At 40.5% G+C, this 72,089-nt stretch overlaps 2 protein-coding genes across 2 annotated transcripts; both read right to left on the reverse strand.

The window, feature by feature from the left end:
• Positions 1-10,944: 10,944 nt before the first annotated feature.
• On the reverse strand, positions 10,945-13,250 carry LOC145005997 (stress response protein). The gene is made up of 5 exons (XM_078965094.1): positions 12,968-13,250; positions 12,311-12,412; positions 11,719-11,863; positions 11,596-11,645; positions 10,945-11,361 (listed from the first exon to the last, which is right to left on the reverse strand). The coding sequence occupies exons 1-5, from the start codon at positions 13,052-13,054 to the stop codon at positions 11,128-11,130; spliced, it is 618 nt and encodes a 205-aa protein (XP_078821220.1). The 5' UTR covers positions 13,055-13,250; the 3' UTR covers positions 10,945-11,127.
• Positions 13,251-30,348: 17,098 nt separating this feature from the next.
• LOC145006339 (Late embryogenesis abundant (LEA) hydroxyproline-rich glycoprotein family) lies at positions 30,349-31,141 on the reverse strand. The gene has a single exon (XM_078965429.1). The coding sequence runs from the start codon at positions 31,112-31,114 to the stop codon at positions 30,449-30,451; it is 666 nt and encodes a 221-aa protein (XP_078821555.1). The 5' UTR covers positions 31,115-31,141; the 3' UTR covers positions 30,349-30,448.
• Positions 31,142-72,089: the final 40,948 nt, after the last annotated feature.

The following is a 72,089-nucleotide window of genomic DNA, read 5'->3' on the forward strand; positions in this document are numbered from 1 at the left end:
TAGCATACGGAACTACATATAGTTGTAGGAAACACCCTAAATGAAGTGTGATCCACAAATGGAGGTTTGAAGGAGGTTCGCGGCCACCCAACGATGGGTTTTTGGCCGTATAGAGTTCACGGCCTCATGAGGTGTTCATGGACCATGAATCTATGAAGGGTTCACGGCCCTTATGAAGGTTTCACGGCCGTGATCCCCTCAAGTTCATGAAGGTGATGATGAATCACAAAAAATCAAGGCTATTATCTAATAGACTTTCAAGTATAACAAGTTTAAGGTTGAAATACTTACGTTTTTGGAACTTTAAAGGGTTTACTGCCAAAGATAGTTAAGAGAGGATGCGAGTAATCACGGTTGGGAGGAGGAGAAATGAAGAAAAATGAGTACCATATATATATATATATATATATATATATATATATATATATATATATATATATATGAGGTGGTTCACGGCCGTGAACCTAGTTTGTTGTCGTGAACACCTTGTGAGTGGTTTTCTGGCTCGTATGTATCCTCCCGATCACAAGATTATTCATCCTAGCATCCATTCATACATTACACTAGGAAAAAACTCTCAAATAGACCCTTAACAAGGCTAAAAGGTAATACATACAAGTCTGACACTTGATTGATTTGATTAACTTTTCATGAATGAAATTTCGGGTTGTGACAGACAGGCATCAAATTGATTTGGAAAGAGTGATTATTCAGTGTTAATGTACACATTATGAAATATCATCGGTTGATTCTGTTTTTCCATTGGCCATTCCTACTGTAAATGTTACGTTTAAATTTTAGGGATCCTGATTGAGTAAGTTTTTAAACTTGTGGCTTAGGAAACTTTGTTCGGCTCCACAATCAAATAAGATGCATGCGTAGGTGTTACTAAGAAGAAACGTACCAGTGACTACTGTTGGGTCTTGTACGGCCTCCCATTGTCCTATTGCTAGGACTCTTCATGATCCACTTGTGCCCCTATTGTTGGTCTTGGGGCAGTTTCGCTTGTAGTAACCAATTTCCCTGCAACCATAATAGGCTTGATCGACCCCAATATTGTTGTTGTTAGGTTGTTTGTTTTATTGTGGAGGTGCTCTGCAATACCGGGCAGTGTGCCTTTTTCTATTGCAGTTGGTACATTGGAAATCTTTGCATTCACCAACATGATGGAAACTACACTTGTCATAATTTGGATGAGAACATGCATAGGGTCTTGCAGGTGCTAGGGTGGTTATAGTGGTTGCAGTTGGAGCTTGTATGGTCTGAGTGGGAACAGCATGAACTTCCACCATTTGCTGCTTCTTAGAAGAATATGAAGTTCGTCCCCCTTTCCTTTTATTTCCCGAATTCTTCTTGTTGTGTCTTTCCTTCTTGGCTTTTGTCTCTGTAGTCTTGGTGCCATTCTTGTTTCCATGATCATATAGCTTTTGAGCTATATTTTTTTCACTATCGAATGTTTCAGGTTTAGCAGCAATCGTATTTCCTTGGATTGGGGGAGTCAACCCCCAAATGAAACGTTCAATTTTCTTTCCTTCTAAGGTTATCATTCCCAGGCACAAAAGTTCCAGCTCGGTGAACCTAGCGATATTGGCTTCAACATCCGAATTTTGTATAGTAAGATTCCATAACTCTTTCTCCAGCTTTTGTATTTCCCAACTGGAACAATATTCAACCAACATCATTTCCTTGAGTTTCTCCCATGGCATAGCATTAGCAACTGGGAGTGTTAAGGCTTTAACATGACCATTCCACCATGATAGTGCTTGATCGACAAACGTGCAAGCTGCAAATTTCACACTACTTTCTTCCGAGCATTCACAGCTTTCAAAGACAGACTCTGTCTTCTCAATCCAGCATTTTAGAGTTATCACTCCACCGGTCCCATTGAATGTTCTAGGCTTCGCATTAGAAATGTCCTTATAGGTACAAGTTTTTGTAGGCCCTTGATTCATTTCATGGTTAGAGCTTTTGGTTCCCTGACCATTTCTGCCTCCATTGTTTCCATTGTGGATGTGAGCCAATGCTGCAGTGATTGCAGCTGAAACTGCTGCCTGGAAAGCAGCAAAGTTTATATCCGGTTGGGGTGGTGGTGGTGGTGGTAGTGCACCCATGTTGTTATTTCTACGAATCGGTCTTCTAGGCATCTTCTGTCATGGAACAGAAGGATGGTGAGAAAATAATAGTTTTTCTTTTTTGAAATTCCTTTATTGTCTAACGGTTACGATGATTCGATTTGTGCTTATAAGTGAAATCGTACAATATCAAGTAATAATAGAAATAGAAAACATAGCATATGACAACATCACAAATAAAACACAACACCGTTACATTAATGATAAGCTTCATGGTACAATACATGAAAATTTACCTCTAAAAAGGCGTATAGTACATAGAGGAAATAAAATTTGTCAGCATAACGTCTCTATGAGTATTGTAGTCACTTAATCATAGAGTTGGTCCTATATATAATAGTAAATAAAAAGAGAATCCTATCGATACTGACGGGGGTACTCAGATGCCGAAATTATGCACCAAAAGTTCAGCCAATTCACTCATCTCCTGAGTGATCTTAGCTTCCCTTTGTTGGGTTTTGGTCATAAGACATCTTATGTGCTCATACAAACCCTAATGCTTGGATCTAGGTTTCTCTATTGTACATGCTTTGAATCCAAGACTATAAACCCTAATTCTAGTATTCAAATAATCATATTAACATAAGAATGAGTTTATAATGTTACCTTGATTGTTATGTAGCAATAACAATCCCAAATCTCCTTGTATTGACTTTGGAAGGCTTAGAGTCACAAGTGTCACTCCTCTAATGGCTCACAAACACCATAAGCAAGTGGAGAAGGTATAAGGAGAGAGGTGAGAGGTTAGAATTCGTATCTAGGACCTCTTGGGAAGGGATACACGAATTCATGGCCCTAGGGGTGTTTATATAGGTGTAGAGATAGGGTTTCAGTCATTATCCTTATCTAGTTGATTATCCATTAAGCAACCAATAAGATAATCCTTGAATCCTTATCATACTCGAATTCTAAGGGATTTACACCTCAAATTCGTTCACCATATATATAAGATAATCCTTACCTTATTTTGTAACTATCACATAATTACAATTCAGCCCCTCTAGTTTAATTAATTACATTTGATCACAAAACCAATTCTTAATTAATTATTGACCAATATTAATTAAACAAATATAATTTCTCCTTTAATATATTATTCTTATAACATATTAATAAATCATATTATCCTCTCTCTCTTTATTCATTTCTCCAATCAAGTTGCTTTGGTGAAGGCAACCCAAAAGGACCATGCACCATCGGGTCAAGTACATACCAAAATAGTTATGGACTTAGACACTAATCCAACACCCTTTGCTCAGCTCAAACTTGCCACACCCCCAAACCGGAACAATGGAAACGTTCGAGAGTGGAGGACGTCATGTAATGTAACATAACAATTGCATCATAGTAATCAAAGTAAACACAACCATTACATTAAGATATAAATATTTACATTTGTTAGTTTCATTGTTTGTGTACATCAAAAGTATAACAAAATACGAAGACATGACTCTATACGCTCCTTCTTTTCAAAATGTTGTCGGAGTACCTGCCTACTGATTTCCAGAGAATACAAGCGATTTTGAAAGAGTATCAGCATAAAGCTAGTGAGTTCATAAGAATGATTTCAGTAATGATAAAATTATGTCAATGGATCTGAAAAACGTATGCAGGTTTCCCAAGAAAATCCAATATTTTCTAACATGTAAGTTATGTTTAAAAACTCTGGCTACCACCAGTATGTATAATATGTTCTATTTGAAAACCATGGCTACCACCAATATGTATAGTATGTTCTGTTTAAAAACATTGGCTACCACCAGTATGTTGTAGTTTTATTATTTAAAATAAAACCATGTATTGTATCCCTGGAATCCTCCAGTATAATGTATATGAGTTCTATTAATTAAAATAAAACTAATGAAGAATGGAATCCCGTAAACAAAGGTTAGTTTATACTATTATGAGTTCATATAACCATGCTTGATATAACTGATGACCTCAGCGACGATCTTCAGGCGTCGTAAGGTATGATATTTGTCACCCCAGGCATGCTTGCCTAACTGTAGCTAGCAGTTTAAGTGTGGGATTGTCTGTCCCAAATAGATCTATTCACAAATCTCATGCTCTCCCTCTAGGAGACTCTTGTTACACTAAATGTTGAGGATTTTACTAGTACCTGGAAGGGTACAATTGAAGAGATGTCTCACAATCCTGTATTAACTAGTTTACGTGTAGTTCTGTATTATTTTCTTGTAATTTAAACCGTTGTATACTGGGTAGAGTATTAATAATTATACTTAAATAATTATTTAGTGTTATACTCTTGTCATCCGAACGTAGTAATAAATATCATAAACTAAAGTTGTCAAAGTTTATATGTTTGCTCATGTATATAGTCTAAATCGGTAAAAACTGTGTAATGAGTTCCCAAAACTATACCAATTATAGTTTGCTTGTAATGTTATGTACTTGGTTCATGAAATGTTCCGAAAACTATGCAATTATGTTTTCAAGTTGAAAGTGTCCCTTATGCTCCGGATAATACAAAAGGGATTAATTATCTAAATATTTTATAAAGATGTGGAAATCGTTTGACTGTATCAATTGCATAAGTTTTAAACTTGTAGAAATCCTTTTGTATTATTTCACAAATCGTTTGTGTTTGGCTTGTATCCCCCCTGAAAACGTTAAAAATCATAAAAGCGTAGGGGTATGAACTCACTATTAGTTGTGTGAAAGCGTCGAATCAACGAATTGGAAATGAAGACCCTCGAGTTGTTGTATGTGGCACTTAACGGAATCCTAATAACAATTAAATACATTATATGTATCTAAATTAGCGATTTCATTAGATAATGTGTTAGAAAAACACTTGCTTTCGGTTAAGGAATGTTACCAAAACTTGATTGGATCGGGGAAACGGTTTTCAGTCTAATTCACCACATAGGAAGGGTTTGTGGCCGTGAAGAGGGATTATAGCTGTGAACTGTCCCTTGAAGGGTTTATGGCTATGAATAGACTCTTGAAGGGTTTATGGTCATGAACTGTTTGCGGTCTTTCAAGATTTGGAGAGTTGAAGGGTGTACAGCCGTAAAATCAAGAACAATGATATTGGATTCAGTGAAAACGCATTTTAGATGCTCCAAAATAACCTCCAAAGGTGATTTCTTGATGATTTCTAAAAGGAATGAGGGTGTTTTGGGGTTTACGGTCGAGAGGTAGAGAGGGAAAATAGGGGAGTTTTCGGCCAAGAAGGTTCAAATGAGGGTGGGGGTCCCGAATATATAGGCTGGGGGTATGATCGGTGGTGGGGTCCACCTGACACCAGCCGAAAACGGGTGTACGGCCATAAACTCACTCAGGCCGAAAACTTTTGGTTTTTCAAGAAAACTCGGGTTTTTCGCACGATTTTGGTTCCGACTTATATATATATATATATATATATATATATATATATATATATATATATATATATATATATATATATATATATATATATATATATATATAATTTAACTATTTATTTTAACGGATTTTCCAAACCATAGGAATTTAATGGAACTAAATAAAAAGTTAAATTTATTTAACGAAATCGGTTAATGTTAACGGAAAGAGGTTCGGGTTGTCACAGAGCTGCCCTAGCTTCAACTGCAAATAGCTGTTGCATGAGAGTGGCTACCTCCTCCTCTAAGGAGCGTAGTCGGTCGGTGGAGTCTTCCGGTGCTATGTGCTGATCCGGTTTTACTTCCAAAGGGTGGGGTTCGCTAGGAATTTCTACAATGCCCTCTTCCTCATCTATCTCCTCATCAAATCTCTCATCATTGTAGTCCGTTTCTTGATATTCTTCAGGTCCTATACCTAGGTCTCCCCCTTGAACCATTTCTGGCTCTTCATCAATCCACATGTGGGCCACTAGGGCCTGGTAGTAGAGGTCACCTTGCTGAAACTCAGCCATGGTGCATGCACGAGAATGGAGGTGTGAGAAGAGTGTAGAAAGTGTACGTGCGACGGTTATATGATATCCTAAAATACTCCTATAGTATTTTAGTTATTTAGGTTTGGTTCCTTTAAAACTTTTTGGATAATTAGTGGTAAGTTTCTAGATTCATTGCCCACCACGATCACTCCCAAGCACATGTTGGTCATATTTTGAATAAATATACTTGATCAGGCAATATTTACCCCTAATACGATTACATAACTGCCCGAGTTTAACCACGATGTTCAACTCCTCTAAACACTTTTAGTGTTTCTTATTATAGCAATACTCCTAGTATGCACACGTAGGTATGTATTTTATTTGTGTTGTGAGTATTTTAGTCTTAGTGTATTTACAGTTGCATATCATGTATGATTAGATATGCTAGTTCACTATAAACATTGCTCTGATATCAATCTGTCACACCCCCGAACCGGAACGGCGGAAATATCCGGGGGCGAATGACTTCATCTTGTAATATCATAACAAGTGTATATAAATGAAACATATGCATCATCATCACCATACATAAAATATAACAACATACATGGTTTACAGCATTGTGATTGTTTACAAAATTACATCCCAAAATATCAAGTGCATGGTGAAAACAAAAATACAACAAATGCCAAAAGTCCAAAGCTACCAACTTCCTTAGTGAGTTCCTGAGAAATACAAGTTATTTTAAAAAGCGTCAACATATAAAATGTTGGTGAGTTCATAAGAATGTTTAAATGAAAATCCTTGTGATAGTTAAAACCCCATAAAATCAAATATTTTCTATAAAAATAGTTTGTGATAGTCTTGTTTTCAAATCATGTACAGTTGCGAATGTGTTCTTGTTTATTATTGTTTGCGAGTTCCTAAGAAAATCTTATATTTTCTGATATACAAAAGTTGTGGTCTTAATACCTTAAGACCTGTGTAGTGAATTTGTTACCAAGGTATTCAACACATAAATAGTTACGAATTGTAGATGTGTCCCGCGTAAATTTTTAAATAAATTAAAATTTTGATATACTCTAAATGAGTCGTTATAACCATGCTAATATGATGGAGTGCATGTCTGCATATTTTTCAGGCGTCAGTTTCGAAGAAGATAATTGTCACCCTAGATTGGTCTGTCTATCTGTAGCAAACCACTCAGGTGTGGGATGTCAACCCCATATAGATCTATACACAAATTTATGTTCTCCCTCCAGGAGACTCTGTTATAACCTTACAGGGCTTAAGGTGTACACTAAATAGGTACGGTGAAGGTGCGTCTTCCTAGAGTTCTAACATAATTTTATGCTAATAGTTAATCCCATTATTTATTATAATAAATAATATTAAGTGTGTGCGTTACCAAAATATTTTTTTTATCGCATGTACCGAGGATAATCCCATTTTTAATAAGATAAAAAATGGCTCAACTTTTCTGAAAACGGCAATAATGGCCCAAAAATGACGAGAATGGCATAAAAGGCCCATATTTGTCCATAATATAAACTTTATCCCAATAACACTTAAAATTGTTGAATATGGCCCATTTTACTAAAATATTTATTTTTGGCCCATTTTTACAACATTTGGTCAAAAATAGTCCTTGACTGTTTTTATGGCCGGAAATGCACCCTTGTAAATGAAAAACTTCCATATTTTATCATTTTCCATATTTTCTTGTCAAAAACTTGTTAAAACATATTCTTGGGTTAATCTTTGTGATTTCTACCAAACATCAATAGATACAAATCACCTTTAGGAGCTAGTTTTCATTTTTAACCACAAAATATGTTAACTAAGTCCAACTTCTTGAGATCTAGCCATAAGTCTCGAGTTTTTGGACTTTTTGCATGGGTTTCACAATATATAACACACATAACATACAACATGCACATAAAAGCAATTATACAAGATTAACACATGACTTCGACTTTTATTCTCCTCCAAAAGAAAGAAAAACTTGAAAATAGGGGTATGAAGCTCACCTTAGTTGATTTTGTGGAGGTTTTTGAAGTGTAGAGAAGAGATCTTGAGCCTAAGCACTAAAATGCCCTTGATGAACTCCTTGTAGCCTAAATTATCCTAAGAAGGTTAACACACAACTTTGTGTGTAAATGAGATGAAATTAACCAAATAATATGTAAGAATACTAGGAGATTTCGAAATGGCTCACCAAAATTCCAAGAACCACCTTGATGATAATGATTTTTGGAAAGACCCACTTGTTCTTGAGAGGATTTTAACTTATTTGCTAAGTGGAGTGAGGGAGGGATTTTTGTTGAGGTATGAAGTATCCAGAGAATAAAATGAGGTAATTGTGAAGATTAACAAAAGGGGTTCTCGTTTAAATAAGGGAAATGAAGTTGATTTGAAGTTTACTTGGAGAACTGTTAGCTAATTCATAGTTATTTGTTGGAGAATTCGTAAGGATCCGTGGTTGCATAAGAAAATGGCAAAATACAACTCATAAATCTGTAAACACTTTAAAACATATAAGTGTTTATGCCCATGGATGGTTTACACTTTAAGTTTTCGCCCAAAAAGTGGTCTATGGAGGGGTTTACGCCATTAAAGTGAGTTTACTCTTGAGTTTTCACCCCAAATGGGGTCCACCATGGTGTTTACGTCCCATATGTGTGTTTACCATGGTGTTTACACCCATAAGTGGGTTTTCACTTGGGTTTTCGCCAAGGTAGCCCAAATAAAGGAGTTTTCACTCCTTAATGGCCTAATAGGGGTGTTGATGGTCAAGTTTGATTTTTATAAATTTGTTTATATCCTGGATGATTTTAATGAATGTATATATGTTTCTTATGATTAGGAAACTCAAAATGATAGCCCTAAGGTTCAAGCATTTAAGGTTGCAACATAACACAAGTCCTTATGTCTATATCATGTGATCCTTATTTGATTTTCACTACTCATTAGGGCTTAAGTAATATGAATTCCAGTTTTATATCAAAGTTGTATCATATAGCTAAAACATTTGCATATACAAGACCCTTGGACTTGGTTTTGACCTAAAATTTCTAGTTGTGACAATATTTTTATCATTTTGGGAATTGTACTCTGATAATTATTTTCGCATTGACACACTTATGAATATTTTTTATGAATACTTGATGGTTTTTGGTTGATCTAAAAGTGAAATCTATACTTATGATGTTTGAGATGTTACGTTGTCGGGTTCAGCGGACGCTTTTCGGTGGAACAACTTTTGGTTGGTACCGACGTTCCTGTGGACAATGGGTGTTCACCTATTCTCCATATTCCTGATGTTGATGTCAACTTGGTTTCTGCACCCGCTCCTGTTCCAAGCACCCCCACTAGGTAAACATAAATTGCCGTCTTTCACTTATCGGTTTGGTGATTTCTGTTTAGGGTCACCGACCAGTCTTTACTGAAAGCGGATGATTTGGTTGAACATCAAGATTCTTCTAGCTTAAATTCTGATGGTAGTTTTTTGCCTCCACCCTTCTCTCTTCTTTATATATATATATATATATATATATATATATATATATATATATATATATATATATATATATATATATATATATATATATATATATGTGTGTGTGTGTGTGTGTGTGTGTGTGTGTGTGTGATTACTCACTAAGTCGTAGACTTACAATTGCGACTTTTGTTTAGTTGTAGATCTTTCAGGAGCGAAGGGCAAGAAGCTGGCTCGATTTGAAGGATATAGACATTCTCAAGGGCAGACCCTATCTATGTTATTTACTTTATGTTATGAAATCTTAAAACTAAAATTCAGCTTCGGCATTTTGATGATGTTTATGATACATCGGTTGTGTTTTGACATGGTCTCAAACTCTTATTTTGAAAATAACATGTCTGATTTTTTTAAATAAATAAATAAATAAAAATTAAGGTTATTAGGATGTTGCATGCAAATTGCAACATCTTTTAGGTTTACCCGTCACTTGTGTATAAATCAAGGTACACCTAGTAATTTGCACCAATACAAGTCTTGTTATAATGATCACATATGTTAATGTAACACAAATTATGGCTGACAAAAATGTATCACGGAGAACCAACCAACATGTTACCAACCGAACCAATAAAATCGGCAGCCAATATGTTTGGTAGCCAATATCGGTAACGGTATAAAATTTTGAATATCACGGCTGTACCATACCAACCTATATATATATATATATATATATATATATATATATATATATATATATATATATACCGATTCTTCTTTTAGTTAGAAGTAACTATAAACTAATAGTCGGAGTTACTAATATAATTCAATTGATATCGATTCTTCTTTTAATGAAACATTATACTAAAAGAAATTACTAACACAATCTTAATGGAGGTACATGATAGTAAAAGGATTTACTAAAACAAGCGACGACCACAACTTCAACTCACATTCATATTTGAAAAACTTTCTAACCATTCAGTGTTGATTATAATGTGAAGTCTTATATAGATTATAGTCTTAAACTCTTCCAGTATAGATATTAGTTAAATATTTTGGTATATACCAATACCAATATATACCAATCAAATTTGTTGGTAACCAACTAAATTGGTACCAAGTATCATTGGTACGGTATTGGTAGATAAAAATTTATACCAATTATAATTGATACGGTACACAGTATAGAGGAAAAAAACTTGGTACCGTACCAATTCCACCCCTAACACGAATCATGTCTATCAAGCTAAAACCCATGTTTTGATACTACAAATGAGATGTTCTATTGTATCATGAAAGCAACCTAAATCACTGCCTATTACTACTGATTTTTCCTATATTATGCAAATTGCAACATCTTTTAAATAGAAACACAATACAGGAAAACCCATGAGTAGTAACTAATGATGAAGACTTACTGCTAGAAACAATTGAAAATGACAAAGAAATTGAAGCTTTAGTGACATAAATACCATCCATTCATTCAGATTCAGGTGCTATGGAAAACAATTCAACCCAACCTCAAAAAACATGAGTCTACAAACCGCAAATGTATCACACTCTGTCTGGTTAATTCACAGTTACTACATGGTAAAACATAAACAATAATCATTCGTTGATGATAATTAACATCAGTTGTTTGTGTTCCCAAAGAACCTGGAGAGGGGCAAAGGCCCATCTGCCTCTTGTTCATCACCACTTGAATGCTTGGATTTTGAGCTCTGCCTCTTGTCTTTCCTCTTTCTTGACCTTGATCTTGATCTTGACCTTCTTTTTGATTCCCTGGAATCATCCTCATCATCACTACTTGAAGACTCAGATGATGAACTTGAAGAAGAACTAGACCCACAAGATTTCCTCAAATGCTATTATTTATTATCGCAAACAAAAAAAAAAAAAAAAAAAAAAAAAATGTTAGTTACTTTTCTTCCTTGTTCAGATAATACAAAAGAGTAGTTATTGCCAGGTGTCCTTGTGGTTGGTAAGAATATCCATTTTGAGATGAGGGATAGTACAAAATCCAAACCACGGGGATCAAAAAAAGCAAGAATATCCATTTTTGGACGATTTGTTTCTAATAAGAATAGTCTGAGAGGCACCTTTCTCTTTTTGTTGGAGCGCTTCTTGAGATCTTTGTCCTTTTTATTATCTGCAACAAGGGGCAATAGGATTATGTATGTAAAGGACTTGAGGTATTGTAAATTTGTAATGGACATAAATACCCTTCTTCCTCTGAGTAGATTTAATTTTAGAGTGGTTTTTGCCATGGGCAAGCTTGCTTGCCCGTTCTGCATCTAGTTGAGCTCGATATTCCCGCATCATTCTATCTTTGTCAGCTTCTAATTCCCCCTTTTTAATTTCTTCTTCCTAACAAAAAAACAAATTAGATATTTTCCTATCTATAATCTATATAAATATAATCATTCTACACTGCCACTTAACTCCATGTTATAGTTGAGGAAAAGCAACAACACAAACAAAGGAAAATCAAATCTTTGAAATACATTAATAGTTAAATAGCAGCTGCAGCAATCAGAGAATATAAGGCTTCCCAATTGCTTGTCCAATATCATTTAACGATAAAAAAAAGAAACAAGTTAAAATGAATAAGTGAATGTCTTTGTTCAGGAAACAAAAATTTTGAAACCAAACTACTATGTCAATTTTCAACAAGAAAAAACGAATACATATTGATGATGAATAACTACATGTAGTAACAAGTGTACATTCAACCTCAAAAAAAGATATTTATCATGTGGAGATCTACATACATTCTACAGAGTAGAGGAGTCAAAAGTGAAGATAAATAGTTACCTTTTGCTTCTTTTTGTACTCTTCCCAAGTAACTGTATGTGAAGTTTTGAGGCTGGCCAAACGAGCTGCATGCCACTCTGGTGAATGAAATGAACCATCCACCTGCGACTCTCTTAATCAGAAAGGGTACAAATTCAAAGAAAAAAAGACTATAAAACTTTGGAATTCCTAAAATATTCTGTTCCAGACACCAAATATGAAAGAAATTCAAAGAAAATATAAAATGAAGCCATCATGGAACAATAAAAAACATGTTTGTATTGTTTCCTGCCTATTCAGATTTATCCAAAGTCATCAGAATCATATTTGAGCATCTAATATTTCAACTTACGTCTTCACAATCACAACTCTATGCCTAAAGGTTGGACACACAAAAATCAATTAGCAGGTCTAATCACCATGTTAACAGACTATTTACCTAACCCTTATCAGTCATTGAGCTAAAAAGTAAGCGATTCTAACAAAGAGAAACAGGGAATTAGGCTCTAGAGAAGTCACAACCCCCTGCCTCTTCTCATCCTCAACCAAAGATTTATTGGTTACGATATCATACCACGAGTTAACATGTTTCTTCATTTGATTATATCCAATCTGAATACTGTGCACAATGGAAATAACAACAAATCCACTGAAAATATGATATGGAAGGGTACAAACCATGCCGTCATCCACATCATCGGGGCCGCCTGAGGTAGATCCCACCCTTGATCTCTGCATCGCCTTGTAAGCCTGATTCTTCCCCATGTCCCTTTATATTGATTTGAGCACCCAAAACTAATAGGAATAATTGAAGAAGAGTAGGAAATATCGGTTTTGGAGTAACAAAGGAAAAAAAAGGTTGAAGCTGTGGTGGATAAATTTAAGTGTTCAAAACCCCCAATTGAAGAACACGAAGAAAGGGATTGCAGCGAGCCATGAATATGAAGTTATGTTGGATAATAAAGGAAAACAAATGCGAACACCGTATTTTAGTGGATCCGGTTAACAGCAAGATATATAAACCTAAACCCCGTTGGCCTTTGCCCTAAGGTGCCCAAATGTCCAAGCCTAAGTTTTTATTAACGTGGGGGAAATGACTTAACATGAAAATGATGTTTGGAAATTGTTTAAAAACTATGGAAGTTTTGTTTGTATAAAAAAATCATCAACTAAAGGTTTTATTCAAAAAAATATTAAGAAAGTATAATTTTTGTTCAAATCCTACCTAATGATAATCAATTCTTATTGATAAAATGATGACTTCAATTAAAGATTCTTGAGTTGGTCTAACAAGTAATAACATGGCATAAGAGTAGGTGAGATGACATTTATTAATATATTTGTCTTCTTTTAATTGAATTAGGGTTATTAGGAGGAACAACCAGAGATTTTTCTTCTCTTCATTTATTTCTACTTCTTCGGTCCTCTCATGGCTTCATCTTCTACTAAATCCATATAATGGCTTGTGGTTATAGTACTAAGAGTCCCTGGTTTGTGTGGTTTTCTCTAGAAGTTGGGTCATGCAGTTAAGAAGGGAAAAAAAATTATTGTGTTTGAGCATTTTCAAATTATTGGGTTGCTTGTTGGCAGGTGGGGTTTCCAAGTGATCTTTCAAGTTTTATTTATAAGATGCATTGATTTCGAAATGCTTAGAAAGGGCTCATGGAATATGTTAGTGTTGTTTTAGGAATAGTAACCAAGACAAATTTTGAGGACAAAATCTAATTTAAGTGCGGGAGAATTGTAACATCTTGTTTCCTGTCATTTCTGGGTCGGGGGCCAGAAGTTGATTGTGTAAGGCTTTTGTCACACTCACGAACCAGACGGCGGAAACGTCCGGAAGCTCGTGTAACAATCATCACAATGAATATACATGAAACATAACACATTCATCACCAACATTATATAATACAACCAGCATTGTTTACATCAAGTACATTGTTAAAAATACATCAGTTCTAACTGTTAAAAGTACGATAAGTGATGTTACATAAAACAAAACCATACACACACTTGTGTGACAACCCGATATTTCGAGGCAATATAATGGAACGCAAGTCAAATTTATGTCAAAATTTAACTTTCCAAAAATCTTATTTGGGTTAAATAAAGTAGTAGGAATTGTGTCAGGGTTTTCATACATATAAAGAACCCTAAAATCCGAGTTATAACGAAGAAGTTATGACCAACCGAAGATTCTCGGCAAAACCGGCAATACTGATAAACGTAAAACGCGAAGTTTCAATACAGTAGTTTTTAGCCTTAGGTATCTAAATGAAAGTTTTAGATATCATCAAACCGTAAACGTACATAAAAATAACGTCCAAATCTAACTTCGTATGAGGAAGTTGTGATTTTTCTAAGTTACAGATATAGTAGTAAACAGCTAAAAACTCGAAATAGAGATCGAGAGACTTTTGGCCAACACAATCTAAATGAGAATCGAAGGGCTCAACAATACTAGCGCAACGGTAAAAAGTCTGACGAAAACGGACGTCGGATAAAGAAGTTATGGAACTTTAACGGACTTTTCCTGTCCCGACCTATTAAAAATATAATATTAAAAATAAAGTCAAAACTAGCCGACGGAATCTAAACGAAAGTTGTAGATCGTAGACTCACCTTCGCGTGGATATAAAGAACGTCGAAAACGGAGTTCGTATGAGAAAGATATGAATTTTTGAAGTTTGTTAATTAATTTAAATATAAATTAAATTAAAACCCGGTATTATCCGAAGAACGAGTCAGCGGTCCGATCCCTCGTACGCCCAGCGTACCGTCGTACGCCCAGCGTACTCGGATGCTAGGCTCCGGTTCGTCCACGTCGCTCTAATGCTTCGACCGAGGATGCGCTCATGCATGACGCATGAGTACGCAGTGCGTACTCTAGTACGCCCCGCGTAACGCAACCTCTCAGACCCCTATAAAAAGGATGCGAGGGTGCCAGCCAAAATTGCTAATTTCCTTCCTTTCTCGCGCCGAAGCTCTGCGTTTCAACCCTCGGAATCATCCTAAAGGCCCGGTTTTCATATCCAAGGTGGGAAGAAAGTTTTACACTCCCGAGACTCCCGAGATTTCCCGAGAATCTCGAGAGATCCGCTTTCTCGAGTAGAAGTTCTGCTCGGTTTTCGTCACGCTTTCTTCAACCAATCAAGTGAGTTCATACCCCTATAAACTACACTTTTAAATGTTTTATAAATACTTTTATATGCTTTTAAAGGGGGGGAATACAAGTTAAATACTCGATTATTGTCGTGTGTTATATAATAAAGTTCATTATACGCTTTTTATCAACGAAATCATATGTGATATTATAAACTTTATAGGAAACTTTTGTATACAAAATGTATCACGATAACATCATAGCTTTTGAAATGAAAAGTGTTGTTATATATATATATATATATATATATATATATATATATATATATATATATATATATATATATATATATATATATATTAGACTTTTCAACGGATTTACAAAACTTCTTTATGCTTTTATATTATAAATTCTTTATTAGACTTTTCAAGTCACAAATTCTTTATTAGACTTTTCAACGGATTTACAAAACTTCTTTATGCTTTTATATTATAAATTGCATGCCTCTATATGTATAGTTATATAAGAAATGTTTAAAAGACTTAGGAAGGCTGTCCACCCTATTTCCTTTTCCTTGATTTGGATGTGGTCTGGTGGGATATCGGGTACTCCTCCGAAGGTCGTTTAAATATTAGTTATATATCATGTATACATATATGGTCATAAATGTTCCATTAGTAAATTTAGTTCCGATACTCTTGGGTAGCAAGGGGTATAAACCTACTTGGACATTCATCAATTACATTCTAGTAAACTATTATAGGAATAGTTTAGAGTAAACAAAACATTTTCCCTACTACAAGAAATTACACCAGAGTCAGTTCATTCATGAGTCTAAACTACATGCTATATGAAAGAATACTCTTACACAAATACTTATACATGAATACTTTTACATAGACATTATATGGCAAATTACTATTACATGTTAGATGTCTAGATACTGTGATATAGTTCACCTTTCTATCTTTACCTTGTGATACAATCACATCATCGACGAGATAGATTGGACTTTATATCCTAGTACCAAGGGTTACTTTGAGGGACTAACCATTCCGAGAACCACTGTTAGCTACAGAGGTAAATGAACAATCTACGGATGTTTTAGGTTGATACCGTCGCAGGTATACATAAGGGACTAACTATTCCTAAACCCGGCTGTTAGCAACAGAGGTAAATGAACAATGTACGGATGTCTTAGGTTGATACCATTTTAGGTATACTTAAGGGACTAACTAATGATAGTTAAACAGGGAAAAACCGTCACATTTTCAAGTGATGCGTACTTTCAAAACAATCGAGTCTTTGTAGGAGATTACTTTTATACTAGTAGGAAATAAGGGATTTTCTAGAGTTTTTCATACTTATACTAAATGTTTCATCAATCATTCACCAGTCTTTCATAACAACTAATCAAAGAAATGACATTAAATACTTATGAACTCACCAGCTTAAATGCTGATCTACACTTTCAAAATAACTTGTATTCTCAGGTTATAAATAGACAGGTGCCGATGCAAGGTTTAGAGAAGACGGAGCAGTCAAGACTCGTCTTTTATTTTGATTAGTTATCTTGTTGTCTTGTACTATGAAAGAAAACAATTGTAATTAAAATTATACTATTAATGCAATGGATGATGTTGTTGCTTATTTACTACTTTACATTTGATGTGATACATTACATGACGTCCTCCGCCCCAGAACGTTTCCACCGTTCTCGGTTTTGGGGTGTGACGGATTGGTATCAGAGCATTGTTTATAGTGAATTGGGTATATGAACCCATAAAAGATATACTAACTATAAATACAATGGGATTAAAAATACTCTGATTTAGAGTTTATACTTTAAATAATAAAATATTTAAGTAAGTATACGTGAGTGCATTCATACTAAAACCAGTGTCACTAGGACAGTACAAAAGAATTACGATTATTGGGCAACACAAGTGGGCTTAGAGACATATGGTCAAAACTGGGAAGATATAGCCTGATCACCTATATTATCCGAGGGTTGACTAGCATGTGCCTAAGTTTAAATTGGGTAGTTGCAACAATGCTAAAATCTTACCAACCCTACCTCAATGAGAGCAATAGAACATAACATTAAAATTAAAATACTATAGGAGTATTTGTTGTTACTATAAGTACTTTATACTTGAGAACTAAAAACAGGATCTTCATCACTAAGTTGATAGTTGCTAAGTGGATACACTAAGGCTATATGTAATTAGGATGTTATAGACTTAGAATCTGTGAATATTTTACTTCACCCCTATTCTGTGTGAATACGGAGTTAAGGTCACTTATTCGAAGGTCTATCCTGTTAAATTACACATAGCTAGTATGCACTTCACACATAGCGATGTAACTAATGAAGGTTTTCTAAATAGTTATCTAGATAGTTCGTCTAATAATTATTCTCTTACCCTTAAATTCTCGCATAGAAAACATAGCTGGACTCCATCCCCACGACAACCCGTACTTCCCGAACGAAGGCAGTGTTGGATGGTTCAGAGAAGAACCAGAGAATGATCATCCCCTCCCTTTTGAATGATCACCATGCTGAAGACCTTTCGGATGATGATAACTCCGAACCCGAGGATGAGAACCTACCCCTGGTAGCTCCCAATTCAAACCCTAACCCTCATCCAGCTATTCATGGCCCGACGCCTCCTTGGGTAGAATGCTTGGAAACATGGAGTGAAGAGCAAGATCAACCTATTTCGTTTAATGGATACCGAAGCTTCTACCACTCAAGTGAAGGAATCTCAGCAGATAGAGTTCTACAAATCATAATCCGTAGAGTTTCCCGAAACCAAATTCAGGGCATGACGACTTTTCAATGTATCAAAGAGGTTAATGCCAATGCAAGAATGCATACCATTCACACCAATCACCTTGATCACCAGTGAGAGATCTGAGAGAAACCATGAGACCCTGCTACAAGCACTAGCTAAAACCCGAGCCAAAGTCATAGAGCCCCAAGTACGCAAGAGGGTGTACGAGAGATACCTTACTTCCTTCTTTGTTTTAAAAAACTGTGTTCCTATCTATGTTCTGTGTAGTACTTTTTATGTGACTACCTTGTACTATAAGTACTTTTAGTTAAGTCTTTATGCTGTCAAATACTTTTCTACTCCGAATATGATGTATGACCTACAACAAGGTCAATTTCCCCAAACCTATTACATCTTAAACATCAATGATATCGAAAGTCTACTAACTTCCATGTTACTCTTTGTTCAAATACCTTCATTTTACTACCGTTGGAGTCTATCTAAAACCCCATCTAGTCACGTTATTGGACTATGGTAATTTAACTCCAAAATCATTTTCAAGCCTCTTTTAAAGGTTGGATCATTTTATCCACCAACCTATAATACCTCGGCTTGAACGATAAACGTTTAAAGACCATTCTACAAACATACTTCTACTCTGATAGGACTACATCATAGGGATGTAGGTCAAACTATCATGAACATACTTCTAATATGTACTAGGACTGCATCATAGAGATGTAGGTCAAAACTTCAAGAACATACTTCTACTCTTTACTTAAGCGATGAAAGTACATCCAGGTTCAACCATTGTCACTCACGAATTCATTTTCTTTCCATGTAAGAGAATCATGTCGCCAAAGAAAAATGATCAACCTATCAACCAAACACCAACTCTTCAGATTGATGCAGCTACCTTTCAAGCTGCAGTCTCGGCTGCCGTGTCAGCTGTTCTGACCCACCTTAACGCTAACAACGCGAATGTTAGCGGGATTGTTAACAATAACTCCAATCCAAGTAACAATCAAATACCTCAACGGGAAACAAACTACCGCGAAACCCCGAATCCCAAGCCCAAGAATAACAAACGAAAGTTCTGGGCTAAAGCTAAAGGAAAATCACCCCAAGGGACAAGCAAAAGACAACAACATGTGGCAACCTTCGCAGCCACGACATATGTAGATCCTACTACCATCCCTTCTGGTATCCCAATTGTCCCTACACCAGCTAGACAGTATGCCGGAAACCTACCGAAACGCAATAAGTGCGGCTTCCATCATCAGGGTAGTTGTCGTCCGTTACACTGCTTTAAATGCAACAAGAACGGACATACTACCAATTGCTTCTAGACTCGGACCCAACACATTACTTCAAACACCAATGTCGAAATCTCTCGAATATGCCATCTATGTGGCGTAATGGGACACTTCAAGAGGGACTGTCCAACAGAGAAGGACGACAGCGAATCCGGAGGAGTTTGACCTCAGAATGGAAAGAAGCAACGAAAGAACCTACTATAGTATACGTTCACTTCCAATCGTCAGTATTATGTATGCCTTTTTAAAACATGTTTAAAACTAGTGCAACTAGAGTCTTATCTTTTGCGGGATCCCGTCGGTATATGGATGCTCGTACTGCGTATACTTACCTTTTGTAGTATACCTTATTCGCAACAATAGTCTTATAGTAGTCTAAAGTGTTGTAACTCTGTTGATGGTTGCACGGTTGTGTTTTGTCTGTAAACATCTTACGTTCAAATCTAATGTCTTTAAGTTTCCTTATAATTCCGACATTATCATATGACTTGATTCAATTTGATCCTCACAAAAACAGCTTCATACGTACATCTCTTCCTCCGAAATTTTCTTTCTAGCAAATCCGTCATTCCAGAATACCAAAGTACTCGTGCATATAACACTTATTGTTTCTCATCCTTTCCGAAGAAAAATTCAACAAACCGCCCCGAAGTACTACTCGTACAGCACGTCAAGTTCAATCCAAAGACCCATACGGTTGATCTATCGTTGAAGAATGTATACATAAGGGTAGTATATAATCAAGGTTCTACAGGTTTAGAATTGATGATTCCACTCTAAGTTCTTTTCCTCATTGGGATGTGAGCTTAAAGAAGAATCATTTATTCGACTACCTTTTCAATCTTAATTATATACAACTCGTATAAGCGAAACTGAAATTGATGAACCAGGTATGAGTTCTAAGATGAACTTCACGATGGAGACTACTTAAGACTACGAGTGATCATGCTGCCATGCGAGTAAACTTAGAAGCCAAACACATGCCCTTTCTGTCGATTGGGATAAGGAAGACAGATAGAACAAAAATACCTATCCTTTTCCCTTAATTCACAAGTAACCATACCTTATTTTAGATCTTCACGGCATCTAATCGACCACAAGGTTTTGACTTCAAAATCAGTACGACTAGGTTGTGTTCTTATGCAAGAGGAAAGGTCATTGCCTATACCTCAAGATAGTTTAAGACACAGGACATTAACTATACAATACATGATCTTGAGTCAGGAGCAGTGATAATCGCTCTGAAGATCTGGAGACACTACTTGTAGGGTACAAGGTGTACTAATTTCACAGTCCACAAAACATCCAACATATATTCAACCAAGAAGAGTTATCACACCAGTAAGGCAAACGAAAGAAACAAAGTTGTTCCCCGATAGTGAAAGGTTCACTGGAAGGCCATGCGAGGATTTGAATTCACTTAGGAACGCAAAGATCAAATTAAACTTCTATCCGTAGCGTAGTATCAATTCTGCTTAAACTCTAATTCCGGGACGAAATTCCCTCTAACAGGGGGATGATGTGACAACCCGATATTTCGAGGCAATATGATGGAACGCAAGTCAAATTTAGGTCAAAATTTAACTTTCCAAAAATCTTATTTGGGTTAAATAAAGTAGTAGGAATCGTGTTAGGGTTTTCATACATATAAAGAACCCTAAAATCCGAGTTATAACGAAGAAGTTATGACCAACCGAAGATTCTCAGCAAAACCGGCAATACTGATAAACGTAAAACGCGAAGTTTCAATACAATAGTTTTTAGCCTTAGGTATCTAAATGAAAGTTTTAGATATCATCAAACCATAAACGTACATAAAAAGAACGTCCAAAACTGACTTCGTATGAGGAAGTTCTGATTTTTCTAAGTTACAGATATAGAGTAGACAACTAAAAACTCGAAATAGAGATTGAGAGACTTTTGGCCGACACAATCTAAATGAGAATCGAAGGGCTCAACAATACTAGCGCAACGGTAAAAAGTCTGACGAAAACGGACGACGGATGAAGAAGTTATGGAACTTTAACGGACTTTTCCTATCCCGACCTATTAAAAATATAATATTAAAAATAAAGTCAAAACTAGCCGACGGAGTCTAAACGAAAGTTGTAGATCGTAGTCTCACCTTCGCGCGGATATAAAGAACGTCGAAAACGGAGTTCGTATGAGAAAGATATGAATTTTTGAAGTTTGTTAATTAATTTAAATATAAATTAAATTAAAACCTGGTATTATCCGAAGAACGAGTCAACGGTCCGATCCCTCGTACGCCCAGCGTACCGTCGTACGCCCAGCGTACTCGGATGCTAGGCTCCGGTTCGTCCACATCGCTCTAATGCTTCGACCGAGGATGCGCTCATGCATGACGCATGAGTACGCAGCGCGTACTCTAGTACGCCCCGCGTAACGCAGCCTTTCAAACCCCTATAAAAAGGATGCGAGGGTGCCGGCCAAAATTGCTAATTTCCTTCCTTTCTCGCGCTGAAGCTCTGCGTTTCAACCCTCGGAATCATCCCAAAGGCCCGGTTTTCATATCCAAGGTGGGAAGAAAGTTTTACACTCCCGAGACTCCCGAGATTTCCCGAGAATCTTGAGAGATCCGCTTTCTCGAGTAGAAGTTCTGCTCGGTTTTCGTCACGCTTTCTTCAATCAATCAAGTGAGTTCATACCCCTATAAACTACACTTTTAAATGTTTTATAAATACTTTTTATATGCTTTTAAGGGGGGAATACAAGTTAAATACTCGATTATTGTCGTGTGTTATATACTAAAGTTCATTATACGCATTTTATCAACGAAATCATATGTGATATTATAAACTTTATAGGAAACTTTGTATACAAAATGTATCACGATAACATCATAGCTTTTGAAATGAAAAGTGTTGTTATATATATATATATATATATATATATATATATATATATATATATATATATATATATATATATATATACATACATACATATATATATAAATCAAACACTCTGCTTATATTGTGTGTATATGTGTCCATCTTTTGTACTACAAACATACGATTATTTTGGCACGAAAAACATCAATATTTTGGGATACTTGTTGTTAATAAATCAATCATATGGGATTTATAACTAGTATACAAATGGATTTACTACAAGTTTAACAGTTTTACTAAACATATTACTTCAAATGACTTTCTTAAACGTTTTTACATGATTAAAGCTCTTTATCAAACTGTCTTACACACTGTAAGCTTCCTTTCAAACTCGGCTACAAAGGTGTTTTCAAACAGTGGTTTTCCGTGTACTTAAACTGTCTTATCAAACAAAACACTTTCAATCATTTTGTAAACTGACATCAAGTCACAAATTCTTTATTAGACTTTTCAACGGATTTGCAAAACTTCTTTATGCTTTTATATTATAAATTGCATGCCTCTATATGTATAGTTATATAAGAAATGTTTAAAAGACTTAGGAAGGCTGTCCACCCTATTTCCTTTTCCTTGATTTGGATGTGGTCTGGTGGGATATCGGGTACTCCTCCGAAGGTCGTTTAAATATTAGTTATATATCATGTATACATATATGGTCATAAATGTTCCATCAGTAAATTTAGTTCCGATACTCTTGGGTAGCAAGGGGTATCAACCTACTTGGACACTCATCAATTACATTCTAGTAAACTATTATAGGAATTGTTTAGAGTAAACAAAACATTTTCCCTACTACAAGAAATTACACCAGAGTCAGTTCATTCATGAGTCTAAACTACATGCTATATGAAAGAATACTCTTACACGAATACTTATACATGAATACTTTTACATAGACATTATATGGCAAATTACTATTACATGTTAGATGTCTAGATACTGTGATATAGTTCACCTTTCTATCTTTACCTTGTGATACAATCACATCATCGACGAGATAGATTGGACTTTATATCCTAGTACCAAGGGTTACTTTGAGGGACTAACCATTCCGAGAACCACTGTTAGCTACAGAGGTAAATGAACAATCTACGGATGTTTTAGGTTGATACCGTCGCAGGTATACATAAGGGACTAACTATTCCTAAACTCGGCTGTTAGCAACAGAGGTAATGAACAATCTACGGATGTTTTAGGTTGATACCATTTTAGGTATACTTAAGGGACTAACTAATGATAGTTAAACAGGGAAAAACCGTCACATTTTCAAGTGATGCGTACTTTCAAAACAATCGAGTCTTTGTAGGAGATTACTTTTATACTAGTAGGAAATAAGGGATTTTCTAGAGTTTTTCATACTTATACTAAATGTTTCATCAATCATTCACCAGTCTTTCATAACAACTAATCAAAGCAATGACATTAAATACTTATGAACTCACCAGCTTAAATGCTGATCTACACTTTCAAAATAACTTGTATTCTCAGGTTATAAATAGACAGGTGCCGATGCAAGGTTTAGAGAAGACGGAGCAGTCAAGACTCGTCTTTTATTTTGATTAGTTATCTTGTTGTCTTGTACTATGAAAGAAAACAATTGTAATTAAAATTATACTATTAATGCAATGGATGATGTTGTTGCTTATTTACTACTTTAGATTTGTTGTGATACATTACATGACGTCCTCCGCCCCAGAACGTTTCCGTCGTTCTCGGTTTTGGGGTGTGACAACTTGCAAATCTTCCAGCTTAACGATTACCTGAGAATACAAGTTATTTTAAAAATGGACAACATATATAATGTTGGTGCGTTCATAAGTATGGTTAAATAAAAGTCTTTGTATCCTTCGTAAAAATCCAGAAAATCCGATATTTTCTGTAAATTGTCTGAAAATGATGTGAAAATCAAGTATGATTGCATGTGTGAATTTCATAGTTATAACATATATGAGTGTAGTTTAAATTCATTGTATCGTGAATAGGTGATAAATGTATATGAATATTTTCCCAGAAAATCCGATATTTTCTGTCTTAATGTCTAGGTTCTTGTCTCGTTGATTAAGTGTTTTCATATTGACACAATTAAAAATTTAATCTTATATGTGTTAAAGTGGTGTTGAATCTCTACATGAGCCGTTATAACTATGCATGATAATGACTAAGTCGCCCATCTTGGAATTTTTCCAAACGCCGGTATTGCTCAAGATTTTGTCGCCCTAGACTGACCTATTATAGTTGTAGCGAACAGCTAAGGTGTGGGGGGTCACCCCGTATAGATCTATACACAAACTCTTGCTTTCCCTACAAGAAACTCTGGCTATAATTACATGCTACGATTGTACACTCAAAGTTGCCAACCGACAAGTCTCACTAGATACTCAACATTTCCCGTTCGATGTGTTTTTCCCCATGTTTAATGTTTTACGCGTAGGATATAGATTTTTCCATTCCAAAGGTAAGTATACAAATTCATAAACTATGTAGAGGTATATTTACGATCTACAAAGTATGTGAATTTTCATTCCAAACCCAATTAACATGTAAATTGGCCACAAAGGTCCAACAACATAATAAAAGGGTAATTTAGGCCCAATAGGCATGAAAATTGGCCACAAAGGCCCAATAAAACATGTAACCCATAAATTAGGCTCAAATTAACATGTAAGTGGGTCATAAGGCCCACTAAACATGTCATGGAAAACATTGGGCTCAATATACACTCAAATGGGCCCTTTGGGTCCATTAGCCAAATATTGTGAATATTATGCCCAATCAATAGTTATCGACGTGTTTCATTCATTTGTTTTTTATATGTTGTTTGTTTTAGCTCGATGTTTACTAGATTGATGATAAAAGTCTTCCTTTTTGTAAGAATGACATTTTTAGCCAATAATCCTCAAAATTTTAATTTAGACACAAAGTTTTTGTAAAATTGACACTTTAGTCATAACTTATAAAAAATTTCAATTTTGTCCTAAATGTCTAAAAATTTTGGTTTTAACCCAAAAAGTTATATTTTCACATTTAGAACACTGTTTTGCAGAAAAATGCATTTTCAACCCCTTGTTTGTAAAGGTTTACGCTTTCGGCCTAATTTTGGAAAACTTTACATTTTTGGTCCAATTTGAAAATAAATGTTATTTTCACCTCTAAATTTGGTTTATTTATATTTATGACTCAAACTTTGGGCAGTTAACATTTTTAACCCCAAAACTTCATTTTTTTTGCAATTTGGGCCTAAAACTGTAAGGCCCAAAAGTTAGCCCATTAAGCTAAAGTTTGCATTTTTGGCACTTTTTAAAGTATGTTTAACATAAAAATACCTTTTTATACATGTATGACCTGGTTGGCCCTTATGGAAACATAAATGACACTTTTTGCCCTTATCTTTTGTTTTCTCGATAATTTTTGATCTTCTACAAGGTTTTTGTTGAAATCTTTTGTATCTTAAACATGTGATTACTTTTAGCTTGACAATGTGATGTATAAAATGTCATAGTTCATAGATCTTTGCTAAATACTACTTAAAATCTCAAGATTTGCTAAGTCTAACACATTTGTGCCAAATAACTAAGAATCCATACAAAACATGCATATAACACATAGATTTACACATTTTTCTTGTATTCTCCCCCAAAAATCATATGAAAACCGAAAACAGGGGAGGTATGAACTCACCTTTTGCTTGATGTTTCGGTTTTTGAAGAAGAAGTGGAAAGAGATGAAGTGATTTTCGGCCCTAGCAACTCCCTTGAGTAGATCTCGAACTTAAGAAGATTTCTAGGAGTATGATCACCAAAAACTTTGCTTAAAAGAGTGAACTATCATGAAAATGGAGTTATAAAGCTTGGATGTGTAAAGACTTACCAAGAAATGATGATTATCTTGTGAAAATCCTCTTGAAACCCAAGCAAAGTCTTGAGAGTTTTGGAGGAAGAAGATGAATGATTCTTGAAAGTAATGGAGAGAATTTGATGTAATGTGTGTGTGTTGTCTTCAGCCGAGAGTAGAAGAAGAGAGGGGAGAAAGAGAGAGAGAGAGAGAGAGAGAGAGAGAGAGGTGAGGTGACTAGCTTGGTTGCATGGTGGTCTTTGCATGGATACATGATGAACAAAATGGAGGTGGCACCTCCAAAGTCAACCCCCCTAAATCTCTTCTTTTCCTCTCTTTTTTTTATACATGGGCTGAGATTTTGGGCCAAGAAGAAAGGGTGGAGTAGTTTGAGCCCATTAACTTTAGTTAGGATCTTGGATCCTAAACATAAAAAAATTTCGGCTGATTGGTCTCGTGGAAGCATTCACGGTCCAAAGAGAATAAAAGAACGGGCTTATGGCTCCCTAAGGTTAATTTGACTAGTTATGCCCAATAAGGCCCATTAGGGTTAGAATGAATCACTCTAGACCCAAATGGTTCAAAATGTTTTAGATTTATGAATTAGGATCCAATTAGGGCTTCTAAATCCAATAAAGTTGAATTGGGTGCTTGTTGATCCATTAGGACCAATAAAAAAAATCCTAGTCCAATATGGACTCAAGATGGGATTCATAGGGTTTTCAGACTCCTTGATGAACATAATTGATGAATCTTAATGAGCATTAAGTGAGATTTACTTAAGGTACATGTTTCACAATAGATGAACGGTTATACAGGAACAGAATTTCCTAGCTACACTGCTAGTTGTGACAGTTTTGAGCCTTAAGGAGGCAAATTTTAGTCCTTGTGGAAGGAGGTAACGTTAGTTAAGAGATTTAACCCTTGAATTGTGTTTTGGGCCGAAGGGTAGAAAAGGAAAAGTCATATGTCGTGTTCTTACATGAAATATGGATTTTTGTTCGAGAAGTTTTTTTCCAAGATATTTAGATAATATTGTAGACCTCTTCAATACCTTTCCATGGATATAAAGAACGTCGAAAACGGAGTTGGAATGAAGAAGTTACGACTGTTTGAAGTTATCATGATTTTTGGGTCAGCGGCGTACGTTGGTGTAAATTGAGTACGATGGGCATACACGATCAGTTCCCAAACCCTATTTTCATGGTTTGAGCCCTATTTAAGCTCCTTAACTCCCCCAAACTCATTCCATTCTCATCCTCCACCTCTATTAACTTTATTTTGGTAATATTTGCATCAGCTAAGCAACTTACATGTTGCTTAATAACCTCTTCATGCAACAATTCTTTTTCAAATGAATTTATAGTAGCCCATAACATAACCTTCTTTGCTTTATCACATTCAACCAACCTTCCTAATATAGTCTTCTCTTTCATTTTCTATCAAACTTAAAGTGAGTGTCACTGGTAACATCCTTAACTTGAAACTCGCCGACTTCATTACCTAATAATAAGTACATGTTTCCTTCAACCAATGTACATATTTCCTTATGAACTATGATTTCTGTTAAGCATCCTTCATACATACTTGTGCTGACTTCATCCTTCGGTTTTTCACAAACCAATCCTTCTTCAGACATTTGATTGAGTAAAGGTTCTTCAATTTCATTAAATACATACCGTGATCTGATTTCATTCAAAGTCATTTGATAGAGTCGGTTTTCAAATTGCTTTACCTTCATGAGAAATTGGTTCCTTTTATCATGTATCTACATGTATAATCGAAGCATTACGATCCGATCATCAATTTGTGCGAGTTGGCCCAAGATAATGATGTTACTACATAACTTTGGTATGTAGTATACATTTTGTAGTAATCGATTTTCACCATTTTTACAAAGGAATAAAATCGATCTTGTGCCTGCAATTCTGACCTTCGAACCACCTCCAAACTTTACATAACCTTGGATCACTTTGTTGAGATTTCGAAACTTAGTCTTGTCACCGGTCATGTGATTACTCGCAACATTATCAAGATACCATAGCATGGAGGTGTTTTGCTCTTTTTCTTCCGTTTTTAGCTTTAGGTCACGTTTTCTTCGTTCAATAACACTTCATCTTCGAGCTCTTTGTTGTGGACTACTTCCATTAATAAAGCTGGTTCTTTATCCATATGACCTTGGGATAGGTTTGCTTCGTATTTTCTCTCTCTTCTTGGGTTCTTGCATTCGGTTGCATGGTGCCTAAATTCTTGGCAATCGTAACATTGGATGTGACTCTTATCTCGATTATTATACGTACCATGAGTGTCTTCGCGAGACTCATGGTTGTTCCCTTTTCCACGACCTCTGCGATTTGCATAATATCCACTGCCACCTCTTCCCTGGCCACCTTGGTTTTGTGTGTTGTTGCGATTGTTTTCCTGTAAGGAACGAGCATGTTCCTTCTTCTGTTTCTCTTTCTTTTTTGTCTATTATTGGTGAGTAAGTAACATTTTCGTTTCATTTTGTTCTACGCGTTCAACATGCCCACAAATTCACTCCTCATGAGCTTTTAGTCTCCCGATAACCTCGCCAACGGACATGATATCAAGATCAGTAAATTGATCGATGGTTGAGGCAATTTGAACAAACTTTGAGGGCATGGCTCGTAAGATCTTCTTGACCACGTACGCTTTGTTCATTGTGACACCCAATGCTCGAATGTTGCTGACGATGTTACCGATTTGTGTAGAGAAATCATCAACCGACTCGCATTCTTTCATGCTAAGAATCTCGAACTCTGCCTTTAGAGACTACACTTTCATGGTTCAAACTTGATCTGCACCCATATACATGATCTTGAGGGTTTCCAACACTTCTTTTGTCGTTTGCTTCTCTGCTACCGACAACAAGATCTCTTACGGGATAGCTTCGTTGCTCGCTGCCACAGCCATCTTATCCTTCTCGACAACAACCACATTCTGGGGATCTTTAGGTTCAATAGCATCCCATACCTCCGGTGCTTGCATGACCACCTTCATCTTAACCGCCCATACAAAATAGTTGGTTCGGGTCAAGACAGGATATTGCATCTTCGGTCCTTCCATAGTGGGGTTGTGATCATTCGGTTTTTGTCTGATCTCTTATGTGCTTTGATACCAAATGTAAGTTCTAAACCAGCTAATAACCTTGATCAACAAAGTTTAGACTTTGTGATAGCAACAAAGCAACAAGACAGAAAACAGAGGATAATATTGAAAGAACAGGTAGTGAGGTAACAAAGAATGGACATGTTCACCAAGTCTTTCAAGTATACTTAATACAAATGTAGGAATAAAACAAGTGCATGTCTTTGTTCTTCAAAAAGTTCAATGAGAATCGCGAACAGCTGATGATAAAATCATGACTTGTTGACTAAGCTTTTTTCTTATTAAACGTGAACCGGGAATACAAATTTGAGGACTTCAAAACTTAAATTAACATAAAACTACGAGAATTTATTTATACTAACATTAAAAGAAACCTAGTGCAATACGTCTACTTAAAACAGAATCTTAAACAAATACCAAAAACTAAAATATGGTAGCTTTTACGAAAATACCCTAGGACTAATTTAGTCCCAGATTTTTGGATTATTCCCACAATGTGTAGGTAACGAGTCTTTTGTATGCACTTGTGGCCGTGTCAAGAACACTTAATCTATTCCTGTAACCTCTAATTTCATATTCAATCAAAATACTAAAACTGTTATATTTATTAATGTGTTGATCTTTAATTAACTCCGCTTTACAAACTCGTCATCGACTGGTATACTCTGCCAAGAACACAAATCTAACAACGTTAATTTAAACCATAGTTATTAAATCCATAGCGATGGACGTTTGAGCAATCGACTTTTCTGTCTCAATAGCTCCAAATTCTTATAGTGTCCCCTCCTCCCTCTTGAAATGAGGCTCTCAACATGCTCATGGCTTCGAGCAATTGGGTTCAAACGAAGTCTTCTATTTTATCGTTTGGTTATTTTTCAATCTAATATATACTTAGTTACCCCTTTACTCCAGGTAAATTAAGTTTACTCCATGGTTTTTCTAAAAACTCAATTAACTACGTAAATAACAAAACAACTCTTGCATATAATTAAAAAGAAAACAATTTCTTGCATATAATTAAAAAGAAAATAGGAGGAGAACCAGAGAAAATTAAGTCAGAAGTTAACAAGCATGACACTTGACCAATTTCATATATCAACTCTGCACACCGGAGACCCAAGCAAAGGAACCCGGCCCACTACCCCTCTCTTCAATCCAACGAACACATCACATCCCACATGTACTCCTTTACGACCTGATCTTATGTCTCCATACTTCCATCTCATTTGTCCCATTAAAACCAGCTGAAAGCTCACTGCCCCATAACCCTCATCGGTCTCTAACCCATTAACCACCTCCATTGATACCGGCACACTCCCACCACCCAATATCGGCGAAAAAGATACTGTGCTGTCCCTTTCATGGTGCAGAGGTGGTAGCATTAGTGGCGCAGTGATGACTTGATTTTTGTAGAAAAGAAAAGCGGCGAGGTGGTCGTAGTAAATGGAGACACGATTGTTCGGGTTTTTGGTGACGATGGTGAACTGCATGGTAATGGAGATGTACGGAGTAGAGGAAATGTTGAGGGCAAAGACGGACGCATCGACAACTGAAAATTTAGGCTTGTGGGGATGGTAAACTATCCATAGCACGCCTGCAGTTATGCCTGCAAGGAGAAGGATGACAACGATGAAGATGGAGATTCCACGACGGGTATCTTGACGTGTGTAGCGAGAAGTATTGTTGTGATTTCCGTCCTCTACTACTTGTTTCTCCTGGTTTCCCATCTTAGGCGGTGGTTTGTTTGATTTCATTCTACCCTCTTCTTCCCATATATTAAATTCAAGAGGTGGAAGTTAGTCGTGGCAAACGAATAAGAAGAGAAAACTGGAAAACGATAATACATGCGACAAGTGGAAAAGAAAAAGGATATACATCTATTTTTGGTACGTTGTTTACTTGTTTAAAACGGAGTGAGGAAGTGAAACTCAAATCACCCACGATACAAAAGCTTACGAATTTGTATAAACTTTTATTTTAATAAAAATGAATAATTATGATTTTTTTTTGTTAAAACTAATAAAAACATTTTTCTTTAGGTCACATTGATAAACTATGAACTACAAGAACGCAACCCATGTTAGTTAGTATTATATGAGTGGTGAAGGGTATACATTTTAAATAATTATGAAATAATATATTTTTATATCTTAATAAAAGAATCATTTGTCATCGTATTCTAATTTCTACATTCATTTTCGTTCAACCATATTGTTTTTTTCGTGTTTCCATTTCTGCCAAGCATTTATTGTCCTGCAAAAAAGTAATTAATACGTTTAATTCAATATAAGTATATAATCCCTACAAATAAGACATTTCTTTGAAATACAGTTTATTATCTATTGATTTTCAATTACCCTTTGTTTTCTTAAAAAAAAAAAAAAAACAAAAAAAAAACAAAAAAAAAAAAAAAAAAACCCTCTTCAAACCACTTTCTGCTGCACACGCGCAGCAGTTTCGCTCTCGCAGCAGTTTGTTTTTTGTAAGGCTTCAGACTACAAAATCTCTGCGCATGTGTTGTGTGACGCAGCACCTCACTTGGCTCTTCAAACCTCTTCAGCTTTCACTTTTTTCAAGTGTTTTTTTTAATTTTGGTATAACTTATTATTTTTTTTAACCTTTTTTTTACAACTTTGATTTTTTTAAACTTTTATTTATGGATTTGATACAATTTCGTTTTATAGTTTTCATAAAAATTTTTAACTTGATTTTTAATTTTTTTTTTTTTTTTTTTTTACTTTTTTACCGTTTCTGTTAATATTTTCAGTTTCAGTTGCATCTTTTTTAACGTGTGTAACTTTTTACGAACTTTGTAGGCATCGTTTGCAATACTTTCTTAATTTTTTTTATTTTCTTTTTTTATGTTGTTTAAAATTAGTTTTTTTCTAGAATAAAATTGTTAGCTTCATTTATATTTTTTAAGGTTTTTTTTTAATTTTTATATTTTTGTTTTTTTACATGTTCTTTTTAGTATTCTATCAATGTTTTAAGATTAGAATTATTAAAATTTCGGTGTTGAGAACTGTTTTCAGTTTATAAAATTAGTTTATTTAAATTTCAGTTTACTGCAGATATTAAAAAACAAACATACTTCTTATTATAAACTGCAGTCGTTTGTTCCACCTCTTCTGCTACAGGGGATTGCAGAGGTGGTCCGCAAACTTTATGAATTTTCGCTTCGAAAAAACAAATAGCACCTTAATTCCGCAATGTGCCTTACGATTCTAAAATCTAAATAGATTGTAAAATGCATATATACAACGTTTTTATATAATTAATTACCCAAACAATACAAAATTAAAATAGTATACACAACTAAAATATATTTATTTTAAAATAAGCTATTAATTTGAAAGAATAAACAAATAACTTTCAAATGCATATCAAAAACTATATAAATTTACTTGTTCCATACCCTATCATTAGAGATGAGCGTTTGGACCGGGGAACCCTCCGGAACCGAATAGAACCGTTCGGGTCGGGACCGGGACGATATTTTTGTGAATTTTTGGAACCGAGAACCAATAGGAATCTGAACCGATAGAACCGGAAAAACCCGGTAGAACCGGCAAAAACCGAAACTGTTTGTTGCTATTTCTTAAAGATTGGTTCCAACATTGAAGACACGGCAATAACCGGTTGGAACCGGGAACTGACAGAACCGGTGGTCCAGTTCGGTTCTTAATTTCGGCCAACTTTGATTCCCTGGTCGGGTCCGGTTTAGGTCAGTTCCAGCCGGGTCGCTTCCATTGCTCATCCCTACCTACCATCATAAACCATTTAATTTGATTTTATTTAATTTTAGTAACTGATAAGATATATACTTTGAACTTTGAATTTTCATTGATAAATGGTTTAATATGGTAATTTTAAATACATTTTTAAAGAAATTATATTTTCAATAGGAATGTCAACAGAGGCAAACGGGACGGTCATTGTATACCCCGCCTACGCCTCGAAATTTCCCCGTTCCCTTGCCCTAAACCCCTCCCTCGAAATCTATTGCCTTTCCACCCCCATCCCCGCTGTAACATCCCCAAAATCACGACGAGAAAATACCGGTTTAATTTATGCTTTTAAAATGATTTCAGAGTAATTCTTTGATTAAAAGAGTTGTGGAATTTGTTCCCAAAACAAAATATGATAAAAATAAGATTTACCAAAGCATTTCTTAAATAAATGTATTTTTCATTATATTACAATACTTGGGATGTCATGTTCCGATAAACAGACCAAAAGCATAAACATTTCAATACAGACCTTACAACGGTTATTTACAACAACAGGTCTATAATCCACAAATAACTTGATAAGTCATCCAACTTATGCTCTGGCACCACTACCTTTAATACAAACAAAACTGAGTGGGCCAGGCTTAGGAGCCTGCTGAGCATATAGGGTTTTCAACCCACAATAAGTAATCAAATTTATTTTCATCAACCAACAATAACCCAATTACCCATTCCCGTTATTCTCACTTTATGTCCCTAAAACAACTAATACAAGGGACCTAGTCTTTGAATATTTCATCGGGGCGACAACACATGCATTCGGGGGTTTCCCAGTAATATATGTCAAATAAGGCAACCATGAGGGGGATGGAGTACAGCGAATGAACACCCAAGTTCATTGACACCTACAGGTGGCGAGCCTGCTAGCGTTCCACAAGACTGTCTAGAAAAGTATGTATAATGCCCGTAGATCTGGGTTAGTCAATTTAGAGGTAATAGGGATCGAAAATGACTTTTCAACAAAAGATTATTTAGAATAAATAATCTTAACCAAGTTGTAGAATATGTCACAAGGTTTCCGTACATATAAAGAGCGTCGAAATCCGAGTTATAACGAAGAAGTTATAACCCGTCGAAGTTTCGCGACGGAACCGTCACGGCACCGGGAAGCGTAAATAGTGATTTTATGATGGAGGACTTTTTAGCCTTATTGATCTAAACGAAAGTCATAGAATATGTTAAACCGAGAAAATCCATAAAAAGAACGCCCAAATCTAACTTCGTATGAAGAAGTTATGATTTTTCTAAGATTCGGCTTAGCAGTGCACGGCCCGAAACTCGAATTTTAGTTTGAGCAGTTTTTGGCTTATGTGACTTAAATGAGAGTTGAAGATCTCATTAATAGGAACTTAACAGTAAAAATACAGACAAAAACAGAGTCCGTATGAAGGAGTTACGAATTTTTCGCGGTCATTTAACAGTCTAACCGTCTTGTACTGTTAAATTTAAGATCGGTCGAGAATTAGCCAATGGAGTCAAAATGAAAGTTTTTGTTTATTATTTTTACCTACGCGTGGATATAAAGAACGTCAAAAAAGGAGGTCGTATGTGAAAGTTATGGATTTTAGAAGTCGGAAGTGTGTTGTGCGAAAATAGATGATGTGGCACAATCTTGGTCATTGCTTTCCCACCCTCATTTTCTTCACACCTTTCTCATTCTTTCTTCTCTTTACTCTCTCTCTCTCTAGAACCTCTCTCTATCCCCGAAACCCCCCGAAAAGCCTAGGGAACCTCCCTAGCACGAGGCGGAAGCCCCTGAGTGCTCGAAGGCTCTGAGAAGAAGAGTTTTTCCACACGGGAATGCTGCTCCAAGCAAAGCCTGGTTTTCTATAAAACTCGTTGTAAGTGAGCTACGCCTACGCTATTTTTAATATAGCTTTTATTTAATTATATTAACGTTATTAAGAACATATAATAAGTAATTGTGCTATTATTATGGGTTATATAAGTATTATTTAACGGTTATATAATAGTAATAATAGCTAGACTATTAATTAGTCTCGGTGAATAATAGATTAAACTCTAGTGGTAATAATACTAGGTTTCGTCCAAGGAAATTATTTTTTTCAGGAAGTGAAGCAATGTCTAAGTTCGGAATCACCACCTTTTCAAGTGAGTGCATAGTTACTTTCATCTTACACATAGATATGAAGTATTTTATATAAATTACGTGCTATGTGTGCATATTACCTGAGTATTTGTTGTCTATGCTAAATGAACGATTTTATACATGTTTTAAATGATTTAAACTGTATATGTATTTTATATCTAAGATAATGTTGGGGTAAACATGGGTAGATATAATAGATGGAATATAAGTTGAATGATGAGTTGAGAGGTGTTATGGACCACGAGGTGAGGGTGAGAGGTGGACGATGTGAGAAGCCTTTTTTCCCAAATGATGGCCCCGTCATTCAACAGAGTATGGATGACAACCACGGACTATTCTACACAGTCCAGTGGAACACTAGCAGGCTCGCAACCTGTAGGTGTTGTGAACGATGTGTTCACCCGATGTACTCTAAACCCTGGTGATCATACAGACTTGATGTCTAAACCCTGGTGATCATGCAGACTTGATGCCTAAACCCTGGTGATCATGCAGACTTGATGCCTAAACCCTAGCGACTATGCAGACTTAGTGCCCGTTGTGTAAACCGTGGCAACGATGGACTTTGTGCCGATTCCTTAGGATGATCCTTAGGAATGAATGAACGAGGAATAGCTTATTCTTAGGGTAGATCCTTAAGATTAAAGAAGATAATGGGGATGGGTAATTGGGCTGATTGTTTGATTGTTTAAACATAATAATTATATTATTCTGGGTTGAAAACCCTATGTACTTACCAGGTTTCCCAACCTGACCCACTCAGTTTATTGATCTCACAGATGTTAATATGAAGTCACATTATACTGAGAGATTAAGGGGATATAGATCACTAGTGATAATGAATGTAAGTTCTGTTTATGCTTATGTTTCTGTATTAACGATTACATCCCAAATGTTTTAAAATGAATAAAAATACATTTCTTCATAAATGCTTTGATAATGTATTTATCATATTTTACTGGGAACAAATTCCGCAACATTTTTATTAAAAGAAGTACTCTGATTTTTATAAAGCATAAACAAAAATCGGTCTTTTCTGGCCGTGAAAAATGGGGATGTCACAGTATGTGGTCGTCATCTAAACTCCGCTAGATAACTGAATCAAAAACAACATCGAGGCCTCTCATCTGTTTGACACACATCAACTATCTACCCATGTTATACCCAACATATTAGAAGATAAAAATATATATTTTTATACATAGTTTAAAACTTGTATAGCATTCTCACTCAATACGTATTTCATAGAGAATAAATCATATCTATGAGATAGAAGAAAGTGAATATACATTCGCACATATAACAACAAAATATACACATAACACGTATTTCGTATAAAATACTTCATAATTATGCATTAGAAAAAAGTGACTACACACTCACTTGATCAGAAGATGATCGGACAGCACTACGGCTCATAGAAGTAGTATTCTTCGGTAGATCTGGAAGATCTTCACTAAAATTGGCTTCTCGCGGGCAGAGCTTCGGCTCGGGAATCTCACTTCTCAGGATCTTCGGGGCTTCGGGACTTGCTTCGGGGCTCGGGATTAATATTGGGGCTTTGGGATATTTCTTGCACGAAAAATGATGTAAAACGAGAGAGAGAGAGAGAGAGAGAGAGCGAGAGAGAGAGAGAGAGAAGAGAGAAAAGGAGCAAAAAGGTCGGCTGCCCTCGTACCCTTTTATAGGGACTGGAACCCTCACGTTACGCTGGGCGTAACACTCAACTACGTGGGGCGTAGCTCGAATTCATCGTCGCTTACGTCATCGGAGCACTCGAGTCTGAGGCGGTTCATGCACCGGGGTACGATGGGCGTACTCAACTACGTTAGGCGTAGTTCGGATAAGATCAGTGACTCCTTCGGATAATATCTGAATTAAGATTAAATAAATAAATATTAATTATTTAAACACTTCATAAATTCATAGCATCCTCATACGAACTCTGTTTCGACGTTCTTTATATCCACGCGTAGGTGAGACTAAGCTCTACAACTTTCGTTTAGACTCCGTCAGCTAGTTTTTATTTATTTTTTAGTATGTCGGGACAGAAAAACTCCGTTATAAATTCATAACTTCTTCGTCTGATGTACGTTTTGTCTGTCTTCTTATCGTTGCACTACTAATAACGAGATCTTCGATTCTCGTTTAGATTGTTTCGGCTAAAAACCGCTCGATCTCAAATCGAGTATTCGGGCTGCATACTGCTAAGTCGAAACTTCGGAAAATCATAACTTCCTCATACGAAGTCAGATTTGGATGATCTTTTTATGCACGCTCTCAGTTTAATGAACTACAACATTCGTTTAGATCACTGACGCTAAATATCGCTCTATCTCAAATTCATATTTTACGTCATTCAGCGTCGTGTCGGTCCTGTCGCGAAACTTCGACAGGTCATAACTTCTTCGTTACAACTTGGATTTTTGCATTCTTTATATCTACGAAATCCTTGTTTCAACCACTATATCATCATGCAAGGATATCGGGCTTGTCTCACACCTTAATTTTGATACTTATTTTATTCTTAATTCATTAAATTATAATAATTAATAGAACCAACACGTAAATCACATAGCTCACATAATACTTAAACATTTCATCATTCATACTTCAAAAATAGTTACAAGGGTTAACCTAGACTATACATCAATGATAATGTCTAGCCTGAAAACGCGGGTGTTACACCCGCCTCTGAATTCCACTTATTACCCCACCCCTGCCCCCGATTGATTTTAGGCTACCTTCTATGGGCTAAAAGAAGTTATTTTTAGTTAACAAATAGTTATTTATAGCAAAATTTTATATTTTATAAACTTACAAACATGTTTTTTGCTAAATTTTGACAGGTTAAAATGTAACACTATAATTTTTCAAACAAATTTTTTTTTTAAATTAAAATAGTTTATCTCTTTTAACGCTTTTCATAAAAATCCCATTTGTTTAAGTTACAATACATAACTCTTTTGTTTAATCAATTAATAAACCAGAATCCTCAAACAAACGCTTCCCCCGGTGTGTACAATCGAGTCGGTGCCGTCCCGTGAACCTGAGAAACCTGAAAACACATAACACAAAACACTGTAAGCACGAAGTGTAACAGCCTGGAATCTCAGGTATTGTTTAAATTGTGTTTTTGGGGTGTTTTAAGAGGGGACTCGGCGAGTTGGAGCCTAGACTCGCCGAGTAGGACCGCAGACTTGGTCGCGGGTTCGCGACTGGACTCGATGAGTCCAGATATGGACTCGGCGAGTCTGCGCTGTTCAGCGGAAACCCTAGCCGTTCAGTTTTGGGACGTATAAAAAGGACTTATAGGCCGTCATTGTTCGTTTTAGCCTTCTGAGAAGAACCCTAAACCGATTGTGTGCATCTGGAGCAAGGTTGAAGATCATTGTTGAGTTTGGAAGAGTTGTGGTGCAAGGAAGAGAAGGCTTGGTGAAGGGAACAACAAGAGAAGTCACGTTCTGAGGTTTGGGGACACAGAAAGAACACATTATTCAGGTAATAACTTGAATTACATTCCTCCATGTTGATGTGTATATGAATTTAGGGTTTATGGAACCCTTTTTATGGATAGATTGAATGTTACCTTAGTCCCCAAACGATTGGAACCCTGTATTGGGACCTTTAGAGGTCCAGAATGTCCCAAGCCTGTGTATTTCGGGAATCAATAGAGGTTTTGGATTGGAATCCTTATGCCTTAGGTCAAAATGTAAATTATAAGTCTTGGGGTGCAGCATGAGCACCTAAATGAAGACCTTGCGTGATGGACCAGTCTAGGAGGACCAGACCTATGAATGGTCGGGACAATTCTGACCTTAGGAAGCAGTTTGATCGACTGCATGGCATGGACTCGCCGAGTCCAATGAACAGACTCGGCGAGTAGCTTGGAGAATAACTGGGACTCGTCGAGCTGTTCTTCAGACTCGGCGAGTGGAGTCGGGGTGGCCCCGCGATTCTGCCAGGAGTAACTCGTCGAGTCAAGGAGGATACTCGACGAGTAGAAGGGGAATCTTAGAAGATTGGAGGACGTCTAGACTCGCCGAGTCGCCATGGCACTCGCCGAGTCCGGTCAAGTTGACCGTTGACCATTGACCATTGACCAGAGTTGACCTATGTGTGATTTCTTAGGGTCAGTTAACTTGAGAGATAAAAGTGTTAATAAGGGATATATGATATTATAGGGAGTTTGTAGCTCGGCGGATCGAGTACGAGTGATTTCAGGAGTTGCTAGCTTTCAGTATCCACGAGGTGAGTCTTCTCACTATACTGTACCCGGAAGGGTTTGACTGTGTGACCGGAAGGTCGGATATGATATGTGATATTTGTGATATATGTGCTATATGTGGTAAGTTAATTGCTATGCGTGCTGTGTATGTTATATGGGCCGGAAGGCAATGTGTTATATGGGCCAGAAGGCAAAATGTTATGGGCCAGAAGGCAATATGTTGTGGGCCGGAAGGCGATTATGTTATGGGCCGGAAGGCGTTGTATTATGGACCGGAAGGTCAGGGCCTGGAAAGGAGTATATGTGTAAGTTGTATATTGGGGAACTGACTAAGCATTTATGCTTACAGTTGTTATGTATGTGTTACAAGTACTAGCGAGGACCGTGGGAAGGCGCCGGCGTGATGCGTACACACTGAATGATGTTTTAAGATCTTGGGAATTTTATGATTTGTATTTCGACATAAAACTTGGAATAATTATATTTAGTTTGAATAAAAACACTTTATTTGAAATGAAAATTTTGTTTGAAAATTTGCGTTGTTACAATTGGTATCAGAGCCTTGGTTTGAGGGATTCGGGTGTACCTTCGGGTGTAACTGAACTCAAACCGAGGATTTGAGAAAAATTTTAAAAATAAAGGCATAAACTTTTATAAATGATAGCGTGGTAAACAAGAAAGAAGCAGTGTGTACGATCAGTCAGAGCCCGAACGGTAAAGATCCCTAGAATACCTTACAATGTTATGTTGTGAAATGAATTATGAATTGTTATGCATGCTAGAAGACTAGGTATTCATGATAGGACTAGAGTGGCCTGATTTGTGATGCCTTAGTCTAGGAGTTTGTTGATATGAGATATTTGATAGCGTGAAGGTAGATAGTGCATATCAAAAGTAGAGTACTCACTATTCGGGGTTTGGGGAGGAAGATTTGGGACGAACGTTGATACGGTGTGGTCGGTAGTATTGGGCCCGTACTACCGAAGACACCGGGTCGGTGGGAGACCCAAGTAAGAATCCCTGGATATCGGAGACTGAGTAGGGTTGCATTATCGAGTGCAATTGTACTTGATGGAGTCTCTGATAATTTTATGTTATATTTCAGAGACATTATGGTTACAACACGCCACGGGACGAGTTCGAGCGGTGTGAGTGACGAGGAGATTCGTCAAATGATTCAGGAGGAGGTAGCTGCAGCGATCCGGGCTGAGATCCCGGAGATGTTTGGGTCTATCAAGACCACCCTGATGGAGACGTTTGAGGAGCGGTATGCCGCACTGACTGAAGCTGCAGCCGCTGCCGCTACTGCAGCTGTGGCCGCTACCAGGCCACAAGGGGGTGACTCGTTGCTATTCAGGGAATTCAACAACACGAAACCCCCTGAGTTCGATGGGACGCAGAATCCGATTGCTGCGATGAGGTGGATCGCGGATATTGAGGGGTGCTTCTACACTTGTTCATTCCTGGAGCACCTGAGGGTACGGTTCGCTTTGAACCAGCTCCGTCTGGGAGCGAAGGATTGGTGGAAGTTCGTGACAGCGAACTTCACTTTGGCGGAGATTACAGCAGTGACATGGGAGAGGTTTACTGCCATGTTCAGGGAGGAGTACGTTCCCCCAGTGGAGAGGGAACGATTGGTTTAGGAGTTCTTGACCCTTAAGCAGGGTACTGATTCGGTTGCGGTGGTCACGCGGAAGTTTCATGAGAGGGCGATGTTCTGCCCCGAGCTGGTGTCTACAGAGCAGTCGCAGATGAGCCGGTACTTGGGTGTTTTGAGGAGGGATATCCGGGAGTTTGTGTCGAACTCCACCTATCATACTTTTGCTGAGCTTCAGGCGAATGCCAGGAAGCGCGAGATCGAGTTGGAGACCCAGGCCAGGGAGGAGGCCGAATCTCAGCAGGTGGACCGGCGGCCGGCACAGTCTCAGCCGGCAGCCAAGCGGATCAGGTCCGCCGATTCGAGGACGGGAGGTCCGAAGGGCCGCACTTGCGAGAAGTGCGGCAAGGGTCACGATGGGGCGTGTCGAGCTGGTGTTTGCTACAAGTGTGTCAAGGAGGGACACATCGCCAGGGATTGCCCTAAGGGGTTTATGGTTTGCTTTCATTGCAACCAGACAGGCCATCGGAAGGCCGAGTGCCCTCAGCTTTGTCAGGGATCTACACCTACTACCAGGACTACTAAGACTCGACCGGCGAAGGTCGAGGCCCCGAGGGCTCGCGGGAGAGCCTTTCAGCTGACTGCGGAGGAGGTTCGCGCTGCGCCCGATGTTGTGGCAGGTATGCTGTAATTCACGTATTTATTTAAAGTCGAAATGTTATGCTTATGTTAATATATGTGTAGGTACTTTTCTTGTGAACTCTATGCCTGCTCTAGTGTTATTTGACTCGGGTGCGAGTAGGTCCTTTGTATCCTTAGCTTTTAGTCAGCATATCAGCATTAGTCGTGAGTCGTTAAGTCGGCCTCTGAGCGTTTCTATAGCGGCCGAGAGAGTGATTTGTGCCACGGAGGTTCTTCGGGGATGCGTGCTAGAGATTTTCGGGGTTGAGTTTCCAATTGACCTGATTCCTATTGCGATGGGTGATGTCTGTGTCATCGTGGGCATGGACTGGTTGAGCCGATTCAGCGCTGTCATCGACTGTGAGCGTCAACTGGTGACTATACGAGACCCTAGTGGGGGAGTTCTTACAGTGTACGGCGAGGGTACCCGTTCGGGATCAGCTTTTTGTTCGGCCGCTAGGGCGAGGCAATGTCTACAGCAGCGATGTAAGGGTTTTGTGGCGTATGTGATGGATACGCGGGAGGCTTCCGAGAGACCGAGGACACTGGAGGAGGTCCCAGTGGTGCGTGAGTTTCCAGATGTTTTTCCCGAGGAGCTTCCGGGAGTACCTCCTGCGAGGTAAGTGGAGTTTGGTATCGATCTGATTCTGGGGGCCGCGCCTATTGCGAAGGTGCCTTATCGTCTCGCACCTCCAGAGATGCAAGAGTTGTCCTCGCAACTCCAGGAGTTGTTGGGGAAGGGATTCATTCGGCCGAGCAGCTCGCCGTGGGGAGCACCTATTCTGTTCGTCAAGAAGAAGGATGGTTCACACCGGATGTGCATTGATTACCGGGAGTTGAACAAAGTGACGGTCAAGAACCGTTACCCGTTACCGAGGATCGATGATTTATTCGATCAGTTGCAAGGGGCATCTTGGTTTTCTAAGATCGACCTGAGGTCAGGGTACCATCAGGTAAGAGTGCGGGATGAGGACGTCCAGAAGACAGCATTTAGGACGCGATATGGGCAATATGAGTTTGTGGTGATGCCTTTCGGGCTCACCAATGCCCCGACGGTGTTCATGGACCTCATGAACAGGGTATGCAGGCCGATGTTGGATCGGTCAGTGATTGTATTTATCGACGACATCCTAGTGTATTCGCGATCTAGAGAGCAGCACGAGGAACATTTGCGGGAGGTCCTTGAGGTACTGAGGTCAGAGAAGCTATATGCAAAGTTCTCCAAATGTGACTTCTGGTTGTGGGAGGTCCAATTTGTTGGACATGTTGTTAATCAGGCAGGGATATTGGTCGATCCGGCCAAGGTTGAGGTTGTGATGAGTTGGGAGGTACCGAAGTCACCTTCTGAGATCAGGAGTTTCCTTGGGTTGGCGGGATACTATCGGAGGTTTATTAAGGACTTCTCCAAGATCGCAGTGCTGCTCACCAGATTGACCCGGAAGGGGGTTGCATTCTCATGGGGACCCGAGCAACAGACTTCCTTCGAGACACTTCGCCAGAGGCTGTGCGAAGCCCCGGTATTAGCTCTCCCGGAAGGGATGGAAGATTTCGTTGTATATTGCGACGCATCGATTTCGGGACTGGGTGCAGTATTGATGCAGAGAGGTCATGTGATAGCTTATGCATCAAGGAAACTAAAGCCTCATGAGGCGAGATATCCCACGCATGATTTAGAATTGGGCAGTAGTGTTCACTCTCAAGATTTGGCGTCACTACCTGTATGGGGTTCGATGTACGATATACACGGACCATAAGAGTTTGAAGTATTTGATGGATCAGCCCAACCTAAATATGCGTCAGAGGAGGTGGTTGGATGTGGTCAAGGATTATGATTGTGAAATCCTGTACTACCCGGGCAAGGCAAATGTGGTAGCCGATGCATTGAGCCGCAGGGCGGAGAGCACTCCGTTGCGAGATCTATGTCTGAGACTGACGGTGATGACTCCAGTATTGGATGCTATTCGTGGGGCACAGACCGAGGCAGTGAAATCCGAGATGCAGAAGAAAGAGCGGGTCGTTGGGTTAATATCAGAGTTCGTTAAGGATGGACGAGGACTTCTGACGTTTCAGGGACGGATTTGGGTACCGTTCGTGGGCGGTACACGTATTACTTCGATGGAAGAGGCTCATAGATCGAAATTCTCGATCCATCCCGGTGCTACGAAGATGTATTTGGATTTGAGGAAGGAATATTGGTGGCCCTGCATGAAGAGAGACGTCGCCTGGTTCGTTGAGAGGTGTTTGACCTGCCGCAGAGTTAAGACCGAGCACCAGAGACCGCATGGCAAGTTACAGCCATTGGAGATTCCTGAGTGGAAGTGGGAACAGATTACTATGGATTTCATCACCAAATTGCCGAAAACTACCAGGGGAGTCGATGCAATTTGGGTGATTGTGGATAGGTTGATGAAGAGTGCACACTTCCTTGCCATCAGCGAGAGTTCATCAGCGGAGAAGTTAGCGGAGATATATGTGAGAGAAGTAGTATCTCGGCATGGAGTGCCAATCTCGATTGTTTCGGACCGTGATGTACATTTCACTTCCAGGTTCTGGAAGAAATTCCATGAGGAGCTGGGTACTAAACTGCATTTTAGTACCACATACCATCCCCAGACAGACGGTCAGAGTGAGCGGACGATTCAGACACTGGAGGACATGCTTCGAGCGTGTGTGTTAGATTTCGGGGGTAGCTGGGATGCGTATTTACCCTTGGCGGAGTTTTCCTACAACAACAGCCATCATTCGAGCATTGGTATGCCACCTTTTGAGTTGTTGTATGGTAGGAGGTGTCGGACCCCCATTTGTTGGGGAGAGGTGGGACAGAGAGTGATTGTAATGACCCGTTCCCGGTATGTTGATTTATTGGTAATTATAGTAAGTTTTCACGAGGGACTCGGCGAGTCCTAGCCTGACTCACCGAGTAGGGTCGCATCTGAGGGCATGCGTGAGCCGGGGACTCGACGAGTCCATATCCCCGACTCGGCGAGTCCACCTATCTGGGTGAAACCCTAAAATCCCCGGGTTGCCCACTATTTATACCACCTTATAGCCCCCATTCTCGCCTCCCTCACCCTGTGAACGCAGTGATAGAGCCCCAAACCTCCATTGAAGAGCTTATATGTGTTTTGGTGCCATTTTGTGAAGGTGTGAAGAAGGAGAAGAAGGAAGAAGCAAGGAGAAGTGTTGTAGTGCAAAGATCCAAGGCCAAATCAGAGTTTATTGAGGTATTTTCGGAGTTCCATCTTGTTATATGCTTTAAACTTCCATTAGAGCTCTCCTAAGAGCTAGTTGATGCTTGTTCCAAGCCTTACACTTGCATGAATGTCTTATTAAGTCGGAATATCTATGGATCTGAATGTTGGGGTGTTGTAGAGCCCAGATCTACTGTCTTTTTGGAGTTATATTGCATGATAACCATAGATCTACCCATTTTATGCATCTTTTAGCCTTATTTCCCTTATTCATGAGGTTGTGCACGTAAAGTTGGAAACTTTACGTGGTAAAACAGCTTATTGGACTCAGATCTATCAATTGTATGCATTGGATTCAAACAAAATCAAGTAAAAATCAGTTGCATGGCGGCGACTCGGCGAGTCGGAAGAACGACTCAACGAGTCGGGTCGCGAGTCCCGAGTCCTTCAGTTTTATCAGTATCGAGTGGACGAGGTGAGTCAGGAAGTGGACTCAGCGAGTTGACAGTAGACTCAGTGATGGAGGGACTCGACGAGTTGTTCATACAACTCGGCGAGTCCAAGGCAATCTTCTTGGGATCAAGAACAACTCGTCGAGTCTGTTCATCCGACTCGGCGAGTCGGATGAAGATTGTCTGAGTTCTTGGATCAAGAGGGTACTCGTCGAGTCGATGCCAGACTCGACGAGTAGCAGTGAGTAAGAGTGAAAAATGAGACTAGGACTTGGCGAGTTGGGTGGCCCAACTCGGCGAGTCAGCCCAAAAGGAGAGTTGACTTTGACCGAGGGTAAAAGAGTCATTTTACCCCAAGTGCAGTGTTTAGTATTTGATTGAGTGTGTTTATGGACTTGTAGCCGAGGAGATTCAGGAGCAGCCGCCGTTAGCTTTCCGAGCCACACACTCAGCAGCCAGCTTACGAGGTGAGTTTCCTTCCAGTAGGAACGGGTCTAAGGCCACAATGCCGGCCCGTTCAGTTAGCAGTAGTTTCTGGATTTAAGTCCGATGCAGTAGTTGGTATGTTCGACGCCTTCGTGGTTCGAACAGGATTTGTGTGCTATGTTTTACGTGTTAAGTATTATGTGTTCCGGGCCACGGCCCGATGTAGCATGTCGTATATGTGTTATGCTATGCCATGTTCAGTCAGTTCCGGACTTCGGTCCGATGCAGTTAGTTCCGGACTTCGGTCCGATGCAGGGGACAAGGTCCCAGTCAGTTCCGGACTTCGGTCCGATGCAGTTAGTTCCGGACTTCGGTCCGATGCAGGGGACAAGGTCCTTGTCAGTTCCGGACTTCGATCCGATGCAGTTAGTTCCGGACTTCGGTCCGATGCAGGGGACAAGGTCCCAGTCAGTTCCGAACTTCGGTCCGATGCAGTTAGTTCCGGACTTCGGTCCGATGCAGGGGACAAGGTCCCTGTCAGTTCCGAACTTTGGTCCGATGCAGTTAGTTACGGACTTCGGTCCGATGCAGGGGACAAGGTCCCAGTCAGTTCCGGACTTCGGTCCGATGCATTTTCCGGGCTTTGGCCCGATGCAGTGGGCAAGGCCCAATATGTGTTTATATGTTATTGTATGGTATGTGGTAGTTTGGAGGAGCTCACTAAGCTTCGTGCTTACAGTTTCAGGTACTTCCGCAAGCAAAGGGAAGAGCTCGGGGTGACAGCATCGCACACACCGCAGTATAGCTTTTATCCTGGGGATGTCTTTTGATGTTTTGGATTGATGTTGTATGATACAGTTTTCCGCACAATATTTTATTATGTTTTGGGGATCCATCGCGTATGTTTTATGTTATGATACTTATATTACGGTTTAGATTATATTGAAAAACGCAAATTTTTGGATCGTGTTTTTGGGTCGTTTCAAGTTGGTATCAGAGCCCTGGTTTGAGGGATTCGGATACACTTCCGGGTGTATCTGAACTCAAACTAAGGGAAATAAAAGATTTTAGTAAAATAAAAATGTTTTACAAAAAGAATTTTGAAAGCACTTGGAAAGAAAGAATTGTTTTTAACAAGATAGAGGTGTGTGCATGCGGTCAGCCGAGCTCAAGTAAGTACTCCCAAATTACCCATACAAGTTATTTGTTCAGTTTCAGTTTCAGTAGAACAGCATGCTAGTATAGGGCTAAGGACCTAGGAGAATGCCTTATGTGCCTGCTTATGTGTTACAGCTTTATGAGTATTGCATGCTAGAATTGAGTAGACAGCAGTAGGATAGCCTGTTTAGGTTATGCCTGATAGTATGAGCTTAGCATCCTATGCTAGTGCAGTTTCTTGTTATAAGAATAGTTTTGCCTGAGTCTATTTCCCGTGTCCGAATGCTGCTTGCTTCGTGCTTAGTGGGGTTCCGAGTAGTGGGAGTTAGCCATTAGGTGAACACGTCACACCACATGTGATCAGGTTTGGATAATCCCAGAGTGTTGGAACTGGCTCTACTGCGCAGCTCTTGTTTGAGTCCAACCGTTGTAGGGACGGATCTTTTACTCGAAGGATTATCTGATCCTCATCACATGTGATGGTGTTTAGGTGGTGGCTAACTGGCATTATGAGGAGACCTACAGCAGCTGAGGACCAGTCGCGTTGAGCTTGAAGTTTCCCTAGGGCAAGCCTAGGATGAGAGTAGCAGAAAATGGCAGTAGTAGAAGTGACTTGGTGGAGTCAAGGCAGTTCTTGAGGAAAGTACGGATAGATGTGGAAGGTAGTAGGGGCCCATACTACTGAAAGCAGAGGATCCGTACTCGAATTAAGGTAGGCCAAGACAAGACCAGGAAGCTAGTAGTAGTATCATGATCCCTTGAGATATTTCAGTGTTCTGATGTTGTTATGATATGTTTCAGAATGGTAGTTTTGCGTCCGAGGCCAGCAGCCGGCAGTTCAGATGCCGGAGGGGGATCAGGATCGGGATCAGGCCCGGAGGCCAGGCAGATGGATGAGCAGACTAGGGAGTTCCTTTCTTCTGAGGTTACCCGCATCATACTAGAGCAGACTCCTGTGATCTTCGGTTCGATCAAGGAGGGTATTTTAGAGCTGATGGATGAGAGATTGAGTACTTTCCATACCGAGATGGCGGCCGTGATGGGGTCGCGCACACTTACGTTCAGGGAGTTCAGGGCATGCGGGGCTCCTGACTATCATGGGGCACGGGACCCCATAGCGAGTACCAGGTGGTTGGCGGATGTGGCCAACGCATTCCGCACTAGCAGATGTCCCGAGGGGGACAAGGTCAGATTGGCGTCCTGTCTTCTGAAGGACAGGGCACAAGACTGGTGGGAGAAGGTCGGACATGCCATCGGGGATGATGCGGCACTGGATGCCATGACCTGGGCTGATTTCTCTACCAGGTTCAGAGCGGAGTTTGCACCGGTCATCGAGGTGCAACATTTAGCTAGGGAGTTCCAGGATCTTACCCAGACTACCGAGACAGTGGCGGAGATCACCGCCAAGTTCAGGGAGAGGGCCCTTCTTGTTCCTCAGTATGCAGCCGACGAGGAGATGAAGAAGGCCCGTTATCATGAGATGCTGCGGAGTGACATTCGCATGTTTGTGAGCCGGTCCAGTTGTAAAACGCTGGACGACATGATTGCTAGAGCCAGAGAGAGGGAGATTGATCTCGAGATGGAGAAGAAGAGGAAACCGGAGGCGGTTTCGGGTTTAGGCAGTGTGGGCAAAAAGCCCAAGGTTTCAGATCACAGGTCCGGGGGTCAGCAGAGCCACGGTCGGTGTGGCAAGTGTGGGAGGTTGCACGAGGGGGCGTGCAAGTCAGGGACTTTCGGCTGCTACAAGTGCGGTCGGACTGGGCATTTAAGTAGGGATTGTACGGCCCCTGCTACTACGGTTACAGCATCAGATCTGATTTGCTTTCAGTGCAATCAGAGGGGACACAAAAGGTCCCAGTGTCCCAGTTTAGCTGCAGCAGGGAAGGTGGTTGCACCTGCCCCTGCCACCCTGAGGATTACGGATGGCCGGCAGGGCCGAGCTGATGCGCCGGTGGCGAAGAGCAGGGAATTTCAGATGACAGCAGAGGAGGCGCGAGCGACTCCTGATGTGGTGACGGGTATGAATCTTTCCTTCATCTTTAATTGTTATTATATCGTTTGAATATTACTTGATGATATGTTTTATTTAGGGTCGTTCTCGGTGAACGGCATCCCTGCTTTGGTATTGTTCGATTCGGGGGCTACCCGATCATTTGTATCGCTTGCGCTTAGCAAGAGATTTAGCAGAGCTCCGGGGGAGCTGGATTGTCCACTAGAGGTTGAGATAGCAGATGATAGGACTGTGAGGGTCGGCAGAGTACATAGAGGGTGTTCCCTTCAGATATTTGATGAGCAGTTTTCAGTGGACCTGGTTCCTATTCCCCTGCGTGGGAATAAAGTTATTGTGGGCATGGATTGGTTGAGCCCCAATGGGGCGGTGATTGATTATGAGCTACAGCTAGTGAGGGTTCGCACTCCCAGTGGGGGAGAGATAGTGATTCAGGGCGAGAGGCCCCAGCGAGGACCGATCTTTTGTTCCGCCGCGAGGGCGAGGCGCTATGTTCAGCAGGGTTGCGCCGGTTTTGTAGCTTACGTCATGGATGCCCGGGAGAAGGGCAAGACAGCGATTGACGATGTTCCTGTTGTTCGTGACTACCCGGATGTGTTTCCCGAGGATTTGTCGGGGATACCTCCAGAGAGGCAGGTTGAGTTCAGGATCGACCTAGTTCCTGGTGCGGCTCCGATAGCCAAAGCACCGTATCGACTTACTCCCCCTAAGATGCAGGAGTTGTCTACACAGCTTCATGAGCTGTTAGACAAGGGTTTCATTCGGCCGAGCAGTTCGCCTTGGGGAGCGCCGGTCTTATTTGTGAGGAAGAAGGATGGGTTGCATCGTATGTGCATTGATTATCGGGAGTTGAACAAAGTAACGGTGAAGAACCGTTACCCACTTCCAAGGATAGATGACTTGTTTGATCAGCTTCAGGGAGCGTCTTGGTTCTCCAAGATCGATCTACGCTCCGGTTATCATCAGATGAGGGTTAGAGATGAGGATGTGCAGAAGACTGCTTTCAGGACCTGGTATGGTCATTATGAGTTCGTGGTGATGCCATTTGGGCTCACCAATGCCCCAGCCGCATTCATGGATCTCATGAACCGCGTGTGCAGACCGATGCTGGATCGGTCGGTGATAGTGTTTATAGATGACATCTTGGTGTATTCCAAGGCACAGGGGCAGCACGAGGAGCACCTGCGGGAGGTGTTGGAGACTTTGAGGAGGGAGAGACTTTTCGCGAAGTTCTCCAAGTGTGAGTTCTGGTTGCGCGAGGTGCAGTTTCTTGGTCATCTCATCAACCAGAAGGGTATTTTGGTAGATCCGGCCAAGATTGAGGCCGTGATGCAGTGGGAGGTCCCGAGGTCTCCATCTGAGATTCGGAGCTTCCTGGGATTGGCAGGGTATTATCGGAGATTTATTCAGGACTTCTCCAAGATAGCAGTGCCGCTCACCCGACTAACCAAGAAGTCGGTGGTTTTTCGTTGGGGGCCTGAGCAGCAGGTGGCGTTCGAGACTCTCAGGCAGAGATTGTGCAAGGCTCCGATCCTTACCTTGCCAGAGGGAGTAGAGGATTTCGTAGTCTATTGTGATGCTTCGATCACAGGTATGGGAGCAGTATTGATGCAGCGAAGCCATGTAGTAGCTTATGCCTCGAGACAGTTGAAGCCTCACGAGGCTAATTATCCTACCCACGATTTGGAGCTGGGGGCGGTTGTGTTTGCCCTCAAGATTTGGAGACATTACCTTTATGGGGTCCGCTGTACTATTTATACGGATCACAAGAGTTTGCGATATCTTATGGATCAGCCAAGTCTGAACATGAGACAGAGGAGATGGTTAGACGTGCTAAAGGACTATGACTGTGAGATCCTTTATCATCCAGGGAAGGCCAATGTGGTGGCCGACGCCCTGAGCCGCAAGGTGTCGACGGCCCCTATCAGAGATCTGTGTATGAGGATGACAGTGATCACTCCGTTGTTGGAGCGGATCAAGGAGGCTCAGATGGAGGGCCTCAAGGAGGAGAGGCAGAAGTGTGAGAGGATAGTGGGCCGAGTAGCTTCGTTTGATTACGACAGTCGGGGTTTGTTGACGCTTCATGGTAGGATATGGGTACCGTACTGGGGTGGGGTACGGCAAGTATTGATGGACGAGGCTCATAAGTCTCGATTTTCTATCCACCCAGGAGCGACGAAGATGTATCGAGATCTTCGATCTGATTATTGGTGGCCCTGCATCAAGCGAGATGTCGCTTGGTATGTGGAGAGCTGTTTGACCTGCCGGAAGGTCAAGGCGGAGCACCAGAGACCTCACGGCAAGATGCAGCCGTTAGACATTCCCGTGTGGAAATGGGAGGATATCACCATGGATTTTGTCACCAAACTCCCCAGGACCGCACGCGGGGTGGACTCGATATGGGTAGTAGTGGATCGGTTGACGAAGAGTGCCCATTTTATTCCGATTCAGGAGAGTATATCGGCGGAAAAGTTAGCCGATATCTATGTGCGAGAGATTGTGGCACGTCATGGAGTGCCGGTATCGGTGGTGTCGGACCGAGATGTTCGTTTCACGTCCAGATTCTGGAAGCGATTCCACGACGAGATGGGTACTCGTCTCCATTTCAGCACCGCTTTTCATCCTCAGACTGACGGGCAGAGCGAGAGGACGATTCAGACTCTCGAGGACATGCTTAGGGCATGTGTTCTAGATTTTGGGGGCAGTTGGGATACGTATCTTCCGTTAGCGGAATTCTCGTATAACAACAGTTATCATGCGAGCATTGATCGACCTCCTTTTGAGATGCTATACGGCAGGAAGTGCAGGACCCCGATTTGTTGGGGCGAGGTCGGTCAGCGAGTCATAGGGAGCACCGAAGTGGTGCTCAAGACGACGGAATTGATCCAGCAGGTCCGTAGTAGGCTGCAGACTGCGCAGAGACAACGGAATTGATCCAGTAGGTCCGTAGTAGGCTGCAGACTGCACAGAGTCGGCAGAAGAGCTACACCGACAGGAGGCGTTCGGACTTGGAGTTCCAGGTGGGAGATATGGTTCTTCTGAAAGTCTCACCTTGGAAAGGTGTCATCAGGTTCCGGAAGAGGGGCAAATTGGGCCCCAGATTTATTGGTCCCTTCAGGGTTTCGGCCCGGGTGGGTCGGGTTGCTTATCGGTTAGATCTTCCTGAGGAGCTTAGTCTGATACACAACACCTTCCACGTGTCGCAGTTGAGGAAGTGTTTGGTAGATGAGACAGCAGTCGTTCCCTTAGAGGACATTCAGGTTGATAGCGGCCTAAATTATATCGAGAAGCCGGTCGCGATTCTGGAACGGAAGACCAAGACCTTGAGGAACAAGGTAATTCAGCTAGTAAAGGTGCAGTGGCAGCACCGGAAAGGGTCTGAATGGACGTGGGAGGCTGAGGAGGAGATGAGAGCGCACTACCCGGAGTTATTTGCAGATCCAGCCATAGCAGACTTCGAGGACGAAGTCTGAGACAAGTGGGGGAGAATTGTAACGACCCGTTCCCGGTATGTTGATTCATTGGTAATTATAGTAAGTTTTCACGAGGGACTCAGCGAGTCCTAGCCTGACTCACCGAGTAGGGTCGCGTCTGAGGGCACGCGTGAGCCGGGGACTCGACGAGTCCATATCCCCGACTCGGCGAGTCCACCTGTCTGGGTGAAACCCTAAAATCCCCGGGTTGCCCACTATTTATACCACCTTATAGCCCCCATTCTCGCCTCCGTCACCCTGTGAACGCAGTGATAGAGCCCCAAACCTCCATTGAAGAGCTTATATGTGTTTTGGTGCCATTTTGTGAAGGTGTGAAGAAGGAGAAGAAGGAAGAAGCAAGGAGAAGTGTTGTAGTGCAAAGATCCAAGGCCAAATCAGAGTTTATTGAGGTATTTTCGGAGTTCCATCTTGTTATATGCTTTAAACTTCCATTAGAGCTCTCCTAAGAGCTAGTTGATGCTTGTTCCAAGCCTTACACTTGCATGAATGTCTTATTAAGTCGGAATATCTATGGATCTGAATGTTGGGGTGTTGTAGAGCCCAGATCTACTGTCTTTTTGGAGTTATATTGCATGATAACCATAGATCTACCCATTTTATGCATCTTTTAGCCTTATTTCCCTTATTCATGAGGTTGTGCACGTAAAGTTGGAAACTTTACATGGTAAAACAGCTTATTGGACTCAGATCTATCAATTGTATGCATTGGATTCAAACAAAATCAAGTAAAAATCAGTTGCATGGCGGCGACTCGGTGAGTCGGAAGAACGACTCGACGAGTCGGGTCGCGAGTCCCGAGTCCTTCAGTTTTATCAGTGTCGAGTGGACGAGGTGAGTCAGGAAGTGGACTCAGCGAGTTGAGAGTAGACTCAGTGATGGAGGGACTCGACGAGTTGTTCATACAACTCGGCGAGTCCAAGGCAATCTTCTTGGGATCAAGAACAACTCGTCGAGTCTGTTCATCCGCTCGGCGAGTCGGATGAAGATTTTCTGAGTTCTTGGATCAAGAGGGTACTCGTCGAGTCGATGCCAGACTCGACGAGTAGCAGTGAGTAAGAGTGAAAAATGAGAGTAGGACTCGGCGAGTTGGGTGGCCCAACTCGGCGAGTCAGCCCAAAAGGAGAGTTGACTTTGACCGAGGGTAAAAGAGTCATTTTACCCCAAGTGCAGTGTTTAGTATTTGATTGAGTGTGTTTATGGACTTGTAGCCGAGGAGATTCAGGAGCAGCCGCCGTTAGCTTTCCGAGCCACACACTCAGCAGCCAGCATACGAGGTGAGTTTCCTTCCAGTAGGAACGGGTCTAAGGCCACAATGCCGGCCCGTTCAGTTAGCAGTAGTTTCCGGATTTAAGTCCGATGCAGTAGTTGGTATGTTCGATGCCTTCGTGGTTCGAACAGGATTTGTGTGCTATGTTTTACGTGTTAAGTACTACGTGTTCCGGGCCACGGCCCGATGTAGCATGTCGTATATGTGTTATGCTAGTTGATGTGTTATGCTATGCCATGTTCAGTCAGTTCCGGACTTCGGTCCGATGCAGTTAGTTCCGGACTTCGGTCCGATGCAGGGGACAAGGTCCCAGTCAGTTCCGGACTTCGGTCTAATGCAGTTAGTTCCGGACTTCGGTCCGATGCAGGGGACAAGGTCCCAATCAGTTCCGGACTTCGGTCCGATGCAGTTAGTTCCGGACTTCGGTCCGATGCAGGGGACAAGGTCCCAGTCAGTTCCGGACTTCGGTCCGATGCAGTTAGTTCCGGACTTCGGTCCGATGCAGGGGACAAGGTCCCAGTCAGTTCCGGACTTCGGTCCAATGCAGTTTCCGGGCTTCGGCCCGATGCAGTGGGCAAGGCCCAATATGTGTTTATATGTTATTGTATGGTATGTGGTAGTTTGGGGGAGCTCACTAAGCTTCGTGCTTACAGTTTCAGTTTTGGTTTCAGGTACTTCCGCAAGCAAAGGGAAGAGCTCGGGGTGACAGCATCGCACACACCGCAGTATAGCTTTTATCCTGGGGATGTCTTTTGATGTTTTGGATTGATGTTGTATGATACAGTTTTCCGCACAATATTTTATTATGTTTTGGGGATACATCGCGTATGTTTTATGTTATGATACTTATATTACGGTTTAGATTATATTGAAAAACGAAAATTTTTGGGTCGTGTTTTTGGGTCGTTTCAGTGATGGGCAGTACGGAGATCATACTTCAGACGACAGAGCAGATTTAGCAGGTTAGGCAGAGGTTATTGGTCGTCCAGAGCCGACAGAAGAGTTATGCGGACAGGCGCCGGTCCGAGCTTGAATTTTAGGTTGGCGACTTCGTTCTCCTGAAGGTTTCTCCTTGGAAAGGAGTGATCCGGTTCAGGAAGAGGGGCAAGTTGGGGCCCCGGTTTATAGGTCCATTTCGTGTGATCGCAAGGGTAGGCCGGGTAGCCTATCGGTTGGAGTTGCCAGCAGAGTTGGGACAGATCCACAATACTTTTCATGTATCGCAATTGAGGAAGTGTATAGCCGATGAATCGGCAGTAGTTCCATTAGAGGATATTCAGGTGGATGCGAGCCTGAATTACGCCGAGAGACCAGTGGCCATCAGGGATCGGAAGATCAAGGTTCTGAGGAACAAGGAGGTACCTCTGGTGTTGGTTCAGTGGCAACACCGGAAAGGATCGGAAATGACTTGGGAGCCGGAACGTGAGATGCGGGAGCAGCATCCGGAGCTATTTTCAGAGCGAGACTTCGAGGGTGAAGTCTAATGCTAGTGGGGGAGAATTGTAACAGCCCGGAATCTCAGGTATTGTTTAAATTGTGTTTTTGGGGTGTTTTAAGAGGGGACTCGGCGAGTTGGAGCCTAGACTCGCCGAGTAGGACCGCAGACTTGGTCGCGGGTTCGCGACTGGACTCGACGAGTCCAGATATGGACTCGGCGAGTCTGCGCTGTTCAGCGGAAACCCTAGCCATTCAGTTTTGGGACGTATAAAAAGGACTTATAGGACGTCATTGTTCGTTTTAGCCTTCTGAGAAGAACCCTAAACCGATTGTGTGCATCTGGAGCAAGGTTGAAGATCATTGTTGAGTTTGGAAGAGTTGTGGTGCAAGGAAGAGAAGGCTTGGCGAAGGGAAAAACAAGAGAAGTCACGTTCTGAGGTTTGGGGACACAGAAAGAACACATTATTCAGGTAATAACTCGAATTACATTCCTCCATGTTGATGTGTATATGAATTTAGGGTTTATGGAACCCTTTTTATGGATAGATTGAATGTTACCTTAGTCCCCAAACGATTGGAACCCTGTATTGGGACCTTTAGAGGTCCAGAATGTCCCAAGCCTGTGTATTTCAGGAATCAATAGAGGTTTTGGATTGGAATCCTTATGCCTTAGGTCAAAATGTAAATTATAAGTCTTGGGGTGTAGCATGAGCACCTAAATGAAGACCTTGCGTGATGGACCAGTCTAGGAGGACCAGACCTATGAATGGTCGGGACAATTCTGACCTTAGGAAGCAGTTTGATCGACTGCATGGCATGGACTCGCCGAGTCCAATGAACAGACTCGGCGAGTAGCTTGGAGAATAACTGGGACTCGTCGAGCTGTTCTTCAGACTCGGCGAGTGGAGTCGAGGTGGCCCCGCGATTCTGCCAGGAGTAACTCGTCGAGACAAGGAGGATACTCGACGAGTAGAAGGGGAATCTTAGAAGATTGGAGGACGTCTAGACTCGCCGAGTCGCCATGGCACTCGCCGAGTCCGGTCAAGTTGACCGTTGACCTTTGACCATTGACCAGAGTTGACCTATGTGTGATTTCTTAGGGTCAGTTAACTTGAGAGATAAAAGTGTTAATAAGGGATATATGATATTATAGGGAGTTTGTAGCTCGGCGGATCGAGTACGAGTGATTTCAGGAGTTGCTAGCTTTCAGTATCCACGAGGTGAGTCTTCTCACTATACTGTACCCGGAAGGGTTTGACTGTGTGACCGGAAGGTCGGATATGATATGTGATATTTGTGATATATGTGCTATATGTGGTAAGTTAATTGCTATGCGTGCTGTGTATGTTATATGGGCCGGAAGGCAATGTGTTATATGGGCCGGAAGGCAAAATGTTATGGGCCGGAAGGCAATATGTTGTGGGCCGCAAGGCGATTATGTTATGGGCCGGAAGGCGTTGTATTATGGACCGGAAGGTCAGGGCCTGGAAAGGCGTATATGTGTAAGTTGTATATTGGGGAACTCTGTAACATCTCAAATTTTCAAACAAATTTTTTTATTTAAAACAAAACATCATTATTCGACAAAAGGTTTATTCCAAGTTTATTTCAAAAATATAACTAATAAATCTCCAGGATCTTCAACAGTGGCAGTGTGTACGTGTCACGCCGGCGCCTTTCCACGGTCATCACTAGTACCTGAAAAACATAAACACAACTAGTAAGCATAAATGCTTAGTGAGTTCCCCAGTATACGACTTACCCACATACGCCTTCCGGCCCGGACCTTTCGGTCCACATAACATTGCCTTCCGGCCCGTAACATAATCGCCTTCCGGCCCATAATATATATCGCCTTCCGGCCCGTATTAAATTGCCTTCCGGCCCATAGTATTTTGCCTTCCGGCCCAAGATAGTATAAAACATAACACATGTAACATAATATACATAACACATAAGTCATACATCATACCGTCTTTTCTATCACATAAAGTCTCGCCTTCCGGCCCGTATAAGCATACATCACATATAAGCATACATCACATATAAAGCATCTACCTCTCTAGACATAGCATGAATATAACACATACGACCTTCCGGTCTCACAGTCAAACCCTTCCGGGTGAGGTATAGTGAGAAGACTCACCTCGTGGTATGCAAGCTATAAACCCTTCGAGCTACTCGCACACGATCCGCTAATCCGCAGGTTCCCTATAATACCACATCCTTTGTTAATGATCTTATCAAACAAGACAACTGACCCTACTAAGTTATATACAGGTCAACGGTCAATCTTGACCAGACTCGTCGAGTGGAAAGGGTAACTCGACGAGTATAGACACCCTGACACCACTCGCCGAGTCTGAAGAACGACTCGACGAGTTCCAGTAGATCTTCAAACTACTCGCCGAGTCTGAAGAACAACTCGGCGAGTCCTAGTGAACCTTCAAGCTACTCGCCGAGTCTGAAGAACAACTCGGCGAGTTCTAGTGAATCTTCAAGCTACTCGCCGAGTCTGATCATTGGACTCGGCGAGTCCTCGCCATGCAGTCAATCCGCTGCCTCCTGTATTTCGCATGATTTCGAAGTATATAGATATAGGGCTTCCTGGACTTTCACATATACTATTACAGGGGTTTTTAACACTTATAACAACAATATAATCTAACAAATCCTTAAATGGGTTTCCTAAACCCTAAACTCGCATACAACGTAAAAGTTACAGATTTCGATCCGAAGATTACCTGGAAACGTGTTCCCTGTGTCTCCAAACCTCCAGTACTCGATTCCTTTGATCACCACCTTGCTCCTCCTTGTCTAACAATCTCTTCAAGCCTCCTCAAGTCCTCTCTCTTGCTTCAGATGCTCACACACTCCCAGGGTATCTTCAACCGGCCAAAAGACGCGACATGACGGCCATAAGATCGTTATATACGATCAGAAATGAAACGGCTAGGGTTCAGCTGAAACAGCGTCGACTCGCCGAGTCCCTACTTGGACTCGTCGAGTCCAGTCGCGTATCTGCGACTGCGACCAAGACATGGCCCTACTCAGCGAGTCATGCACCTACTCGCCGAGTTCCCTCTTAAATGTGCCCAAAAATAATTTAAAGAAATAGCTGAAATTCCGGGCTGTTACAACTCTCCCCCACTAGAACTAGACTTCGCCCTCGAAGTCTCTCATTCTGCGAATAACTTCGGATGTTGCTCCCACATTTCTCTTTCCGGCTCCCAAGTCATCTCCGATCCTTTCCGATGTTGCCACTGAACCAACACCAGAGGTATCTCCTTGTTCCGTAGAACCTTGATCTTCCGATCCCTGATAACTACTGGTCTCTCGGCGTAATTCAGGCTCGCATCCACCTGAATATCTTCTAACGGAACCACTGCTGCCTCATCGGCTATACACTTCCTCAACTGCGACACGTGGAAGGTATTGTGAATCTGACTCAGCTCTACTGGCAACTCCAACCGATAAGCTACCCGACCTACCCTTGCAATTACCCGAAATGGACCTATGAACCGGGGCCCCAATTTGCCCCTCTTCCTGAACCGAATTACCCCTTTCCAAGGAGAAACCTTTAGGAGAACGAAGTCGCCGACCTGGAATTCGAGCTCGGATCGGCGTCTGTCCGCATAACTCTTCTGTCGGCTCTGGGCGGTCAATAACCTCTGCCTCACACGCTGAATCTGCTCGGTCGTCTGAAGTACAATTTCTGTACTGCCCATCACTCTCTGTCCCACTTCTCCCCAGCAAATGGGAGTCCGACACCTCCTACCATACAACAACTTAAAAGGTGGCATACCAATGCTCGAATGATGGCTGTTGTTGTAGGAAAACTCAGCCAACGGCAGATGCGCATCCCAGCTACCCCCGAAGTCTAACACACACGCTCTAAGCATGTCTTCCAATGTCTGAATCGTCCGCTCGCTCTGACCGTCGGTCTGGGGATGGTATGCGGTACTAAAATGCAGCTTAGTACCCAACTCCTCATGAAATTTCTTCCAGAACCTGGAAGTGAAACGTACATCGCGATCCGAAACAATCGAGGTCGGCACTCCATGCCGAGATACTATCTCTCTCACGTACAACTCCGCCAACTTCTCTGCTGATGAACTTTCACTAATGGCAAGGAAATGTGCACTCTTTGTTAACCTATCCACAATCACCCAAATCGCATCGACTCCCCTGGCAGTTTTCGGCAATTTGGTGATGAAATCCATCGTGATCTGATCCCACTTCCACTCAGGGATCTCCAAGGGTTGCAACTTACCGTGCGGTCTCTGGTGCTCGGCCTTAACTTTACGGCAGGTCAAACACCTCTCCACGAACCACGCAACGTCTCTCTTCATGCAAGGCCACCAGTACTCCTTTTTCAAATCCAGATACATTTTCGTAGCACCGGGATGGATCGAGAATTTCGATCTATGTGCCTCCTCCATCAAAATAACACGCGTACCGCCCACGAATGGCACCCAGATCCGACCCTGAAATGTCAGAAGTCCCCGCCCATCCGTAACGAACTCTGAAATCAACCCGACGACCCGCTCCTGTTTCTGCATCCCAGACTTCACAACCTCGGCCTGTGCCCCACGAATAGTATCTAATACCGGAGTCATCACCGTCAATCTCAAACATACGTCCCGCAATGGAGTACCCTCCGCCTTACGACTCAATGCATCGGCTACCACATTAGCCTTGCCTGGGTGGTATAGGATCTCACAGTCATAATCCTTAACCACATCTAACCATCTCCTCTGACGCATGTTTAGGTTGGGTTGATCCATCAAATACTTCAAACTCTTATGGTCCGTGTATATGGTACAACGAACCCCGTACAGGTAGTGACGCCAAATTTTGAGGGCGAACACTACTGCCCCCAACTCTAAGTCATGTGTGGGATATCTCGCTTCGTGAGGCTTCAACTGCCTCGATGCATAGGCTATCACATGGCCCCTCTGCATCAACACTGCACCCAGTCCTGAAATCGATGCATCGCAATATACGACAAAGTCCTCCATCCCTTCCGGAAGAGCCAGTACTGGTGCTTCGCACAGTCTCTGACGAAGTATCTCGAAGGAAGTCTGCTGCTCGGGTCCCCATGAGAATGTAACACCCTTTCGGGTCAATTTGGTAAGTGGCACCGCGATCTTGGAGAAGTCCCTAATGAACCTTCGATAGTACCCTGCCAACCCAAGGAAACTCCTGATCTCCGAAGGTGACTTCGGTGCCTCCCAACTCATCACCGCTTCCACCTTGGCCGGATCGACCAATATCCCTGCCTGATTTACAACATGCCCCAGAAATTGAACTTCCCGTAACCAGAAGTCGCATTTGGAGAATTTTGCATATAGCTTCTCCGACCTCAGTACCTCAAGGACCTCCCTCAAATGTCCCTCATGCTGCTCCCTAGACCGCGAATACACCAGAATGTCGTCGATGAACACAATCACAGACCGATCCAGCATCGGCCTGCATACCCTGTTCATGAGATCCATGAACACTGCTGGGGCATTGGTGAGCCCAAAAGGCATCACCACGAACTCGTAATGCCCATACCGCATCCTAAAGGCTGTCTTCTGGACGTCCTCATCCCGCACTCTTACCTGATGGTACCCTGATCTCAAGTCAATCTTAGAAAACCAAGATGCCCCTTGCAACTGATCAAATAGATCATCGATCCTCGGTAACGGATAGCGGTTCTTAACTGTCACCTTGTTCAACTCCCGGTAATCGATACACATCCGGTGTGAACCATCCTTCTTCTTGACGAACAGAATCGGTGCTCCCCACGGCGAGCTACTCGGCCGAATAAATCCCTTCCCCAACAACTCTTGAAGTTGCGAGGACAATTCTTGCATCTCTGGAGGTGCAAGACGATAAGGCACCTTCGCAATAGGCGCAGCCCCTGGAACTAGATCGATACCAAACTCCACTTGCCTCGCAGGAGGTATTCCCGGCAAATCCTCGGGAAAAACATCTGGAAACTCGCGCACCACTGGAACCTCCTTCAATGTCTTCGGTCTCTCGGAACTCTCCCGCGTATCCATCACATACGCCACAAAACCGTTACATCCCCGCTGTAGGCATTGCCTCGCCCTAGCGGCCGAACAAAAAGCTGATCTCGAACGGGTACCCTCGCCGTATACCGTAAGAATTCCCCCACTAGGGTCTCGTATAGTCACCAGCTGACGCTCGCAGTCGATGACAGCGCTGAATCGGCTCAACCAGTCCATTCCTACGATAACACAGACATCACCCATCGCAATAGGAATGAGGTCAATCGGAAACGCGACCCCGAAGATCTCTAGCACACATCCCCTAAGAACCTCCGTAGCACAAATCACCCTCTCAGCCGCAATAGAAACGCTCAAAGGCCGACTTAACGGCTCACGGCTAATGCCGATGTACTGGCTAAAAGCTAACGATACAAACGATCTACTCGCACCCGAATCAAATAATACTAGAGCAGGCATAGAGTTCACAAGGAAAGTACCTACACATACATTAACATAAGCATAACATTTCGACCTTTAATTAAATACGTGAATGATAACATACCTGCCACAACATCGGGCGCAGCGCGGACCTCCTCCGCAGTCAGCTGAAAGGCTCTCCCGCGAGCCCTCGGGGCCTCGACCTTCGCCGGTCGGGTCTCAGTAGTCCGGGTAGTAGGTGTAGCTCCCTGACGAAGTTGCGGGCACTCGGCCTTCCGATGGCCTGTCTGGTTGCAGTGAAAGCAAACCATAAACCCCTTAGGGCAATCCCTGGCAATATGTCCCTCCTTGCCACACTTGTAGCAACCACCAGCTCGACACGCCCCCTCGTGACTCTTGCCGCACTTCGCGCAAGTGCGACCCTTCGAACCTCCCATCCTCGAATCAGCGAACTTAGTCCGCTTGGCTGCCGGCTGAGACTGGGCCGGCCGTCGATCCACCTGCCGAGACTCAGCCTCCTCCCTCGCTTGAGTCTCCAACTCAATCTCGCGCTTCCTGGCGTTCGCCTGAAGCTCAGTGAAAGTACGATAGGTGGAGTTTGACACAAACTCCCGAATCTCCCTCTTCAAAACACCCAAATAGCGGCTCATCCGCGACTGCTCCGTAGATACCAGCTCGGGGCAGAACATTGCCCTCTCATGAAACTTCCGTGTGATCACTGCCACGGAATCAGTACCCTGCTTAAGGGTCAAGAACTCCTGAATCAATCACTCCCTCTCTACCGGGGGAACGTACTCATCCCTGAACATCTCCGTAAACCTCTCCCATGTCACCGCCGAAATCTCTGCCTGAGTGAAGTTCGCTGTCACGAACTTCCACCAATCCTTCGCTCCCAGACGGAGCTGGTTCAAGGCGAACCGTACCCTCAAGTGCTCCGGGCATGAGCAAGTATAGAAACACCCCTCGATGTCGGCGATCCACCTCATAGCTGCAATCGGATCCTGCGTCCCATCAAATTCAGGGGGTTTCGTGTTGCTGAATTCCCTGAATAGTAATGAATCACCCCCTTGCGGCCTGGCAGCAGCCACCGCTGCGGTAGCGGCAGCAACTGCAGCTTCAGTAAGTGCGGCGTACCGCTCCTCAAACTCCTCCATCAACGTGGTCTTAATAGACCCAAACATCTCCGGGATCTCAGCCCGGACCGCCGCAGCTACCTCTTCCTGAATAATCTGACGAATCTCCTCGTCACTCGCACCGCTCGAACTCGCCCCATTGCGTGTGATAACCATGATGTCTCTGAAATACAACATAAAATCATCAGAGACTCCACCAAGTACAATTGTACTCGATACGCGCCCTACCCAGTCTCCGATTTCCAGGGATTCTTATTTGAGTCTTCCACTGATCCGGTGCCTTCGATAGTACGGGCCCAATACTACCGACCACACCGTATCAGTATTCGTCCCAAATCTTCCTCCCCAAATCCCGAATAATGAGTACTCTACCTCTAGTATGCACTATCTACTTGCACGCTACCAAATATCTCATATAAGCAATCTCCCTAGACTAAGGCATCACAAAACAGGCAATTCTAGTCCTATCATGTATACCTAGTCTTCTAGCATGCATAACAATTCATAATTCAGTGCATAACATAACATCGTAAGGTATTCTGGGGATCTTTACCGTTCGGACGCTGGCTGCTCGTACACACTGTTCCACCCTTGTTTTTACCGCCTTACACTTTATAAAATGTTATGTCCTTATTATTTTTAAGAAAAAGTTTTTCCTCAAATCCCCGGTCTGAGTTCAGTTGCACCCAAAAGTACACCCGAATCCCTCAAACCAAGGCTCTGATACCAATTGTAACATCTCAAATTTTCAAACAAATTTTTTTATTTAAAACAAAACATCATTATTCGACAAAAGGTTTATTCCAAGTTTATTTCGAAAATATAACTAATAAATCTCCAGGATCTTCAACAGTGGCAGTGTGTACGTGTCACGCCGACGCCTTTCCACGGTCATCACTAGTACCTCAAAAACATAAACACAACTAGTAAGCATAAATGCTTAGTGAGTTCCCCAGTATACGACTTACCCACATACGCCTTCCGGCCCGGACCTTTCGGTCCACATAACATTGCCTTCCGGCCCGTAACATAATCGCCTTCCGGCCCATAATATATATCGCCTTCCGGCCCGTATTAAATTGCCTTCTGGCCCATAGTATTTTGCCTTCCGGCCCAAGATAGTATAAAACATAACACATGTAACATAATACACATAACACATAAGTCATTCATCATACCGTCTTTTCTATCACATAAAGTCTCGCCTTCCGGCCCGTATAAGCATACATCACATATAAGCATACATCACATATAAAGCATCTACCTCTCTAGACATAGCATGAATATAACACATACGACCTTCCGGTCTCACAGTCAAACCCTTCCGGGTGAGGTATAGTGAGAAGACTCACCTCGTGGTATGCAAGCTATAAACCCTTCGAGCTACTCGCACACGATCCGCTAATCCGCAGGTTCCCTATAATACCACATCCTTTGTTAATGATCTTATCAAACAAGACAACTAACTCTACTAAGTTATATACAGGTCAACGGTCAATCTTGACCAGACTCGTCGAGTGCAAAGGGTAACTCGACGAGTATAGACACCCTGACACCACTCGCCGAGTCTGAAGAACGACTCGACGAGTTCCAGTAGATCTTCAAACTACTCGCCGAGTCTGAAGAACAACTCGGCGAGTCCTAGTGAACCTTCAAGCTACTCGCCGAGTCTGAAGAACAACTCGGCGAGTTCTAGTGAATCTTCAAGCTACTCGCCGAGTCTGATCATTGGACTCGGCGAGTCCTCGCCATGCAGTCAATCCGCTGCCTCCTGTATTTCGCATGATTTCGAAGTATATAGATATAGGGCTTCCTGGACTTTCACATATACTATTACATGGGTTTTTAACACTTATAACAACAATATAATCTAACAAATCCTTAAATGGGTTTCCTAAACCCTAAACTCGCATACAACGTAAAAGTTACAGATTTCGATCCGAAGATTACCTGGAAACGTGTTCCCTGTGTCTCCAAACCTCCAGTACTTGATTCCTTTGATCACCACCTTGCTCCTCCTTGTCTAACAATCTCTTCAAGCCTCCTCAAGTCCTCTCTCTTGCTTCAGATGCTCACACACTCCCAGGGTATCTTCAACCGGCCAAAAGACGCGACATGACGGCCATAAGATCGTTATATACGATCAGAAATGAAACGGCTAGGGTTCAGCTGAAACAGCGTCGACTCGCCGAGTCCCTACTTGGACTCGTCGAGTCCAGTCGCGTATCTGCGACTGCGACCAAGACATGGCCCTACTCGGCGAGTCATGCACCTACTCGCCGAGTTCCCTCTTAAATGTGCCCAAAAATAATTTAAAGAAATACCTGAAATTCCGGGCTGTTACAAACTCACTAAGCATTTATGCTTACAGTTGTTATGTATGTGTTACAGGTACTAGCGAGGACCGTGGGAAGGCGCCGACGTGATGCGTACACACTGAATGATGTTTTAAGATCTTGGGAATTTTATGATTTGTATTTCGACATAAAACTTGGAATAATTATATTTAGTTTGAATAAAAACACTTTATTTGAAATGAAAAATTTGTTTGAAAATTTGCGTTGTTACACGAAGCTTAGTAAGTTCCCCAAAATACCAATCTAACACATATTAGCCACTCGAGGCTATAACTTTGTGGGTCCGTGCACCCAAACTTTGTGAACCCTCAGGTTCTAACTCTATGGACCCAAACGTCCTAACTTTGAAAACTAAAAATCATGCATATCACATATCACAATAAATCTCAGAAAATAAATAGCATACAATTACATTGGCACATAACTCTAAACCTAACTCTATGGACCCTCTGGTCCTAGCTCTGTGGGCCTTCCGGTCCTAACTCTGATATACACACAGCATAAATCACATAGAAATAATGCAGTGTCACACATCGCATAGATAGCATACAATAACTCTGTCACATAACTCTATTACCACTCTAGGTAAAGTATAGTGAGAAGACTCACCTGTTACTGCCGACTGAAGAATAAGATCACGCTGTTGCGACCCCCGTCACGAACTCCACCACTGAATCACCGAAACCAATAAATACCAATAACAACCAAAACACCCCTGGAAGTAAACTGGTCAACTCTTGGTCAAAGTCAAAGTCCTCAGTTAAAGCCAACCCTTGTGACTGACTCTACTCGTCGAGTCAACCCATTGACTCGTCGAGTCCCCATGCTCTGAAACTCCCATAACATGACTCAACTCGCCGAGTCGCCCCAAGACTCGCCGAGTCCCACAAATCTGAGTCGAACCGTACTCAATTCACTGAGTCATCCCTTGACTCACCGATTCTTAGCTTAACCAGAAAAGGTTAGGACCTCAAGACCAGACTCGCTGAGTCCAAGGCTATCTTCAACCAACTCGTCGAGTTTCTTCCTATCTTCATGCAACTCGCGGAGTACACCCATGTGACTCGTCGAGTACCACTAGCTCTTAACCCATACAGAGGCTTTCCAAGCCATGCAGGGTCTCTAATCCATAGATCTACTCTTATACAAGCCATCCATCATGTAAAGTGGCAAACTTTACGTGAATCCAAGGAGATCTAAGCATAATACACTCTTGGGCTAAGGTTTGGGGCTAAAAGACTTCATCAACAGCTCTTGAACAGGGAATTTATGCTCTTTTGGATCATCACTATTCTAGATCTGAGGTAGCAACCTCAAATCTAACCTCCAAACTCAAGATAGCACTAGATATACACCCAAAAATCCCACAATTGATAGATCTAGATGGATAAAAGCTCAAGAACAGATCTCTTACCTCCAATGCAAGCTCCTACTGGAGAATGAACCAAATCTTTGCAAAGCCTTTTGCTCCAAATCTTCTTGATCTTCAATCCTCCTCCAAGGCTCTAATCACTCACAAAGGAAGGCTCACACAAATCTAGGGCCTCTGGAACTCAAAGGGAAGGTAAAGAGGCTGGGGAGTGGGTATTATGCTCTTTATATAGGGCTCAACCCCCGGGATTAGGGTTTTCTCCATACAGCACCAACTCGCCGAGTCCACCCATGCGACTCGTTGAGTTGGTCACTTATCATGCAACCTGAAACGCGACTCGACTCGCCGAGTCTATCCATAGACTCGCCGAGTCGACCTTCTTATTTACACTTTTAGCCCTTCAACTTTACTTCTGAATTTCCTGGATGTTACATAAAATCATGTTATTATTATTATTATTATTATTATTATTATTATATAGTTTATTAACGGGGGCCCCATTGGGGTTTCGAGATAGGACTGCCCACCTTCACCTCGCCCCAGAAATTAAAATCGAGATTTACCTTGCCCCCACCACTACCCTCACTCCCAATTTATTTAAACAAATACTCCTATACAGGACGTAGGAGCTTACGGGAACGGGGTCACATGAGACTTTTTAACATTCATAATTTTCAATACATATCAATTGCTAAATATTCGGTAATAATTATTACTTCATCCAAATTCATTAATAAGAATCACATATTATCAAAAAAGAAAAAAAAAAGGATCAAGCTTCCATCACTTTGATTTGTCTTATAAGTGTATGCCCTTTGTTGCTAAATCTCATTTAATCCGTATATACGATGATTGATAAACCAAAATAAAATTTTACAATTAAGGGTATTCGCCTACGTGTCGATTGATCTCCGCCTAGACCGATTAGTCCTTTAACTTCAGTCAACTGTCCGGCTACCGCATAGCGACTTGTACAAACTTTATATCTTTATCCGCTTTTTGAAGTCGTGTATTTTCCTTAAATAATGGTTTCGGTTACAAACTTTATATCTTTATCCGCTATTTGAATTTGACGATTTTGATTCCAAAAGTTCACACAAACCAAAATTTTCCAGAGCAAAAGTTGCAGGTCAAAAAAGAAAGACTATGTGAGAATAATTATTCTTCAAAAATGGAAATTTAATTGTGACATGGAAAACAGTTAAATCAATCTCCAAAAAAAATGACCTGAAAAGTGAAATTTTAGAACAATTAATTTGTATTCTTAAAGAATGCACACATTTAATATACAAAATCAACCAAAAAACATGAAAGTGTTCTTAAGAATTTATTATATCATATTCTTAAAGAGTGCATGTACAATACTTTAAGAGGGTTTCTTTATTGTATTTTTCTTTACGAATGTATTCTATTATTTTTCAAAATCTTATATTATTCTTCAAGAATTTGTCCAATTGTATTTAATTTTTTAGTCTTCACGAAATGCTTTTTTTTTTTTTGAAGAATGTAACTATTATTCTTAAAGAATAGGATATATGAACTTATAATTTATTACTTATTCTTCCAGAATGAGAATGATAAGAATAAAGTTGAATTACATCCTTCGAGACATTCAAATCGATCTTTAATAAAAACGTATTTTTTCATAATGATAATGATATGAATAAAAACTGAATTTTCAAAGAATTTAAAAATACTAATTTGTATTTTTTTTTTAAATTTAGTTTTTTATTAATTAATGTGACTTAGTTGCCTAAAATATATGTAATTTTCATTTATTTCTCTTAATAAAATATCTTAGTTTTGTCTACAATTAATAAAGGATAATTATATAATAATTGTTAGTCCATGTTAATACCATGATCCTTACAATCACATCTCTTCATTATTTTTAATTTAATGGTTATAATTTTTTCACATATTCACATAATAATTATGATTCATATTTAAATCTAACCCTATATATATATATATATATATATATATATATATATATATATATATATATATATATATATATATATATATATATATATATAAAGATGTTCATAGTTAGGAATAGTAAAGTTGTATGGTTTTTGTTAATTTTGTCTCTTATTCTTTTGCCATTTTGATACTTTTGGTTTTTGCAATCAAAATTTTTATAATTTTTTGGAACCTTTTAATATTTGAAGTTTGGCCACAAAACTTTAACGAATTGATAACTTTGGTCTCTTTTCTAAAAATTGTAGCATTCCAACCTCTTTAACTATTTAGCTATTTTGACACTTTTGGTCCTTACAGTCAAAACTTTTACATCATGTTTTTTGTTTATTTTACCCCTCATTCTTTAGCCATTTTGATACTTTTGGTCCTTGTAATCAAAATTTTTACATTTTTAGAACCTTTTAATATTCAAAGTTTTGCCACAAAACTTTAAGGAATTGAAAACTTTGATCTCTTTTCTAAAAACTTTTTAATTCCAACCTTTTTAATTCTTTTGCCATTTTGACACTTTTGGTCCTTACAGTCAAAATTTTTATATTTTTTCATAAAAAACACAAAAAAGACCCGAGGCAAAGCCCAGGTTTTTTTGCTAAAAGAGTCAATAACGAGTTAGGAATAGTGAAACTCATGTTTTTTTAACTGTTTTCATCCTTGCACTTTCTGTGTCTGTCATTTTCTTCTTTTTGTATATCTTTTCTATATTGGTCCTCATATTTAACTTTTTTGTTTTTTTCCTGCCTCTATCTATCCGTCTCTGACTGTTTATCCATATGAAAATAATCCGAAGTCAAATAAAAGAATCAACAACGATGCCTTTTAATTTATAAACAAAAACGACACTCAAATCAGACGCACACGGTCCATACGGAGCATGGGCAACATATCTAGTTAAAATAATTAAGAGTTTCTAAATATGCTTATTAAAATAACTTAAAACAACAATGGTTAAAAGTAATATTATATAGAAAAATTATATTGTTACCTTAAAAAATAAAAACAATGTTTGATGTTTTAAATAATTACAATGATAGAAATTAAAATCTTAAGAAAATAAATTTTTTAAAATTAATTAACCATAACAACTATAAATATCATTATACCATATATTATATTTAACTATACTTATTAGTAACCCGCAGGTAGAAGTCATTGAGACAATTAGGATTATAGAATTTTAAAAGATGTATGCATTATCATATAATTCAAAACAAAAAATGTTTATACCAACTTATTATAAGATTTATTATATAAGAGCTAACAAAAACATCATTGATATATTTAAAAAAACATATATTTGTAAAGATTTTAAATGTATTGTTGTACCTGCGCAACGTGTGAGTATTCGTCTAGTAAAAACAATAAAACACGCATAGCAACGAAACAATTATTTAATTTCTTGAAACGGATTAAAAAAATAATAGAAAAAAAAAATCCTCCTTACCCCTTTATCAAATTAATGAAGAAATAGAAAAAGAAACAATTTTTTTCATTATGATTATCGTAATTGAAATGCATTTATCATAATATTCTTTAAAATATTGCAACAATATATCGTTAAATATAACCTATTTAAGCAATTATATGAAGAACATTTGCTAAACTGAAGTAAACATTTGCATTATAGTTCAGTATAACTCCAAACCATATCAACCATCAGTTTTAATGAAATATCAGCTTCGATCACATATCAGCTTGGCTGGCTAATAATAACTTAAGTGGGAATAAATTTGCAATACTTGCATCTTGAATGCAAATAATTCTCAATGAAAAGAAGGTTACAAATTCACAACTTCAACGATCGTTAATCATAACATTTATCAATAACAAATCATCTTGTTACATCACAATCGTTGAGAGTATGTGTAACGTCTGGTTCCTGATACGCATTTAAATTTTAATTCTTTCATTTTTATAAAGCAACTCAACAATTTGGTAGCCCAAACTCGTCGAGTAGAGACTAGAAGGGGACGCATGTTTTAAGTAATCTACTCGACGAGTTGAGAGCCTCAACTTGGCGAGTATATCTTCCAAAATGAAACCCTAATTTCGGGGTTTTGCACCCTATTTAAGCATCTTAATCCCCACTTGTTGGCCTCATTTCTAGCCTCCAAGTCCCAAATCCTAATCCACGAAACCCTAGTGCATTATATGAGCTTGTGAGTTGTTTTTTAGTGAATATTGTGTGTTTTGAAGCTTTTTGAAGAAGGATGGGCTTGGGGATTCAGAAGGAAGCTAGTAGATCCAGAAACAACATCTCATCCTCTTCATTTTCTGGTAAGCAAGTCTCAAACTTGCTTAATAGCTTGTTAGATGTCCTTGTTATCATTTTATGGGGTTTTGGTTTAAGAAACATGATCTTTGGGACATGAACGTCCCAAGTGTGTAGATCTTCAGATCTGGAATCATTAAGTGTTTTTATGGCATAAAGGTGCAAACTTTATGCCATTGGAGTCCCCATGCAAGCTGGAAGATGTCATATTGGCCTTTTTAAACCCCAAGGGGCCATGCATGGGGAAAAGACAGAAGCTTTACGTGTTCAATGATGTCTAAGGCTTAGATCTATGTTTATACGCTTTGGTTTGGAGTATGGATGAACTTGTGGACCAAGATCTAAGTTTTAGGAAGTTAGGGTTTGAGCCAAACCCGTTAAATGAGGGTATTAACGGGTAAAGTTTGAAACTTTACCCTTAAAAGGACGTTTTCAGTATATATGAAAAACAAGAAGCTTAGATCTGAAGTGTAGGGGCTTAATCCGTTAAGATGGCCCAAGCAGGCAGAGGAACTCGTCGAGTTCACAGAGAAACTCGACGAGTTGACGAGTTCACAGAGAAACTCGACGAGTTGTAGGGCATGGAGAAGGGCTAAAGCTTAGGAAGAGTTTTAGGGCATGGAGAAGGGCTAAGAGAGCCTAAAGGCGTCTAGATCTAAAGGCATGTCCTTGTGACAAGATCCAACCCGAGAATGACCCCTATTTTGCACCAAAATGCCCATAAACTTGTATAAGAAGAGATCTTAGGAATGGAAATCCAAGGTAAAGACTTTTTACCTCCAAATGAGTGTCAACACGATGTAGATGTTGGATCTACAAGCCCCTTCTCGTTCCAAGCTCCTAGCTCTTCAAACCTCCTCAAGAAGTACACCAAATACACACTTTTAGCCTCACAAACACTCAAAATGGGGTTAGATCGCTTAGGGTTTGCTTCTGGACGTGAAAAAGTGGTAAGGAGTTTGGAAGGAATGACTTAAGGTCGTTTAAATAGGGTGTAAACCCTAAAAATTAGGGTTTTCATGCAAAGCTTCTACTCGTTGATTTGGGGTCCTCCAACTCGTCAAGTAGGTTCGATAAACCACGTGGCCATATCCGTCTCTACACGACGAGTTGGGCAGCCAACTCGTCGAGTAGGTCTCTAATAATGATATAAAATTTTAAAATTTATACAGTCGGGGTGTTATAATAGACGAAATAAACACACAAACACGACATTGTTATGAAATCAAGAAGCTTAATCGCATGAAATTAACGTTTTTGACTTTTCTATGTAAAACCATTTCTACTTCATAAACCTTACCACTGTAAAGGCTTGCTTTTCAATCGAGTTGTATG

The sequence above is a fragment of the Lactuca saligna genome, chromosome 7 (genome assembly GCF_052625555.1).
Source record: "Lactuca saligna cultivar CGN05327 chromosome 7, ASM5262555v1, whole genome shotgun sequence".
Taxonomy (NCBI): domain Eukaryota; kingdom Viridiplantae; phylum Streptophyta; class Magnoliopsida; order Asterales; family Asteraceae; genus Lactuca; species Lactuca saligna.

Excerpts from the sequence above, each read along its gene's own strand:
- LOC145005997 (XM_078965094.1), bottom strand. The coding sequence starts at position 13,054 with ATGGGGAAGAATCAGGCTTACAAGGCGATGCAGAGATCAAGGGTGGGA. Across the intron at positions 11,864-12,310 it reads AGTACAAAAAGAAGCAAAAG|GAAGAAGAAATTAAAAAGGG; the intron begins GTAACTATTTAT and ends TTTTTTTGTTAG. Across the intron at positions 11,362-11,595 it reads GCTCCAACAAAAAGAGAAAG|CATTTGAGGAAATCTTGTGG; the intron begins GTGCCTCTCAGA and ends AATAAATAATAG.
- LOC145006339 (XM_078965429.1), bottom strand. The coding sequence starts at position 31,114 with ATGAAATCAAACAAACCACCGCCTAAGATGGGAAACCAGGAGAAACAA.